This window comes from Mytilus trossulus, chromosome 14, assembly GCF_036588685.1.
Source record: "Mytilus trossulus isolate FHL-02 chromosome 14, PNRI_Mtr1.1.1.hap1, whole genome shotgun sequence".
NCBI lineage: Eukaryota > Metazoa > Mollusca > Bivalvia > Mytilida > Mytilidae > Mytilus > Mytilus trossulus.
Genome location: NC_086386.1, coordinates 80,061,435 through 80,133,523, shown reverse-complemented (window position 1 = coordinate 80,133,523; position 72,089 = coordinate 80,061,435). Strand labels below are relative to the sequence as shown.

The 72,089-nt window shown below is 31.1% G+C and overlaps 1 protein-coding gene across 1 annotated transcript; it reads left to right on the top strand.

Annotated features, from left to right (window-relative positions):
- Window positions 1-32,136: 32,136 nt before the first annotated feature.
- LOC134696772 (delta-like protein B) lies at window positions 32,137-43,970 on the top strand. Its single transcript, XM_063558720.1, has 5 exons — window positions 32,137-32,319; window positions 35,786-35,884; window positions 39,665-39,734; window positions 40,715-40,807; window positions 43,738-43,970. Exons 1-4 carry the CDS (start codon window positions 32,238-32,240, stop codon window positions 40,767-40,769), a joined length of 306 nt encoding a protein of 101 aa, XP_063414790.1. The 5' UTR covers window positions 32,137-32,237; the 3' UTR covers window positions 40,770-40,807; window positions 43,738-43,970.
- The last annotated feature ends 28,119 nt before the right edge of the window (window positions 43,971-72,089 follow it).

Genomic DNA, 72,089 nt, shown 5'->3' with positions numbered 1-72,089 from the left:
CCTCTGCTGGTGGCCTATCAGTCCACGAGGGTATCATCAGCTCAGTTGTCAGTATTTCGGTACTGACATGATTTAACGAGCTACAAAAATTGTCCATTGATAAATTTATAAATTTTTAAGAAACTAAGGTTTCAACTCCCTCAGACAAAGTTGGCTTTAGATGTTTTTTAGGTATTTTTGACACATAGCTCTTCAACGGTTTCGGTACTTATACATCTTCAGATTTCAAATGTTTGGCTTTGAGCGTTCCTGATGAAGGTAAATCCAGAAAAGCGCTTCGGACGCAAGACATTATTAAATGTGTTGTTTTCAACTTTTAAGAAAGTTTAGCGATCTCATCAGATATTTGACTAACTCTCAGTCTCCGCCTTTTTACGAACACAAAATTTAAGGATCATATATTTTTCTTTAACTATATACCAGTATACAAAAGTTGCTGCCCTCATGAATATTAACACCGGCTATTATCGACGGCTAACTTAAATGTAGTTTGTTTGATAGGTAATTGTGGTTTTCACTGTTGTTTCGCTGCTGTCTGGTGGACGAATACCTGATATCTCCGTGTCGTCATCAAACATATTAATGGCTGTATATCGGGTAATTCAAACACTTATCTTTTCGCATAGAAACAACACTTCCTTAATCTGAGCATGGAACGAATACTTTGTATCACGAACTATAAAATTAATGTGGATACAAAAAATGAAAAACTAAGCGAAATTGTTAATCCCGCATTGCACGAAAAAATGTGTTGTACTTCAGTAAATAACACGCGTGTTTGGTTGATAGTAAACACGTAGTAGTCCATCATGCATTGTTACTCATTTAGTGGATTGGTCAAAAACCCAGGTAAAAATGAATTGCGTCACACGTAAATAAACAATTACATGTGCGAGGACATAAGTATGATTATTCATGTATTTCCATATAAGGTAGTGATCCCGACCTGTGTAAGAGTAGATAATTCGATTTCAAATACTTTGAACGCTTGTGATTATCAATGTATGCAAAATAAAGTATTTTAAATTCTAACAAAAACGTATAACTTCTCCATTACTTATATACTTTCTATTAAAGAATTTAACCAAGATAAAGTGGTTAACTTCCCCGCAAATACTTCTTTACGACGGTTAAAGACCAAAAGAAATTGTCGAAACTATATGAAAACAAACCTTAATTTGCAAGTATTTGATTACTTATGAAGTAAATTATATTTTAGATCTAACATATACTTTTGCTGTATAAGGGGTACAGCAGTCAACATTTTGTTATAATCTTAATCATTTTAAAAACTAACATGTATTTAACAAAAAAGAACAAACATCCATATAAACAAAGCACATTAGCAAAAATGAAAGACAAGAATACAAAACTCTAAAATAGCATTATAGCACAATACCAGGATGCATACGTACAGAGCCACGTCATATGTATCAAAGAAACACAAAATAGCTTATAAACATAGCACATTAGCAAAAAAAAACCAACAGGAATACAAAAGTTTACAATAGCACACTAACACAATGTCGGGATGCATTAGTACAGAGAACTCATATTCATTAAATAAATACAAAAAGGCTTATAAAAACGAGCACATTACCAAAAATGAAAGACAAGAATACAAAAATTATCAAAGAACAATAACACAATAAAGAAATAAATAAGTGAAGGGACAAGTCAAATGGATATCACCAAAACAGACTCAAAGGAAAAGTTATATTCGTAAAGACAAATAAAAGAATACTATAACACCTTATTTAGATGACAAACAACGTTCGTACCCTGAACCTAAACTTCAAGACCATCGTGTATTATTTGTGAAGTTGATACAGTATTTCTCAACAAAATCTTAAACCCTTCCAATGATTTATTTAGAAAAGGAAACAGACGTTCTTTGACATACCCACGGTTTATCAACTTTATGCTCAGACACTGGTGACGTTTTATAAAGTTTGAGTAGGAGCTACAATCTCTTAAATACCGAATAAGTTGGAAATGTATATCCACTTTGCAGATGAAGTTGGTAAACTGCTACTAAGGGGAGGAGGAGATAGATAATTTCAATAACTGTATTGTCTTATTAAGTGCATACGTAGAAAGTAAAATAAAAAAACGGTCTCCAAGGAAAAATTCAAAACCAGAAGTCCCTTCTCAAATGGCAAATTCAAAAGTTCAAACACACCATACGAATGTAAACATCTGTCATATTTATGGCTTGGTAAGGCATTCCCTTATCTAAAAAATGGTTGATTAAACCTGGTTTAATGTTTTATTCTCTAAATAAGAGTTATACCTCGATTGTTTCCACCTTATTGATCTGTAATATTTATTATTAATTAACTACACTGTTATTAATATGATCAAAACTGTCTATGCAATATAAGGTGTCAACTCGGCCAATACAGATTTCTGATCCGGCCAATACAGAATTTCGGAACGTCTCTATGTTTTAGATTGAATGTCATGATAAACACAAACTGAAAGTAAACAGTTGTTTGAAAGACGCGCTTTTCATTTTCTCACCATTAACATGCTGAAACTTCCAGGTTGGCATATATTTCAGGCTGAAGACGGTCACATTCATTTAAATAACATTTTGAAAGCAGACAATGGAATTATTTTATGTTTTTGGAACGAGTAGATTATCATAAAATTCATTTCTTGACGACCTCATAATTTCACGATGGTACATAATTTTACTTTTTACTTTCGCTTCTCATGTTTTGTTAACTGTCATTTAATTTTAATCCCGAACCAGGCATATGCATTCTGTGATTGTGAAAATCTGCCATCTTTGGTAATTTACCTTATGAATAGTTGTATCATTTTCAACTCCTCCTTTTTTTTTTTTAAATATTTCAATTTGTTTTTTCATATCATATGCAATGGCAGTATAATTTAAATTACTATGTATGTGTTGCGTCTAAATTTAAGTTGTTACACTTTATAGTGCCTGAAAAGGGTAGAAACATTCATCAGATGAGAAAATGCTGAAGACACATGGAAACGGCACCAGATCATTGTATATTGCATCTTGTAAAAAGAAATTGAGATTTCGATACATCTAGTTCCACTTCAAGGTAAAAATGTTTATCTCTTATGAAATGAAATTATAAACAAAAATTGCACACTGTAGTTAATTAATAAAGATACTATTACGTTTATTTCTGTATTTGGCCTTGTTATTGATCCTCGGCCAGCAAAACAGCAAGCCTCGGACCAATAACAAGGCCAATACAGAAATACTTACGTGTTAATATCATACTAAAATTGTGCAGCATTAATTTTTGTTTTCATAAAGAATTAGTTGACCTGATGACATGAAAAATATTTCATCCTGTCCAGTTCGACAGTGCAACTTCCTTATAATTATATCATGTCATTGCATATACAAAAATAAACACTCAAGATTCAAAATAATTCTATAGAAACACAATAAAAAAAAGAAAGAAAGGTGCATTCAAACACCATAGACATATATGTGAATAACTGAGAAAAAATGTTCTGCAATAAATTACCTTTGGTTATGGTTAATTTCCTACAACTATCTCTTTCAAGGGATGTATTTCGTCCATGTTAGCATAATACATGATGGGATATACTGCATTTGGTTAGTTTTAGGTCTGTCCGATTAGAAGTTCTTAAACAAGCTGTTTAAAAAGCTAATTGTTGGAAGAGTTTACTGACTGTTTTCTAAGGTCTGATCTTAACGAATCTATTTCATGATTACCAACAGATCAAAAACATCAAGTATATATAGCATGAAATTGTTTGGCATAATATTCATTGGTCAGTTAAGATGAGGTCTGTATGGGGTTTTGATTGCCTGATTTATTAAATAAGAAATCGTTATTTTGAAAAGTTGGCTAAAAAAATATAAATTTACCCCTTAATTTTGTAAAACTATCATTTGGTGTTATTAAGATGTTATTTTTTTTTATCATAAATAAATATTTATATGATTTAATGTCATAAAATCGGTCCGTTTTCATTTCTATTTGGTAACTGTTAATTGTATATATATTAGTGTGAGTGGTGTATGTTTACAGAAATGTGAGTGATGGATCCCAATTATTGTGCATGTGTATGTTATAATTGGGATCCATCACCCACATTTCTGTAAACATACACCACTTACATACCACACTTTTGACCTAAAAATTCAAGAAAAACAAAATCAAGACAATATAACTTAGATGCCAACAAAGGTGTAGACAATAGTTGATTATAAATTTGACAATGACGTCAAGAAATTTGTTTTTGTCGTTGATAGTTCATACCGAAAAAAGAAAATACACTTTCTCGATAATTTAAAAATAAAAAGATAGAATACAAGGGTCTACATCAAGACATTCCCTGTGTGCATCATATATGCACCTGATTAGAACTCACCTTCATCAAAAATCAGTCGTACATTCCCGATGGGAATGTATGAAGCTGTTGTAAAGTGTTGTCAGTGTCGACAACCAGAGCTGATGTAAATGTACGACGTGTAACCTAGTATGATTAAGGTTGCATAAAGACTGGATTGCTTTTCAGTTTAATTACTCAAATACTACTTAAATTTAAGGTTCAAAACTAAAGAAAAATAGATATATTTAAATTTGTTTATCGATCAGTTTATTGTGTTCCTTTCCAGCATTCTCCATTAATCCATGCATTACTAACGGAACTTGCAGTGTCATGAAAACTGCGGATGGTATTGGGTACATATGTGATTGTCCTACAGGTTTTACAGGAACACACTGTGGAAAGTTATTTTGCTTTTGTCATGCTAGTAATGTTCAACCTATAACTGGCTCTCATTTTGAAGTCTTAAAAGACAGCAACTCCAATCAAACAACAAAAAAGAACATCAAAGCTTCAGCATACGATTTGATGAGATATACATAAGACAAATCACTTATATAAGAAGTTAGATTTCTAATAACATACAGTTTGAATTAACATTCAGTTTTGTAATTGCTAATTGCATACTTTTTTTAAATGAAGAGCTTTGAATTTAAGTTGTTTATGTTCTATACATGTATATAATATAAAATTCTACATGATAACGGAATAATATCAGTTTATTTACAATGTATTTTCACCATAGATATATAATCTATTCAAATAGAGGTACTCACATGCCCTTCATTCTCAGTTTTTGATGGGTTTCGTGAGGCTAAGTCTTTATTTTTCTATGTTTTGTCTTCTATAATATTATTTGTCCGTTTGTCTTTTAATTTTTAGCCATGGCATTGTCAGTTTATTTTCAATCTATGAGTTTCACTATCCCTCTTGTATCTTTCGTTTCTCTTCAATATCAGGCAGACTAAAATCAAATGAAAATTTCCGTTTACGCTAGGTTATTGTTATAACGTACAATGAATAATTCATCTTTTATTTAAACGCAATTTTCAATGTCTTGTGTTTCATTTTATTGTACAAAATTAAGTTATTTTAATTGTTATCAACTATATGTCTTTTAGAAATAGCTATTCCAGAAGATACCGGAAACAATACACTATCAGATGGGTAAAAATCATATTTATATATGCGAGCATTCTAAAATGTTAAGATACATGGAGATGAAAAACAGGGTCGTTTTAACACATGTAAAAATGAAATCACAAAAATACCGAACTCTTAGGAAAATTAAAAAAGGGAAGTCCCTAATAAAATGGCAAAATCAAAAGCTCAACTCACATCAAACGAAATGATAACTAATGTCATATTCCTGAATTGGTACAGCCATTTATGCAGAAAATGGTGGACCAAACGTGTTTTTAAACCTTGCTATACCTCTGACTTGTATGACAGTCGCATGAAATAACATTATATTGACAATAATGTGTGAACAAAACATGTAGAGATAGTAGGTTAATATGTCAAAAATAGGGGTACAGCAGTCAAATTTGTGTTATAATCTTTATCACCACAAAAACAAACAAATATGTAACAAAGAAGCACAAACTGGCACACGGAACAAGATGAATATGTGAGTTTATCTCATGTGTTTATCTTTTATCAATGTATTTGCACACAACAGCAGCCTATTATCTGTTTGTGAAAAATAAGTAATGTCCAGGTAGTCCTTTAGCAATTAAGTGAGATAGTATTTTGTTATATTTTAATGTTCCCAAATATATGTTTTTCTTGCCATCAACCCTTATGGGATGGCAGTTAAGGTCATTTCCTGCATACTAACTGTTTTAAAACTTGTCTGATTGTTTCCCTTTTACATCTTATATTATTTATGAGGAAGACCTATCCAATACAGTATAGGTTTTACTCTTTCCCCCTTATAGTAAATGGAAAAAAAAATCAATCGCACCATTGGTTTTGTCCAACCCGACATACAATAATAATTAAATATTAAACGTTTTTCAACTTGATTAAAATATTTAGAATAGTAATATTTTACTCAATTTGAACACACTAACTTTTTTATGAACTTATGTATTTCTTTTGGACAAATCTCACAAATAGACGCTTTACTTGAAACATTTCAAGCATTTTAATTGCGAATTAATCTAACTAAATGCGATTTAAGGGAATATTTTATACAACAAATAACACTAGAATTGAAATGATAGACGTTTTAAAAGAATATGAATTTTTCATTAATTTCGGCACACAAAAATAATAAAACGTGGTGATAGAAAACAAATAATTATAGTTTTAAGACGAAAAATGTTGTAAGTTGCAAGTCCATTAATTCTTATCAAACATTTTATTTTAGGGAGATTGCTGGTATAGCGATTGGTTGTATACTTTTTGTGATTATTATCCTTGTAATCATCATCTGCTGCTGTAAAAAATGTTATTACAAAAAGGTATGTACTTTAATTTATTCGAACAGACTAGAAAATTGCAAATAAAGTTGTATACCGCTGTTCAAAAGTCAAAAATCAATGAAAAGAAAATAATTTCGGGAAACAAAATAAAACTTAGGGAACACATCAGCTATAAGAGGAAACAACAGTACACTGAAGTGCTACAAAAAAAATAGTGTTTGTCTTCCAATATATATCATATTTGAGAGACAATTGGTTTATTTCGAAATATTTATGGCATAAAGTAAGTCCACAAATAACATCGCTGCATTATATTATGCCATCCTTTTATCAATCAATGCAGGACAATACATAATTTTGATTGGATTGAAGATTTTTTCTACTTTTACAATTTAAACATGTTAAAGTACAATACAAAATCCTGGAACTAGGTCATTGCAGAGGAAATCAGTAATGTAAGTTTGATTTATGGTATATAATACATGTTTTTTGTCAGTACTAAACACCGGCTTCTGAGCTGAATATAGCCTCATTGGTGACTAATTTACCAGCAGTAGTTTAGAGTCAATGCTAGAAAAATAGATAGATCCATTATAAATGTCATTTGTCCGAAGTTCTTTTCAGGATAAAGATATTGGAAGATGTAGTATGAGTGCCTATGAGACAACTTTCCATCCAAGTAACAATTTATAAAAGTAAACCATTATAGGTCAAGGTACGGCCTTCAACAGGGAACCTTGGTTCACACCGAACAGCAAGCTATAAAGGACCCCAAAAATTACTAATGTCAAACGGGAAAACTAACGGTTTAATCTATATAAAAACGGGAAACGAGAAACAAGTGTGAACTACATAAACAGACGACTGTTCATCAGATTCCTGACTTAGGACAGATGCAAACATTTGCAGTTGAATTAAACGTTTTAATGGTACCAAACCTTCGCCCTTTTCTGAAACAATTGTATAACATCACAACATACCTTGATCTGAACTGCTCCAATCGGCAATCATCGGGTGAATCCGCAACTGTCCTAAATGATGGCAATGAATCGGCCGAGTTGAGACAATTGGAAGTGTTCATTACCAAAACAATAAAATGTAAAGTCACATATGATCAAAGGAGGACTCAATAACAACTAAGGTCAACATTCCCGGATAGAGATACATGTTCGACTAAGTACCTGAAAAATCTAATCAAATTGTGTTAGGAGTGTTAGGATTCCGCTAACATGTTTAACCCCTGCCCATTTGTATGTATGTGCTGTTCCAAGTCAAGAGTCTGTGATTCAGTGGTTGTTGTTTGTTAATGTGTTACATAATTGTTTTTCGTTATTTCTGTTGTACCTAAATCAGACCGTTAGTTTTTTCGTTTTAATTGTTTTTCATTGTCATTGCGGGGCCTTTTGTAGCTTACTATGCGGTATAAGCTTCGCAGTGACCTACAGTTGTTAATTGGTGTGTCATTTGGTCTCTTGTGGGGAGTAGTCTCATTGGCAATCATACAACATCTTTTTTTTATATTTATCATACGTATTGCACCATAGTGATATTCTAACGGTTTCTTGCTGTATTATTTGCAGCATTTGTAGAAACAAAGGTACTTGTGTTCCGATGTAAGAAATAAAAACGTATGTAACCTATTGCAGAAATATGTAAATAAATATTTACTTAAATGAGGAGGTATAATCAGGTAACAGGTTTTGTCCTCTTGAACAAGTTGAATTCGAAATTAGTTTAGCTTTGAAACATCATTTTAATGAAATTATAGAAGGTAGAAGAGATGATTCGGGCACATAGACTGTGCCTTTGAAAAAAACACTTCATCAGTATTAACAAAGTCGATTGTAATATATTAAGGCTGAATTGTTAATATAATAGATAAATTGAAATCCATGATTATATATATACTGATATATATATATCAATGAAATAGAACAAATGAACATTTAAGCTCATTAGTCGAAATTAAACTGACAACGTCATGGCTCAAGAAGAAAAATTTAAACAAACAAATAGACAGCAGTACACAACACACATCATAGAAAACTTAAACCCGAGAAAGACGAACACCACCAATAAGTAAGGATGATCTGAGTTGCTCCAGAAAAGGGAAAGCAGGTCGTGCTTCACATGTGTGCACCTGTAGCATGTAAATAGTAATAAAGTCAAGTAAACACTTTCTGAAGAAGACACTATCTGCTTATCTTGAATTATGCTTACACTATGGAATATCTGTTTAGTCATAAGTATGAAAAGTGAAGTAATGTGATATTAGTATTAATGAGAAAACTAACCACTATCATTTCAAATAGGGGAGAATATAACCAATTTTATTTCACCTTATGGCCTTTAACAACGGGAAAAATCCATAATGTGACGTCAGGTATAAAAGGCATCACAAGAAAAAAGAAAAGGGATTGAAGTTACGACGTAAGGAACATATCCGATATCATTTGGGAAAGAATTGACCATAAGATAAGTTTAAACTGCCCGAACAGCTGGATGCATCTGTTTTCCCGTATTTGTTTTAACTTTATTTTACAGGAGCATGTGAACGTTGTTGAAAACTAAAAGAAATTCAATACAAGCTTGAGTTTTGTAATCTAATCATTAAATTCATTCTAAAAACAAAACAGTATATATTATGCATAAAAAACAACTCATAATGGATTTTTTCACCATTTTGATACATGTATTTTGAATGGAAATTTTAAAATTACTAAAAGCACTCGGACAATGTTTGATTAAAGAAGGATAGTCAATTCCTTCGATATTGATCAATAAAAGTGATAAGAGTTACTTCAATTCAGTACCGTGTATGCACACCTCTCGCTTCTAAGTCTGCTGCGTTTAATTGCTCGCCATTCCTGTTTTTAGGGTCTATATATGCTATAGATTTTGACGGCCAAGGTAGCATATTGATGTTATTCTGATCAAGGTAGTCTATTTATAATCTTACTGTGTGACGTTTACATTATCTTGCTTGAATAACTACGTCTGTCGGTCAAAACATGCATAATATAATGTTGGAGAATTTTGTCTCTTTTCGTACTTTTAAGCTGTTAAATTAGCCGGAACATGTTCCCATTCAATTTTACGGTCATTACAGATAGCCGCTCACATTATGATTCTTCCTCCACCGAAGCTGTCCACTTTATGGACACACGAGGAAGCAATATGTGCATTTATGCGCAAGTAGACGCGAGTTCTCCCATCACATTGATGAAGCATAAAACGGGACTTTTAAAGAGTCACATGTCGCAGAGAGGTAATTCAAAAGGGCGAGCATTTAATGTTTAAACCCTGTAAAAAAGTTGACCGGTTTTTTTACCTTGTGACATATTTATTATGCATTTTGAAAGATGCATCCGAGCTATGCGTATTTTTATACAGTAGAATAATTTATCTTCGTAATTTCGAGTGTGATGCTCACAATCACAATAAATAATTCCGTTTTGCAATCATATTTATTTATTACTATACAATCTGCTGTTGTCAAGCTCTTTCCTAATTGTCAACAGGAACTAGCAACCATTTTCGGATTCAATTTTTGACAGTGTTTATTCAGTGTAGGCTATGGGATTTGAATGGCGTCAGAAATTAAACAGTTAAATCTTATAATCTGAATAATAATTTCAAACTTTCTAAAACAAAAAGCTTAACATAACAACGAGAAAAATTCAAACCATGGGGTAATCCCAGGTGCTCCGGAAGGGTATGCAAATCCTGCTCCACATGTGGCACCTGTCATGTTTCTCGTGTTATTACAAAGCCGGTAAATAATCTAATTCGGTTGATCACATTCGTGAAAAGAGAACGGGATTGTAGTGACAACATATTGAAGAACATATCCGATACCATCTGTGAAACGGATATTCCATAACGGTCAACCAACTTGTGATGGCGTCCATACAATTTATGAGGCGATGATTTCAACTTCACCATTTGGAACTCTTGGTTGAAAAATGTAGACTTAAACTTAACAAAATTATGACATGTAAACAAAATATTTCTACGATATCCTACCTTTCAATCTTTTCAGCACACGTGTGGCATGCGTGTCTATCGCATCCATTTGAAAATAAAAAAACGCTTACGTAACCACTGTCAGTTCACTGTCACCCTAAGCCGGAAAAGTGATGAATGAAAACTATTAATTTAACATTGTTTAAAGATTGCCTGAACTAATTTTAAAGCAGCATACATGTAGTAGAAACACTTTTATCAAAAGTCATTCACCATATTGTCTTGTCTGATACTAGTTATTATATATAATTTCTATTTATCTCTAACTGGATTTTTGTTTTTCCTCAAATATGAATGACCAGAAGGTTGCTTTGTAGCCCGCCGCTTTGTTAGTTAAATTTTATTTTTCCATAAATCTTTCCCATCATAAAATTTTGTCCGAATCAATTTGAAGTGCTATCAAGTCATCGTTTTATTACACATATTGAATCGTAAAACAATTTCAGAATAGTACCTTAGGCTGACTCTTATAACAAAATTATCCACCAAATATTTGCATTTTATTTTGTCAATATATATAGTGTCATAATTCAGCTAATATATCTCTTGTTAGGATTGTATAATAAAGATGAAAGCAATATTGGAAGACAATGACCACAAACTTTTGTCTGCATCAATTTAGATTGCCAGCATGTCCTCTTTTTTTCCTTCAAAATATTGAATCATAAAAAACAATTAGTAGTTTTGATACCTCAGGCTCAACAATTTATTTCACTTCATCAACCAAAAACTGACCACATTTTCCCTTTATGATGTAAATCTATATAGCCGTATAGTAAATCAGTTATATTTCTATGTCAGGATGGATTGTATAATCCCTAATGACAGCAATAATGGAACACACATTTTTTCCGCATCGTTTAAAAGTAACAGCATGTTCTCTTTTGATTCAATATATTGACTCGTAAACATATTTCAGTACTTTAGTTAAGACTGACTTGCACAAAACGTTCATTTGACTGCATCAACCAACACTGACCACATTCTGAATTATTGTGTGAATCTATATAGCTGCTTAGTAAAGTAGTTTTATTTTTAAATCAGGGTGGATTGTATAATACAAATGACAGCAGTATTCGAAGCCGATGACTTTAAATTGTTATAAAGTTCAGTTAAGAGTGCCAGCATGTCCTCTTTTTATTTAAAATATTGAATCATAAACAAATTTCAGTAGTTTTGATACCTCAGTCTGACTCGTATAACAAAATTGTATAATCGCATCAACCAAAACTGACCATTTATATTTGCACTTTATTTTGTAAATATATGTAGCCGCATAGTAAATCATAAATTTTTCTATATCAGGATGGATTGCATTATAAACATGATAAACATGACAGCAACATTGGAACACAATGACTTCAAAAATTTCGTCGGCATTAATTTAGAGTACCAGCATGTCCTCTCTGTATTCATAATAATAAGCCGTCACGAAAGTCAGTAGTTCAGGATTGTTGTATTTAAAACAAAACTAATTAACTGCATCATCCACCACTGACATGGCTTTATTTTGTGGTCTTAAACTATAGTTTAAAGGGACACTAATTTTATAAATAACATGTCTCTATTTGATATTCCTTATAAAAATATTTTAAGTGCATGTACATGTAAGGAAAACATAACTTATTATTATATTTAATACACAGATGTGATAATGTGTAGATGATGTAGAAGGAAGTACTCATTGTAAGTTTTTTGTTGCAAAGTGCATGCATTTGAATAGTATCATTCGTTGATAAATATTTTGTTTGGGGAATAACATTTATCAAAGTACAACTTGATGCATAGTGTATGCTTGTAAGTTTCTCAACGACTACACATAAAACAGTAACAGACATGGAATTAAGTTGTATTACGATGTTTTAATCATCTGAATTAAAAAAAAAAGAAACCACATGATCGATCCTTCTAACCTAATAACTAGAATGATTGTTATTTAAGCATGCTTAGCGATTTATGCTTTTATCTGTTGAAAGCAACCCTTATAGAACCAGGTGTACAAATGACTTTGCCACTTATACATGTTTACGATTCAAAAATAAGAAAATGTTGCATTGAATCGCATTACTCTTTATTATGTTTATCTAGCAATAGTCTAAAATGCCTTATGTACATATTTCTGTCTGACAAACAAATTTTTTTCACTGCACCTTATTCTGTATTTGCCTGTCCAGAGCCCATATATCGAAATTCAGTGATTGGAAGACGGTCAACCAACTCGTAATGGGGTCCGTAAGATAAACGAAGGCATGATTTCAATTCACAATTTAGCACTCTTGGTTTGATAGGTTTATTTTGAGCAGCATCCCTCTATCAAAGAAATCATGATAGGAAATACAAGCCCGGGAATATCGTGTCAACAGGTAGATATATACTTAAATTGCACGTTATTTGCTCTGTTCCATAAATTTTAGTAAAAAGACCCCCTCCCAAAAAAACACCTATTATCAAATTAATCTTATCTGATTATTTAGCAAGGTTACGATTGGTTAAGACGTTAAAAATCATCCAGTGTATGTACATGATGTACAAAAATATCTTTAACATGACATTAACTCCTTTTATTAAGAAGAACGAGATTTTTTAATAATATCCTGTTTATATGACATGTTTACTATATTATGCTATTTCAATATACTAGGAATTTCCATAGTATTTTGAAATAGCATACATTAATTGAATATAGGACGCTTCTTGTCAAAACGGACATAGGAAATAATAACTTTTGCCCTTTCGTCGTAACTACAATCCCCTTACCTTTCATGAATGTGACCTGCCAACTTAGACTATTTACCGGATTGGTTATCTCATAAACAACACGACGGGTGCCACATGTGGAGCAGGATCTGCTTACCCTTCCGGAGCACCTGAGATCACCCCTAGTTTTTGGTGGGGTTCGTGTTATTTATTCTTTTGTACTATTGTTTGTCTGTTTGTCCTGTATATTTTTAGCTATGCCGTTGTCAGTTTATTTTCGATTTATGAGTTTGACTGTCCCTCTGGTATCTTTCGTCCCTCTTTTGTCTATACGAAGTTGAGATAGGAGATAACCAATTCTTATAAACAGTTTGAATTTAAAATAGAAATTTGTAAAACAAGCTCTATTATGCTGTTTACGTTTCTTCATTTTCTCATAAACTATTGAGAAAAACCTTTAGTGTTTTAAATATTGTTAAAATCAGTTTTAAATGAATAATCATGAAAATGTTTTCGTAAAAAATAATCTTGGAAACCTGATCAGAAACAGTTTCAATCTATAATATGCATAAGGACATTTAATTTTGTTAAAAGTCTTGATGCAAGTGAACAGACCTGTGTACGTGCGTGAACACAGTGTGGTTTTTAATCGGAAGACTTTGTGAAAATAAGATTATCAGTAACAATTTGTACAAAAATTTCTTGCGAAAAGATTATTTTTGTTTTGAACAAATTTTACATTTTATATGAAATCGATGTTGTACAGTGTTGATTTTGTTTAATCGTTACACGGTATTCCTTTCAAGTCATTTATTAAGTCCAACAATTGGATTTTGTATAATGATCACTTTCTTAACGATAACAATATTAAGTTATTCCCCTTCAAATTAACATCATAGGCATAGTTAGACATCTATTTGTAATAATTCAAACAACTGTAATGTTAAAACTGTAGTTTGGTCGAGTAAAAATATCACTTTGCATATACAAAATTAATAACAAAATATAATTTTATCTGTTAAATTCATTTGTTAATTGTCATTACTTTATTGGGAAATATTACACCATTAACGTAAAATGCATTTATTACTTTTTTTATTTTTGTATTGTTTCCAAATGACAATAGATTTAATTTATAGATTTTTAAAGATAAGCTTAAAAGGTAAAGGCGACCAATTATATTTATTTTTGCAAACATAAAATCATAGATTCTTACATTATTGATCAGGATGGTATGATTTTTGATTTACCACTTGAACTTTGACAATTTTTTAATTTATCAACTGCTGAAGGTAATTTGTCTTTTTTTCCTAGAAATATATTCTGGTTCCTAAATTGATGTAAAATATTCTATTTAAGCAGAGGAAAACATATTCTGAATGTTGATTTTCCCCATGCCTTATGTTAAATTTTGAAAAAAATTTGAATTTAATAATTTGATTGATAGCGTTGAGTTAAAATAATACTGTTCAGACGAAAAAAAAACAACACCACATAACACCCTTGAAGTAAAATGTTTGCTCCCTCAGTACGGCCTTCAACATGAAGCTTTGGCTCACACCAAACTGCAAGCTATAAAGGGCCAAAAAAATACTAGCACAAAACAATCAAACAGAAAACCGAACGAGAAACCTCGTGAGCCACACACACAATCGACCACTACTTAAGAACAGGTTCCTGATATGATAGGTGAATCAAAATATAGCGGTTACGCATAGTTTTTTTCAAAGGTGTTTGTATTAGCACAAATTTCACTTTCAAATTTCTTTATTGTTACAACGAAAATCAGCATGATGTTATGAACAACCGTCCTTTACTTTGATAAGAAATATTTGTGTATGCTCAAAACAGTTTCACAGGTCGCGATGTGATGTCGACTAAAACACTATAGTTTTGTAATGTTTACAAAAAAAACCCAGCGTGGTTAATAGTCACAATTACTTTTCTAGATGCTGGAGGCGGGACTATTTAAATATCTTTTTTCTATTCAGAAAGAATATATGCCGGCGGGTCCGTCGAACAAACTGAAGAGATAGGTGAAAGTATATATGACAAAATAGGCGAACCAGTATACACAATCAACTTTCGAGACACAATTACACAACTCTTACTTAGAAGTTTCAAATACACATTAATGTTAATAAAAATAACCGATCCACGACACGGTTTACTACTCATTTCCCACCGGCATCGACAATCAAGTAAACAACGTCATCTATACAGTCTTAATGGAAACACATAAAATAGGTTATATGTGAAACCTGCAGCAGAGCATTATTATTCGGATGGCAATCTAAGGCCAGAGAATATTGCGCAGCATTATTTATTTAACACAATGAATGTAAATCAAGTGTTAACAAAAACGAATAAAGTGGTTAAAAAAGAAAATTACAAACATGTTTACGTTGAACCTGCTTATGATGGAATTGTCAGATCGGTAACACATGACAGACTTAAGTTTTCTAAGGATGTACGGAAACTTACAAACAGGATTATGTTCGTATAAAATACGAGTTACCCTGCCAAAGTAAGCTAAAAACTCTTCAAGTAGAATAACTATTTAATTGAGTAACATTGATAACTCAAATTCGTTCATGAAAGGCTGAATTTTATTGCATTTATCATTCTGTTTTAACACAACCTTCCAAAATGTCTACTTAAAGGTCATTGGTATTGGCATACCATGGAATCAACATTAAACTTTCTAAAATCGGACAAAATCTGTCAAGATAATAACATTAACGGGACCAATTTTCCTGGGTTGTAGATCTATTTGGGATCAAAGTACTCATCCTTTTGAGCAGCATTAGATTCTATAAGAATAATTATAAGCTGTCTTGATACAAGTCTTATTGATGCGTCTTTGCAGATAAAATGCGCATCTGACGTACTAAATAATACTCTGAGTTTTTGCATAGTCCTAACTAAAACTGTTTTAGTCAGTTACTTCTTAGCACTGACAGTTTAAAGGCGAGTTCGTGAAATGTTTTGACCTTTGGTTGATAGTTGTCTTCCTTAGCATTTATGAGGGTTTGGATGGGGTTAAATTATTAAAGAATTATGCCCTTAAAAATGAAGATTAGAGAATAACGGGCAAATAAAATGAAGATTAGAGAATAACGGGCAAAAAAAAATGAAGATTAGAGAAAAAAGGGATTAATTTTTTGAGAAAATTAAATGTTTACATAATAACAGACCCCCCCCCCCCCCCCTCATCCAGACCCTCATTTATACAAGATTTTTATATAGTATTACCACACAAATCGGTTATCTAACATACAGGAGTACAAGTGTCGTGTCTGAACACAATTTTGGTTTTTATCCAGTGTAAAGTTGTTATTTTAGGTTCTTTGTAATATAACAGAACTATAGTCTTCCATTACTAGATGTATGACAAATCTCTTATTCACAACTTATCATAGTATAGTGCTTTCATTATTGTAAATATTACTGCTTTCAGTGGAATATTTTTGATGATGCAATCAAAAACTGTTATTATTAATTGAAATACTCATAAAAGAATGCAATAAGATTATACTGAACGGATAACAAAGAGATGAAGAACAACGATCAATAGTTGTTGTATTTTCTGTACTATGTTGAAATCCTTCCTTTAATCACAAAGTTATTAAAATTGTTATTAAGTTGTCTTTCTTTGTGTGTTGTTTATTATAATTCATAAATACAACGATTAAAATACAACAGACTTTTTGTATATTATACTCATTTGTGTAAAAGTTCCATCCTCTGTTTTTCATTTAAAACCGTTACCACTTATATATACCGATTACCTTTACACAATGGCTATCAGCTGACTTATGTTGAAAAAACTGAACCATCTCCTATTATGTATTATTAAAGAAAACCTGATTTACAGTTTGTGATAAATGAGATCCATCTGTTCTGTACATATACACTTTAATGTTCTCATGTAAAATAGCTTTTCCCGCATTTCTTATTACAAACTTTTTTACCACTGAATTCACTCTTTTGCTCTTCTGTTCGATTTTTAGACCTGCATTTAAGGGTGCAAAATGTCAGTATCTGCGTTGTAGCATTTGTGACGTAGGATAGAACATTTTACATTATCAATTAAACACTTGCCTTTCAATTTTATTTCTATCAAATCTTTAGCTCCACAAGGAATACTAATAAAATAAGAAGAAGTTAAATATTTTCTTATTGCCTCAAGTTGGGAGTCCAAATCTTTAAACTGTAAACCAGCTTGCACAATCCAGTATGCTTAAACTCCATCAGACTCCAGTCCAAGGTTGGTCCTCCCATATCTGTTCCGCGTTACGACCAACTTATTTATATTTTCGACATCAAAACCTCCATCTTAAGTAGGCCAATATATGAATAAAATATAGTCATCTCTATTCTACAGCAAAATGAACAAATTACTCCATTTCAATCTGTTTTTCAAGGTTAAATTTCTTAAAACGAAAATGACGCGAAATGCTGTTATTGTCTTGGCATGACAAATATAAAAAGGTGACGTCACAAGTATGTCTCCGTTAAGTAAAAAGTAAATGTAAATAGCGGGCGTATTTAAGCTTCTTGTACGCATCGGAACGAAAAATATTGCAATGGAAGAAAACATATAAGTGAAAAATGCGATTATAAAAAAAAATCATTGAATCATATACAATTACTCATTTAAAAATTGGGTAAAACGGAACAGCCAAAACAGTATCGTATCTATAGGACTTTCACGGTTAAAGAAATACCAAATTTGTCTTAAATTACCGACTTTGAGACCCCTGTCTAGCCAGTTCAGTGGCTCCCCCAATTCTAAAACTATGTCACCTAAAATTACTTTTACTGATATGAAGAAAATGTAAAGCCTTTTATAGTATACTGCTGAATTAGTATCTAGTTAAAGACATACCCTTATAATGTATAAACAAATTTTTATTGGTAGGTAGTTCCATTTAGTATTCGTTAATGAGTCGTATTCGGCATCAGTTTTTGTTTCTGATCCCAGGTTGTAAAAAAGTAACGGACTTTCCCTTTAGGTCATTTCTTTTACCACATTTCGTTTAGATCCAGGACTTCTTAACTAAAATATCAGCAAATGTTAATTTGAAGTCATTTATAACAGACTTGTAAAAAAGAAGATATGGTATGATTGCCAATGAGACAACTGTCCATATGAGAACAAAATGAACAGAAATTAAAAACTATAGGTCACCGTACGGCCTTCAACAATGAGAAAAGCCCATACCAGTCTTTCAAGAAGTGATTTCCCCTATCTTAGCAAACCAAAAAAAAAACATTGTTTAACTTATGAGTCTACGGCAGAAAGTGCGGCCTGTAGTAAGCAAAATTACGGAACCCAAGAAGAGTTTGCATGTCTTTAAGAGGTATGTTTTCGATCTGTCAAAGTTGTTTTGAGAGTTTCACATGTTTTTCAATTTGAAGCCGCATGAATAAATTCTGCGTTTCAAATTCTTTACCAAAATAACGCAGTAGACAGAGAAGTCTTGTCTCTAGCAAGAGGAATATATATTTTATTGCATATCTCTTGTAATATCCTCAAAGTATTGCCAATTGTTTATGTTTGCCTCGAATCGACAATAAAAAAGAAAATCAAAAAAATTATAGAGGATATTATTATTATCGCTTTTAAACTGTATTATCCAATGCAAAGCTTTGGCAAATTTCTCACAAAGGGAAAACTTTTTGAGGCCACCATTGGCAGTATTTTATAAAGATAAGATTTGCTATGCAATGTTATCACCAACATATCAATATCATGAATGTCATGCGGCGCAATTGGCAATAAGCGAAAAGCCGCCATTACATCACACTCACTTAAATGGGGAAATGTTTTGTGTCTATTACTCAAAAAGGTTGCTTCCTCCACTGAACTGTACTGCACTTGATCAATAAAATCATTTATTGAATGATTCTCATGATAGGCTCACTGTTGAATAAGTCTAAAATACCAATCCGTTTTTGCAATAGCCCAATTGGTGATACCTACGGAAAGGAGGGGTCTCTTAAGGACTAGTAATGCACCGAGTTTGACTTCCTTTATCAATTAATGTTAAGTAGCTGTATTGCACTTTTTTTACATAAGAACTCTCCCTTATTATATATAAAACCATCTTTGAAACCAGATATAGATATGTGCTACATTGTTATGTTTGTAAAATTCTAGATAAGTTTCCAAACAGATACTGTAACAGGAGTATGTCCAAATGTCCTTACTTCTACTAAGTTCCGGTTATTACATTGGGCATTTCTGTGATTACTGATGCATATTTCACATACATGTTTAAACCTACAACGAGGGAAGTAGGGAAGTTATTACTACTTTTTTTGTAATAACTTGACGTATTTGTACAATCACTTATTACCTTTGAATGTTGATGTGTTCTCGTGTAGGTGTTTGAAAGTGTAGCTGCATTTGAGTTTAATGGCCACGATTTTGTGTATTTCTTGTTTAACCTTGTACATGTAATAGCATTGACATATTATTTTGTACTGTGGGAGATGTGATTTGTAATAGCCAATATTCAACGTAAATTTGGATTTTTTTCTTTTTTAGTCTAAATTATTCGTCATAGGTCCCAACAGGCCCAGTTTTATGACCTCGTTACCGCTCATTTTATATAGCGCATATTTGAATGTAATTCATTGATGGACAATGCAAATGAACACCTGACGATTTTTATTCATTGCAATTTTCACCATTTTTAATTTCAAATCGCCCTCGTAAACCTCTTGAATTTCTTTTTGCGTTCTCAAAAGATAATGTAGCTCAATAAACTCTCCCTTTCAAATCTTTTCCTTAAATTTTAAAGGCACGTGGTCTCCCATTGGGTCATTAAGTTAGCTTCTTGTGTCGGGATAACATCAATTGAACTATTTGCCATTTCAAAACTTTTGTGTGGCAGGTCGTGTCTTAAGCGGAAAATGCCCGTGCTTCCTCCTCCGACTCATTACCTGATAATTTTCAGCATTTTTTGGTTATCTCCTTGTGTTCCACCTCCTGTCTTTTCCTGACCATTCATTTGCGTCCAACTACATCCTTCTTTTGAGTGATGTCTGCGTCCCGAACGTGGTCTTCCTCTACTTTCCAATGGCCATAGATGGCGATCTCCTGGCATTTCTGTTGTTAGGCATCTTTGAGTTTTTAAATAATTAAACTACTGTCTGCAGCACCAGCTTCGTTGTTGACAGCAAATTAACAAATGCCCAATACGGTAATTCAAAAAATCAAATTACACGTGAGAGCGCCATCTATGTCCATGCCATATAATGTTATGAGCTACAGGCTCCAATGCACACATACCCACACAAACATTTAATTCAATATTAAACTAGATTATTGAAAATACAAAATTTCGATAATCTCTATTGTTAATGATTACTTTTGAATAACGCTCTGTTTATACTATTTACTTTTATTTACTTGTATTATTGGGGCAATCATTATTTTTTGCTATTTGCGTTTATGTTTAATTTTGACTGAAATGAAATTGACAGCTTTTTGACTCCGGATTATATAATTATCCGACTGGTTACCTTTCCTGTGGTTGGATATCTAGGAACCAAGTCAGGCAAAAGCAATCAATAGAAGAAAAACCAAGTTTTTAACCGGTACAATTTCAAGGAACAATTGACTGCTTAATATTTATTGTTATCGACACAATCATCGGAAAACAGTAAACTTGCCCCTCAAATAGCACCGATGATATGTTTGATTTTACTTAATTGAATCGCTCTTACTTTACCAAGTGGCAGGATGTACAACCACAGAAAAGGTGCCCTGTTGAAAATTATATAATCCGGAGTCAAAAGTCCGTAATATGAATAGTCTGTTGGCGCGATAGCAAATTGATGTGCCGTCCATTACAATATCCGTTTTATTTGGGAACAATATCATATGCCTAGTCAATTATAAATCGAATCTTATGTTGAAGAAAGTTCATACACTTTATTGGATTTTAAAGAGTATTAACGCAGGTCTGGATAGGGTGTCAAGAATATAAAATCACAAGTCGAATGTTCATATCAAAGAAAGGATAGATAAAAATTAGTAGAATGTTCATAACTAATATAAAGGAGTGATAATCATGAGTAGAATGTTCATAAGAAATAAAGAAAAGGTCAAATTAATCAAATATCGAGCCAAGGAGTGAAATATTCATAACAAATAAAGGATAAAGAATAGTTAGTAAACTGTTCATACCAAATTAAAATGATAGATAATAATGAGTAGAATGATCATAACAAATCTATAATAGAGACTAATCATTAGATGTTCATAATAAAGAAAAGATAGACGATAATGGGGAAAATGTTGATGTATAAAATAGAAGATAGATAATAATGAGTGGAAATCATAACAAATAACAAGAGATAGATAAAAATGAGTAGAAGGTTCATAACAAATAAATAAAAAAAAGTGGACTAATTATAATGTTCATAACAAATAAATAAAAAAGTATACTAATTATAATGTTCATAACAAATAAATAAAAAAAGTATACTAATTATAATGTTCATAACAAATAAATAAAAAAGTATACTAATTATAATGTTCATAACAAATAAATAAAAAAAGTATACTAATTATAATGTTCATAACAAATAAATAAAAAAGTATACTAATTATAATGTTCATAACAAATAAATAAAAAAAGTATACTAATTATAATGTTCATAACAAAGAAAGGATAGATACTACTGAATGGAATATTGATAACAAATATAGGACAGAGGACAAAAAGTGAAATGTTCATAAAAAGGAAAGAGAATAATGAGTAGAAAATATAAAATATAAATGAAAGATAGCATGATAATGCATCGAATGTTCTTAAAAAAGAAAAAAAGAATAATAAGTAGAAATCCCAACAAAAAATAAATAAACTATAGATACTAATGCTTCTAACACTTGTATAACAAATAAAGAAACGATCATAAAACGAGTAGAATTAGTTTAAACATATTTATTTATAGTGGATTGGGAAACAAGTTTTGCAACTTATATTAATCCCTTTCCACTTTGCGGTAGAATTCATTAACAAAAATAAAGGAGAGACAATAATGAATATAATATTCATAGCAAACAAATCATTCAGAATTATAACAAGAATGTTCTTAATGAAAAATAAAGGATAGAGAATAATAAGTAGAATGTTCAAAACATAAAAAAAAAGATCGATACTAATTAGTTTTAATCTTAATGTAAAATGATTTAAATTACTTGTTAAAAGGCTGTGAAAAAATTAAAAAAGTTTAATGTTTATAATAGTATACTTAACTTAAATTATATTTAACATTGATATATTCTAAATTCAAGCAAGCATTCTTTAAAATGGCTTTCTTGGGTACAAATGAACCACGAAATTGAATGTTGAACGAATAACAAATTTTCTATTGGCTTATATGCAGACTTCGAAAAAAAAGGAAATTAAATATACACGAATATGCAACTATTTCTTAATCCACGAAAATTGGTACCCACGAAAATAAATGAATCCACAGTATAATCTACACGCACGTTTCGCCTGCAAACCCCCCACCCCCCTAATTAGTTGATTTACTTTCAATAGTCAATTAAAAATTGAGGGAATTAATGATGTTACTGAATGGACACAAAAAGATGAAATGAGCAAATTAAACTTGTTAAAAGTTCCTTAAATAAAAGAATAAAAAATAGGCAATTTTTTATTAGTTTATCTTTGTTTGGTAAGTTGATTTTCTGTAAGGCCATTGTTTAGTTTTTTTCTTTGTCAGTGTCAATGTCAAACGTTCATTTATTATCTTCCTAATGCTAATCATTATCTATTATCTTTCTCAAGACTAAACGTTTAGTTATTACCTTTTATTGATGCCAGCTCTCAGTTAGTATCTTACTTAAATTCAAACTTCCAGATATAATTTTTCGTATTACTAAACGTTCATACTAAGTTAGATGTTAAACGTTCAGTCAAAATCGTTCCTAAATCCAAACGTTCAGGTGCTTTATTTTCTCAGGCTAAACTTTCAATTATTATATTAAGTTAATTAAAATGTTCATTTGTTTAGTTTTTGTTATAGAAAGGCTCAACATTTTAAAGGCCAAACGTTTTATTATCTATGTTATTATGCAAAATGTTTGTATATTTCAATTTGCAAGGCCAAACGTTCAGTTGTTGGTTTCGTAATGATTGTCAGATTTAAATTACAACCAAACGCATCAGTTATGTTGTATTACTTCGACTTTCAATATTATTGCAGGTCATTTATGGAATATGGGGTCGTTGATAGATTGTAAATAATCTCTCACGGATAGTGTTTATCGTTCACGATCGTAATTTATTTGACTGAATGTTAAGTTTGGGTGCTCCCTAATTGACATGTATATCCCGACCTTTTCCTTTGATGAATGTCGATTATGATGTAAATAATAAACCTAAATCGTTTAGATTATACTGTACCTTAGTTTTATTTCCTTTTAAAAGTTTGGTGCCTTATATTGCCATTCAGGTATTAAAAAACTGAGATGTGCTTAATTTTGTTTATGAATATTGGTAATGTATATTTAAAACAAAAAAAAACTATTAACTAATGCCTCACGTCAGACTTTAAAGAATTTTCTTTTCATTCAAACATACATATAACCTTTTACTTTGAAAAAATCCCAATCACATTTCATGTACGTACAAAAGTTTTGGTTTCTGAGTAGTATGTAATAAAGTTTAACTATAAAGAAATACGGTTATCTTTAATATACATAATTTGCTGATAAAATGCTTTTTATAATTGATATTTCAATTTTGCAATTAAAATTTCGTTTTTGAAGTAAAACGTTACTTTTAGAAATGTAAAATGTATTCTAAAATGCCACATAAAAGTTATACAAAAAAAGGAAAATCACAAAAGTACTGAACTCCGAGGAAAATTCATAATCAAAAGACAAAAGCAAAAGCGCAAACACATCAATCGAATAGCTTACAACAAAAGACATACCATGTGCATGAACCCTATAACTGTTTTATTTTTTTTTCAGAATGCACAGTGAGTTGAAAAGTTTTCTATAATTTTTACATAGAATACAACAGAATGATGTGTGTTTTGCTTGATTGAATTTTTCGTTGCTTTCATTTATTGCATGTTCACTTGGAGACTAGGTAAAAAAAAAAAATAACCGATAATGTCTAATGCTAGCACATCTTAGACTTCTTTATCCAACAAAAAAAGTTTTTATTCAATGTAAAAATTTGTGAACACTGATGTATATGAACTTTGTTTCGTGAAAATACTCTGTCTGTTTTAATTTTATGTAGGATGAATCCTACCAGTATGTCGGAACTGCTTCATTTGTTCAGACTTGTGTCAATATTGTCGTTCAAGATAAATCTTGTGTGTTTGGTAAGTAGTAATATCTTGATTTGTTTTGCCTGAATATATTCTTGAATCAAAATGCTACATTTTGATAACAAGTGCTGTAACAGAATGTTGTTGATAGGTTTTAATCATAAACGGTACAATTAAAGAAGCAACAGTAGCCTACTAAGGTTCAAATCTCATAAATTGAGTAAGAGGAGACAATCTAAACTAACAAACAAACAAGTGAGTTGTTAGAAATTCATCTATTTTAAGATACTAATTTGACAGGAAGAAGTGGTGATCATTTCTTATAGCCTATGTTCTATGTAATGCATTTAGATTTTTCAAACGAACAATTTACAATTGTATTTGATTTCTTTATGGTATCAGGACAATATTGAAATATTACTGAAACTTAGGCTGTTATATCTATATGATTGTATATTTTTTTGTCATTTTTGGCACAATTTTCTTAATTTGCAGTATTTAAAGCTTTACAATGTTGTATTTGGTTTACTCAAATCATCTCTGTTGTTGATTTACGAACTACTTATAAATTTTAGTTTTTCAAAGTGATTTAGATGTAAGTGTCCTACATATAACAACAACAAACGACATTAAGTAATTACTATACATATTTATTTATAGAAGATTAGGAAATAAGTTGTTGAAACTTATATTTATCCCTCTCCTCTTTGCGGGTGCCTTGTAGCGGCATTAGCCTGCTTTATGTTTGTCATGGGTCAGTCATTAATCGGAATTATCCTCACAAGTAACAGTATTGATGGGCACTATCCAATACACTCATTTGTAATTCTCATCTTTTCAAATCAAAAGTTATATAATGCTGTAACTTTTTCAAAGGCTTTAAGGTAAAAAGAGCTCACTAATACAGAAAATGTGTGTTTTATTATGTAAAAAAAACTTAGTAGGAGTGAACACGCCAATCTGTACTCCAATCTTATATGACTAGGATTGTCATTTTTTCTACTGAAGGGGTTGTTTCTCTCTTCTGGCACTCAGGCCTCCTCCACCAATAAAAAAAACCACCACGAAATAGCCAAAAAGTACTGAAATTGTCGCTAACCCTTACGCAATCGATGAGACATACATTTGCACCTTTGACATTCACACTCAAGTCCAAGAATATTTTAACCCAAAGCATGCACAGTAAACTGACATGGATGAAGGATTTTTGTTTTGTTGAAATACTTTCTGACTGAAATTTTTCATTAATTTTAAAACTCATTAAGCATCGTCTATATTTTGTTTTTTGTTGTTTGCGTTACATGCCTACACATAAAACAAATTATATAAGACTTCAATAGTTTATTGAAGTCTTATATAAAAGAAAGGAACAATGGGTGTTCTTGAGCAAAAATATTTCACCCTGTATCCTATGAAAACACCAAGGAGATTTTTGATCGACGTTAAAGAATTCACTTTAATATGTAAATGTTGACATGTTGATAACAAGATGCAGTTAGTAGCACCACAAATGTCTTCACCGCATCCGTTTTATAAATTATTATTTTGAGAGGATTACATAATTTAACTACTTTAAAATTTAAAGTACATTACAAATATGATACTAAAATACGTTATCACGATAGAAATCAGTAAGATGATAAATCATACCGGATACTTGTATTTAACACAAAATGGTATATTATTGAAGGTAATATACCAAAGTTAAAGCAGAATCTAAATTTCTTTCTTTTCGATTTTAGACCCAAATAACACCAATACAAATAGCCCGATTGGACCTTTAAGTCGCAATTTCCAACAAACAATCTCTCGACAAGAAGCTCTTTATCAACCTATAAATATTGTTAGCATATTTTATTTCATCAATTGATGCTATTCTGACTCCTTCGGTTTTGGTTTGTTACCCACACTTATTTTTATATTCGATTTATGACTTTTTAACATCGATGTGCTACTGAAGATTTTATTTATTTCCATGAGGGATCGATGTTTACGTTTGATGACTATCCCTGTATCGTTAGTATCCCCTTCGCACATGTTTATTGCAATCACCGATTTTATACGTGAAATGTGAAGTTGAGGTTTCTGCATACGGAAAGGATGTCGAAAAATCATTGTTTTGGAAGCCAACAATTACACAAAGGGATTTCTTCTTATGGATCAATTAAAATATTTTCTTAAGAACAAAATATACATGTTCATCAGTTTATAACAAAAAACGGTCTCACTAATTTCAACGACACTGAAAAAAATATATAAACACTGATCACTTGTTCCTCTGTGTAGTATGTTTTACCATTTTTTTCCTTATTAAAAAATATGCCTTATGATATCCCAAAGTAATACATTTATAGCGTATTCTACCATTTTTATGATTAAAAGCATTGTGGATTATTTTTTTAGACGGTTTACAATTTCACATGGGGAATGGTTGTATGCAAGGTTGAAAAATCAAAGGTTTTGATAGAACTAAGTTCCGAAAAAGACCGAGATTTTAAATTATACAGAAGTTCTTTAGAGTTTTTTAGAATCTACATATGGTTTATACTACTACTAATCGAGTAAACAGTTTCACAGTTTATCTGAAGACCCCCTTTCATTGCGGACAGAATTTTAGTCAATCTAATGGACAATTCTTTAGTAGAACATGCAGATGAGCCGGCAATGTACTGTTGTTTGTACGGAATTTTGTGAAGTTTAGGTATCATACACAAACAAGTTAGGTCTTCCGATTTGTTGTTCAATGCAATGTTCATATAAGCCATGAAGGACTTATGATTCGTCAAATGTTGTTATCAAAATCCAAATAGGAAGACACCCTATCTATTTTAATGATGAAAGGAAAGTTATGAACATCTCAATTATTATTCATGTCATTACAGCGGTGCTGACTACTGAACTGATGATACCCTGGATTAATAAAACTCATTAGCAGTGGCATGGAACTAGTTGTTGTAAATAAACTCATCATAGATACCAGAATTATTTGCAACTTGCTTTATAATGATAAGTGACATTATTAATTCTTTGTCATGTAAATACTTTTGTTAAAAAATCAACATGTTTTTCATTGATTATCTGTAATAATCAAACTTCATCATTAAGGTAGATAGGGGGTCTTGGATTTTGATAACAACATGAACAATAGGATGTATATGTAATGAAATGTGCAAAATTTCGAGAGTTGTATGTAAAACCTGTGTAAGACGTTTCATTTTGATGTGGAAAAATATGTGTTTTATTATATTTACGGCTGTTTTTTTTTGTTGTTTTTTTTTATAAAATCAGATTATTTAAAAAAAAAGGCATATGAGGGTAGCTATGTCAGATACAAGGGAAGATAACTCGATAAAGTACTTTTTTGTAATAGAATTTGTTGTGAATTTAACTATTTTATTATGTAGCAACAAAACGAGTCCCGTTAACCTTTTATTTCTTTTTCTTATCTGAAAGCTTATACTCATATTTTTTTATTTTATCTTAGAATTCTATGGTGTAGTTTTTCAACATATATCAATTTTATTCTAAAAAGCGAATATTGAAAATACTAAACTTAGTATTGATTTTAATATTGAAAAATGAAAAATGCTCTATCGTGGAGCATTTTTCCAACATGAAATTTAAAATTTAAAATAAAAAATGCTCCAACATGGAGTGTTTTTTATTTTGATAAAATAGATAAAAAAAATAAAAAAAATTTTATTTCGCAATATCAAGTTAAGAAGAATTATTCAAATTGCATCATTCTTGGTATTCTGAATATAATGAACTTTGTTTCAATTTAAGTGTCTTAAATTTTCAAATTGTCGTCACTGTTTCGTTTTGTATCTTATCTAAAGCATGCTGTTTAAAAAAAAAAAATTATGTATACGTGTGCACTGTATGTGGTATCAACTAATTCCGAACATGGGTAATATATACTGTAGAAACGATATTGGCCAAAAAAGTTTGAATTTGTATTTAATAATTTACCCACAAAGCACTAGACTGTATACCTACATGTGTGAGGAACATGTCAAGTCCCGTATATATCCGCAAATATACAGATCTAACATTATTGGGCTGTTATTTCAGCCTTGTATCACCATCACTGGTGATCTGATGGATAGAGTAGAGTTGTCCCTGGTTCAGACGTATATATTATATGATAGCATAGAGAATAGAAAAGGCAAATGGGTAAAAGAAGCCCACCTCCGGTTATTGGTGGCCTTGTGCTATTTTCTGCTCTTTTGATCGGGTTGCTGTATTCTGTATATTTATTGGGATATTTGGCATGTTCCACACTCATGTAGGTAAACAGTCGTGTGTTCAGCGGGTTAACTACTTAATACAAATTCATATCTTTTTTGGTCATCATCGTACTTTTCAGTATACTGCTCAGGTTCGGAATTAGTTGATACTTCACGCAGTGCACACATATGAATCATTAACAAGGTCTTCGAGATATTTTTGTTTTAACAAGACAAAAAAAAAAGAGTAAAATGAACATTTTTAAAATAGTGTCAATAATTCGAAAATTTAAAAAAACTTATATTCAAACAATCTTAAAATTTAAAATAGCTGAGAAAAATGAAAAATGGTCAACATTTTTTTTTCGAATTTTGTAAATCAAAATGAAAAACGCTCCGTTTTATTAAAAGTCAAATTAAAAAATGCATTTTTCAACATTTAAAACCAAATTGAAAAATGCTTCAAGTCAAAAAATTTAACATCTGCTTTTAAAAAGTGTAAAAATATTTAAAACATCTCCTGCTGAGTTAAAAGTTATCTTAATCATTGAAGTGTGAATGATGTACATTTATAGACCGTGTATATTTACGCCAGACATTTGTCAATTAAAACTGACAAAAATAGATTTTGCATAGTGCCCCACATATTTCAAAGTTAACTGTTTTGAAACATGTAATAAATTTCTCTTGAAGTCAATTTTTAAAATTTATTTTCTTTATGAGATTTGCATTTATTATTATATTAATGTGATTACAGTGTTTGATTTCACATGGATATTAAGATAATAAGTTTGTGTTAAAAATGATTTACTTTATCAATCAAAGGACTATCAGTCTCCGGGATTATCTTCATCTCAGTAGTCAGTGCTTTGGTACTGACACGATTTGATAAACTTTGCTAAAATTGTCATTTAATAGATTTTGAAATTAATGTGAAACTAAGGTGTCAACTCCCTCAGGCAACTAAGCCATAGCTTCAACGATTTCCGGTACTTACTTAACTTTGAATTTCAAATATTTGGCTTTGAATGTTCCCGATAAGGGTAAATCCAGAAACGCGCTTCGAACGCAAGCAATTATTAAACGTGTTTTTTTCATTTTTTCAGCACTGTGTCGATACCTCTGCTGGTGGACTATCAGTCCCCGAGGTTATTATCAGCTGAGTAATCAGTGCTTCGGTACTAACATGATACAATAAACATTGATAAAGTTGTTTGTTAATAAATTTTGATATTAATGTTAAACTAAGGTTTCACAACTCGGACTTCCCTTAAACTGAATTTTAATGTGCGTATTTTTATGCGTTTAATTGTCTACATTAAATTGGCTAGAGGTATAGGGGGAGGGTTGAGATCTCATAAACATGTTTAACCCCGCCGCAATTTTGCGCCTGTCCCAAGTTAGGAGTATCTGGCCTTTGTTAGTCTTGTAAACTATTTAATTTTAGTTTAAGTGTATAACTCGGAGTGTAGTATGACGTCCATTTTCACTGTACTATTAAACATATTTTTAGGGGCCATCTGAAGAACAGCTACGGGGGCGGGAATTCTTGCTACAGTGAAGACCCATTGTTGACCTTCGGATGTTGTCTGCTCTATAGTCGGGTAATTAATTACTTGCGGTCGAAGTGCTTTTTCTGAATTTACCTTCATCAGGAACGCTCAAAGCTAAACATTTGAAATCCAAAGCTAGATAAGTACCGAAATTAAAAAAAAAATTAAAAAATTACTAAAACAAATAGCCAAATTCATCTAAAGCCACCTTTGCTTTTGGACGTTGAATAAAATTGAGAAAGGAAATGGGGAATGTGTCAAAGTGACAACTAGCCGATTATAGAACAGAAAACAGCAGAAGGTCACCAACAGGTCTTAAATGCAGCGAGAAATTCCCGGACCCGGAGGCGTCCTTCAGCTGGCCCCTAAGCTAATATATATACTAGTTCAGTGATAATGAACGCCATACTAAATTCCAAATTGTACACAAGAAAATAAAATTAAAAATAATACAAGACTAACAAATGCTAGAGGATCCTGACTTGGGCCGGATGCATAAATACGGCGGGGTTAAACATGTTTTTGAGATCTATCCCCCTTTACCTCTAACAAATAAAGAAAAGTAAACGCTTAACAATACGCACATTAAAATTCAGTTCAAAAGAAGTCCGAGTCTGGTGTCAGAAGATGTAAAGAGAGAAAATAAACAAAATGACAATAATACATAAATAACAACAGACTACTAGACGTTAACTGACAAGGCAGCTCTAGGCTTCATTTAAACTGATTGTCTTCATCATATGAATATCAGGCACAATCCTTTCCGTTAGGGGTTTAGTATCATACCATCATATTATATATGAGAAGTACATTGTACATAACCCGTATCATGCCAACAACTAGTTTTTAAATACATGTGTTTAATTCCGATGCAAAGACATTATGAATGATTCAATATTAACGCCAAAATATGCAATCTTTGATTGAACTGACAACAGTATCGTAACTATATTCCTTCTAAATAAGTCTATTCAACGGTTTTGTTAGTTTCTGAGGTGAATACTGACATTTTTGTGCTTTATAAAGAATGTTTCCATATAGAATTGGATGTGAAATACCTGAACGTATAGGAAGGTTTAGATGTGAATGATCACAAAATATTTTGATGGGGTTCCTGTTTCTCCTTTTTCATATATTATTGGTTAATGTTGTTATCAGTTTTTCCTGACATACTATTAAATAGTATAAGTAACTGTGAAATTCATTTCAAGACAGAAAATAATTATATAATTAAAGATACAAAAATTTATAGCATTAAAATCTAACTAAAAGGTGTAGGCAAAACGGGGAAGTCAATAAAACATAAGGGATCAAACATCATCAACCGACGGAACGGTGAAATTCAACTTTAATTTTTTAATTAAGATTTCCGAAGGAAATAGAGAGTTATACCTGGTTAAATAGCTAGCTAGATATACCCATTACCTGACATGTGTTAACAGTTCCGTTTTGGTGCATTATATCACTGTTAACCAATCAATACCTTTTAAACGATATTTGTTCAGTCGGTTAAAGAATATTTAAACGAATCGTTTTCTCAGTTCAACCTCATACACTGATCTAGGCTGACAAACAGGAGGAGATTAAATACAAATTTAAAACTCCAACTAACATCATTTTGAGTTCAAAACTGAATCATGGAAAGCTTAAATATGATTCTATGTTTTACTATCTGCCTCATTAGCTTTGCACAAATTATTCATGGCGAAGGAGGGGATCGTAAGTATATGTTTATTATTTGAATTAGTTTAAAGTGAAAACATTGGAAATATATGGCATGTTGATGTCCTCTAAGTATCAATCGTATTTTTTGTTTATTTATTAAAATAAAAATTAGTTGTCAGGCTTATACAATCCCTGTACATCATCACCTGACTATGATGTTTGAAAAATAGCCTACACTTTTTTTTCTTCTGTGAATATATATTATATGAATATCAACATTATAATAAAAAGGAGAAAAGAAAAAATCACACACACATAAATACACTCTCGCACTTGTATTAAAATAACATATTTCAACTTTTGTATTGCAAAGAAAAATGTTATCTAAGTAAAAGTATGCCTTATATAAACTGTAAGTGTCATTTCCTTATTTTATATGTTTTGAAACAAAAGTAATTGTTACTAACCAGTTAAAATGTTATCTACTGGGGCCCAGAATTTAAAAAAAAAAGATGTGGTATCATTTTTCCTTTCTATATAATGTTCATTTTCCTTATATTACTATTTGTGCAAATAGCCCTATAATTAAGAAATAATTCATGACAGCGGTACATTTGTTTTTATTTAACCATGGTTACATCTACGGCTGCCATGAATTCTTTCGATTTTTATAGGACAAATTCGGTAAATCTGTTTACTGTGAACGCCCTATACATACGATACTGTTTTGGCTGTTCCGTTTTACCCAATTTTGATAATATTAGTAATATTATATTATTCAATGATTATATTTTTGATCGTATTTTCACTTATATATTTTTCTTCCAATGTAATTCTATTCGTTCTGAGGCGTATACGAAGCTTTAAAACGCCCGGTATTTACATTTGATTTTTTGTTTACGGAAACATACTTGTGACGTCACCTTGTTTCGTTGTCATGTCAAGACAATAACATCATTTCAAGGAATTTTCGTTTTATGAAAGGAGTAAAGGCCGGTTTTGGCATCAAATTTCAATTTCATCTGACGAAAGGTTTTGGACACTTTTTAAACACTTAAATGTCTATTTCAATTGATTCAATTATTTTTGGAGAAATATTTCAACTGATTCACTCACTAAAAACGCTCTGATTCTAGTTTAAATATGAAAAATCTATTAAATATGCAAAAAAATGTCACTTTCATACGTTTGTTCTCAAAAATGAAAGTGGCCGCATTCGTGTTTATCCTCGACCTTTATATATGTTATGTATTATCATTAAACACAACTTACATTTCAATATCAAGATTGAACACGAATGCGGCCACTTTCATTTAAGACAGAAAGCGTCTAAAATTTAACTAAAATGCTGAAATTGTGAAGATTTCAGTAATTTAGCATGACTTAATGATGCGAGTTCCCGATATATGCGCATTGTAATGCCAAAAACAGTCAATATTTATGTAGCAGAAAAATTATACCTTCCAAAAATTAACGAAAAGTTCACATTTAAACAATTTTTTTTAAACTGCTATATTTTGGGACCAAAAAGGGATCTTACTGAACCTACTCCTTTAACCATGAACAATTGAAATGGACGTTTTTGTTTATTTTGCTGTAGAAGAGATATTAATATATTTTGTATCTGAATCTTGGCCTATGTAAAGTGGGGGTTTTAATGTCGAAAATTGAGAATATCCGGTACTATAAATAAGTTGGTCGTAACGCGGAACAGCCTTTTTCTGTGTATTACTGCGTTTGCGCTAAAGATAGATATATTGCGATTTTACTGGATGACGATAATAGGTCTTCATATAAGAATACTTTTCATACAATTTACATTTTTGTTCATGTTGTTTATTAATTTAGAGATAACACAAAACACACAAAATAACAACAACGAAAATCGTGACCATCCAATTTCTAATTTGCAATTAAGTTACTGCATACGCGTTAAACGTAGTAACTTCAAGACATTAGGTTATACTTCATTTAGTCCAATCATAAAACTCTCAATATTTTATTGTAGCTAAATATTAATATTAATTGGGTGATAAATGTTTACTTTCATTATATTATGTATATTGTTGAATTATTTTTCTTTATCGTCCATATCAAAATATATCATACTGCTGTTTTTCTTCTTTGTTGAGGCATATGCTATTATTTCTGATCGAATTTTCTGCATTTAGGGTCCAATGTTCGTGAACTTTTCATTCTGTGGACTTCTATTTCTATAATCTTTTATTTAACTCCATTGTTGAAGCATATGATAAAAAGATCATAACATGTCAGTTTTCATATCGCATGTTTTATCAGCCCTCTGTCAATATCAGCCCTCGAGCCATGCTATGTTAAACTAAATAACATATGATTTGTCCTGTATGATAATAGCATTAAATTAACGTAAATTACATATTTTTCGAATTGGTGCTTAGCGGGCTGATATGAAAAGTTTATCACATGCCTTTCCGTAACGTTATCGAATAGCATTCCGGTGATATTCGACAAATTCCGGTAAATACACCTCAATGCTACGCTTTCAGTGAAAAGCATGACAAAGGAGTGTAAAAAAACAATTATTTGGATACTAAAAATTATACTGTGTAAAAAAATAATAAAAAAAATTTATTGAATAAATGATTTTTTTACTGTATAAAAAGTTTCAAAAATAACTGAGAAAGTTTCTTTAACAAAAATGACTTTTTCCTTACAGTGTTCATTAGGTTTATTGTTGAATTATTTTTTTTGTCGATTCGTCCATAAATTCTTCTTCTCTGTTGAGGCATATGATGAGAAAGATTTCATATCAAATGTATTAAATTTGGGGTCGGACGTCCGTGAATTTTTCAATCTTTCAACTTCTATTTGGGAACCACGTAAAAGGATCAATATTATATATGAATCTGTGATTTTTCCTCATTGTTGAAGCACACGATAAAAAGATCATAACATGTCATTTTTCATATCTCATGTATTATCAGCCCTCGGTCAAAATAATCCCCCGAGCCTTGCGGCTCTTGGGCTGATATTGAACCTAGGGCTGATAATGCATGCGATATGAAAAATTCCATGTAATAATCTGATAGTATCAAGTGGGAGATATATACTCGTATCAATTGGGAACCTGAAAAGAAAACAAAATTGAGCAAATTAACTCTACATGTACCTGAGAGTTCTTTGAAATACTTCATAACGATCTTTCATCATTTAATACTCCTGGTATTTTTTGTTATTGTTAAAAGGTTTTTTTTCACTCCTTTACAAGGTTTAATAAATTACCTAAATCAAGCTCATTACTCAGTTTTTGCAATTTGTGACATTTGTTTCCAAACGACTATCTTTTTTAATTTCCTTACCAAGAGACCAGTGTTAAGGTTTAAACATGTTTTATTGTTCAAATGACGATTGATATGATCAGACACAAGTTTTACAACTTTCGCACATGGTTACTAATATGAGTGGATGTATGCAGCAACTTAGAAACTTCTAAACTAGTTAATATATTGATAAAAAATTTATTTTTCTATCTTATTTTCAGCATGCCTCGCGAATCCATGCATGAATGGTGCAACATGCACTTCTAATGGTCCACAATACACATGTGGCTGTGATACAGGTTACAAAGGAACACACTGTGGTCAGTAACTTCATTTTAGTTGATCTTTTTGGTATACTATCACTTGTACGTTTATTTACATGTTTAGATACTTTCTGGTAGTAATAAACAGTACAAAAAGGAAAAACTGACACTCATTTCTTTGCTACAGTTTTTTCCATAATTTCCAACCAAAAAGGCTTAATGTTCATGTCTATTAAAATTTATAAAAAACAGCATCGTCCATAATAACATTAACGGTACCAATTTTCCTGCACCATAAATTTGATTATCACTAGTTAACATGATGTTTATAACAAGACATTTAGACGCAGTATAAATGCCAAAAATAGACAACTCTCCATCCAATCTGTAGTGAGTAAAAAGTACCAAAAGATACAATCTGAAATTAATTGTTAATATATACAATATGCATGGAATTGATTCAAAATATATACAATATGCATTTAATTGATACAAAATGTTACTAAAAAAGGGTTGACAAATGTGAAAAAACTCCACAAAACTTAATCCAAAGTAGAAATATAATCCATTGGAATTATACCCTATCTGATAGTATTGATACTAAATATTGAGTTGTAAAAAATAAATCAAATATTTCACATCATATTTTCAGAAAACTGAATTGAAAAGTGCAGGTAGTAAAATTGTGTGCACATTCAGGAATTAATTTTGTGTACCCTGCTTACGTCATTGTATTTGAACACTGTGATTGAACAAACAGCACATTATCTACTTAACATCTTTTTCATAACTAAGGGATGAATCATGTGCAATCTTAAAAGATTTGTATGAAAAGACTGCAATAATTTCTGAACTTAAGCACGGTCTGTGTTTACACGTAAACTCACTGTGAAGGCTATATTATGCTTTAACTAACTAAAAATCTGTTGTATTGCACGATAAATTTCATATTTAAAAATCAACCTGGGCCACAATGCGAAAACAACCTGTGTACTGCTACCGAAATAAGATTTTTTTTTAGGTTCCACTATTTATGATATTCTGTGTTCATTAGCGAAAATGGAATAAATTGGCCTCTTAGTTTTGAAATTTGGTTAAGTAATACATTTGTTGAAGGTAATCCCTCATCATTGAAATGCAACCAAAACGTGCTTTGAAGAAACGTGCCATGTCAAAGCGTGTTGCGAATCTAATGCAACTATAAGAACAATTGATCTTTATTTAACAATGTGTATGAAATTTTCATTGATAATCGTTTTACGGGAGTTCGCTTCTCAGTTTCAATAATTAACTTTTGATAAAACTAGTATATAGTAAACTATGATAGGGAATAAATAAAGGAATAAAAAAGCAAAGAAAATATAAAGGTCAATGTGCTTGTTTTCGCTATATTAGCATTTGACATTTTTGCCGGAAAATGTTCTGTCTTGACTTTTCATAGCTTTATCATTGACATCTAAAGTTTCAAAAACTATTAAAAAATGATTAAAATTGTATAAGACTTTTTCATATGGCTTAGCATTATACACGTATATGATTTATCAAAAGAAAAATGGGGGTCAAAGGGCAATTTTTTAAGGCGTTTAAACGAATAATACCAGAGAATTTCGAAAAACTGACAAAATTCCAAAACATGACAAGCCAACATCCTTAAAAACAAAAAAACAATGTGTATCAAAAATACCGAACTAAAATAAGTCAAATTAGGAAGGGGAAGTCCAAAAATTTGGCAAAGCCACTCATTATCAGGAAACCGACTGTAAGTAGAAGCCTCGTCAAAATTTGCAGTTTCGTAGGATGGCTTTATGAAATGTGTTTCATAGCTTGGATGTGTAGTGAAAAAAAAATATCCTGTCAGGTCAAATTTAATAAAGATGAATTTTTAAACATTTGTAAAAAAAAGTGACTGTAAATCAATAAAGTATGGATAAAACCAGAGGATTCCAAAAACCTGACAAAAAATCCAAAACATGACAAGCGAACATCCTTAAAGAAACTTTCAATAATATTCTCTATCGATTTGTATCAAAGACTTGTTTCAGAAAGTGTTGTCATATTCCAGAATTTACATTGTTTATCTTACTTTATATATTTTGGTAAACATGGTATATAAGCTTAGTGTGTGTGTGAATAAATATCATTTTGTGGAAATAGTAGCGTCAGTAGTATATAAGTATCATCAGTTGTATAATACAGAATAATGAGGATCAATAGATTAAATTAAAAGACTAAAAGAAGTAATCCACAATGCTTTTCACATAAAATTGGTAGCATACGCTACAAATTTTTTACTTGGGGATACCATACGGCATATGTTGCTAAAAGTGAACAGAAGGGCAAATAAATTCTTCATAGATAGCACGATTAAATTTTGCATTTACGCCAGATGCGCGTTGAACCATGCTACGCAGAGGAACAAGTTATCACTATGCCGGAGTTTCTGATTGAGAACCTCTTTGTTGAATTTGGAGATATTTACAACAAGTATTCGGCATTCATATGGGAACGAAATGGGAACACCTCGTCTCGTCGACTTCTTCTTATTTTCAAATTAGTCTGAGACATCTTGTATAAACAAGACGATCAAAGAAGTCAGATCATTTATATTCCCATTCAGATATATTGATGATGTTCTTTCCATTAGCAATCCAAACTTTCTTATTAAGTTCTATTTATATTCCACAGAACTAGAAATTTATAGAAACAACAGACACGGCCTTCCTTTAACTTATTTTTAACTTATACCTCGAACTTGACATAAACGGTCATCTCAGTACCAGAATCTATGACAAACAAATTTCCCAACTCATTCGTTATTCAAGACCTTGCAGCTGCTATTCAGACTTTGAAAACCGTCACCAGTGTCTGTGCAGAAAGTTGATGCACCAATGTTATGTCAATAACTCTCCTTCTTTTTCACAAAAGGTCATTGGAAGATACCAAGACCTTATTGATAGAATATCTGTATCAATACACGATGGCCTTTTTGTATTAATTCTAGGTACTTACGTTATTTAAAATTATAGTGTTCTTTAATTTGTCTTTGTAAATGAAAACTTTGACCGTTTAGTCTAATTTTGGTAATATCCGTTTGACGTGGCTCGGTACTTTAACATCCTGTCATTTTGTTATTGTGCTATTATAGTAAAATTTTGTATTTATATCTTTCTTAATTAAATGTTCTTTGTCTATATGCTTTTTTTCTTTTTTTTATTGTTGACTTATTTGTTTTTCAATAGAGAATAAGATTATTACATTTTGTTGACTGTTGTACCCTTATTTTTGACATTATTAATTTTATGACTTTTTTTGTTTTATTCGCACATAACTGTCAATATAATAGAAGTTATCATTGAGTGCCGATATATCAATCAAATATCTAAAAGTGTTATGGAATTTAAGTATCAGATGTTGTTTTGATGTGTCTTTGTTGATTTTGGTCATAAAATGTATATCATAGTTAAATACAGAAACACGTCCGCAATAAGTGGTGCATAGTTAGTTTCCATTTGAATTCCGATAACCAGACGATATATAGAGTTTAAATATAAATATCAGATCTCAGATATTCCCTAATAAATCATCTCATTCAATCTATAAAAAGGCTTGGAGCGATTGAGATAAACTTCACGTACTATATTAAAGGGTCCTATCTTCGTACAACACAATTTGTGGACCTCAAGATCTCGTTTGGTATTTTGTAACGTTTGGGTATTGTTTAATATCATATACTGTATTAATACTTTATTATTTTTTAAATCTATTTGTAAGATATTGTGGTTCGTTGTTTAATATGAATTAAGATATATTAAATGTTATAAACTATATTTCTTTCAGAATCAGATACCTCAGTTACCACAACCGTCAAATCAACTCCTAGATCTGGAACAAATTCACTTTCAGATGGGTAAATAGTATTAGTATAAACAAACATACTTAAAGTAAGATTAATATGAATAGCTGTGACAAAAGAAGGGTAGCTTTAACACGAGTGAGGTCATCTTATTTATTCATATTTTCATTACTGCCGTTAAGCAAAGTTTGATTTTATCTTCTTTTTCTGATTAGGTTTCTTTTAAATCAAAAAAACATTCCGTTGCGAAATTATCTTTTGAATGATCATATCATATTTTTTCAAATATCACGTAAACTGTTTAACATTTCTACACATAACCAGATATTGTTTTTTTCATAGCATGATTTTTATCATACGACGATTACGGTACACATCATGTGTTGACACAATTTTTTAACTTCCGTTGCTTTTATTGGTTGAGTGGTGACTCAGGTTTTGTCAACTAAACTATGTGTTGCTGTATGCATCATACCTTTTTATCGTTAAATGACTAGTTAATGTGGTAGTCTCATGTACCAAAACTTGTCTTCACTCATCACAACTTTTATGCACCAGTAACTTAAAGTAATAGTTGAAAGGAGGATGGCATTTGGTTTTAACACCTATCCATCATTTTGTCTGTCTGTCCGTCCTTTCGGCTGTCCGTCCTTCCGGCCATCTGTCCATCTATCCCATTATCATTATAGAAATAAAGTTATTCGAGAAAAATCCTTCAACAGTTTGAATGATAGGATGTTTTCACTTTGCTGGCTGTTTATACATATATTGAAGGTGTGCATTTTGTCAAGGTTTTCATTTTTATACATATTTGCTCTTTTAGCAGATTTTTAACTGATTTTCGTTAATGTATACTTGCATAAGAGATCATCACTAAGGAAACAGTCATACATAAAATGCAACTAGAATTGAAAGGATATTTGTTGTTAAAAAATATGAACTTTGTTTACTACCACTTCCCGTAAACATAAATAAAAAAACATGTTAATCAGACGTCAAATGTTGTATGCCGCAAATCCAATTGTTCTTTTCAGGAAGTTTACTGTTATAGCTGTTGGTTGTATAATTTCTGTGATTATTTTCTTGTGATCATTCCTTGCTGTTGTATAAAAGTTGTCTATATAAAGGTAAGAAATGTGTTTTAAAATATAATAAAACAATACAGGAAATCTAAAAAATGTTTGTCTCCAAATCGGAATCAAGTCATCTCGTAATTTGTGCATTTCGTACCTCTGCCATTCTGTACTCAACGTTTACCAGTTCGTTCCCACGATAATGTCAATTCCGTTCCCCATAGACAAAACGCATCTACCATTTTGTACTTCATTGACTTAATTCGTGTTAACTATTTCCTATCATTATTAAGTTAAGTTTTTTATGATTTTAATTGTGCTTTTTCGTGATGTTCAGTTTTGATTGGTCGAGAAAGCCGGAGTGCCAGGGGAGAACCACCGACCTTCGGTAGGAAAAATGAAAATCCTATTCAACTGAGATTAGAGACGAGTCTACCTGCTACGTAAATTTATTGAACTCACAAAATTGGAATTGACGAACTAGTCTTATCTTGTTTTATCGGGCCCTTTATAAAGCTGACTATGCGGTTTGAGCGTTGCCCATTGTTTAAGGCCGTACGGTGAAGAGTTGTTAATGTCTTAGTCATTTTGGTCTCGTGTGGACAGTTGTGTCATTGGCAATCATACTACATCTTCTTTTTTATATATTGTGATACAGTAGTTTGACTATTTAAACATCTTGCCCACCGACTGCGAGTTCCCCGTCTATCTAGAGTATGGGGGTGTAAAGATCATGTACGGATACAACCCTACAGAGTGTTTTTTTTATTAGAGCGCATATTACCTAAAATTATGAGCTCTTTTTATGTTCAAGTCTTTTGACATAGTATGCAGCATCACATAACTAGTCATTGACAAGGAAAAAACGTTTGTAAATGTGTGGTTTGCTAGAATATTTATCAATCCTGATACTTGGCAGGATCGTTGCGTCATTTAGGCAAGTTTATATATATCTCACTCTTTTTTCATATCATTTTTTATGAATGTAAAATTTTGTAGTGATCCTTACTGGTCTTAATGTTAAGCTTGTTTTGATTATTAGCCTTAACCCTGAATTGTGTCGAACATTGTTTACATGTTAAGCATATGATGTTCCATGTATCTTGCAATATGTTCGTTAAAATGGAAGTTACAATTTATGTTATCAGTTCCGAATGTCGTTCTGGATTTCATTTCATTCGGGACACTCATAAACATTGAAAGCCGAAAATTTATCAGTTCTTCGTAAAACAGAACTTTATAAAACAGAGATGATTTCTGTTTCCCAATTTTGAATTTTCCATTTCTATGTGGAACAATTCCAGGATCGTCTGTCTATGAAGTTTAAATATCACAGCTGAACAGATATTGACTGTTGACGATTTCCTTGATAGAGGGTTGTTGCTCAGATGGAAGCTATTAAATTAAGACTTCCTATTGGTGAAATTGGAATCAGCCTTTCGTTAAATTAACGGACGGCATCACCTGATTGTTGATTGTTATGGAATATCTGTTTCAAAGATAACGATGTTTTCCCCCCCAATAAGACCTACCGATATTATCTTATCTCAGGGCATTACTAACACGAGTAACAAGAGTGGTGCCACATATAGAGCAGTATCTTCTAACCTTTCCGTACACTAGAAATAACGGCCTTTTCAGTTGTATGCGTGTCAATTATTTGAGCATTGCATTGACAGTTTGAAGGTAAATTTGGTAATTTTCGCGTCTCCTTTTCAAATCAAATGTAATTCATTGTACAAGTTGTACAAATACCATGATTTGTTAAAGAATGTTATTCATTGTACAAGTTGTACAAATACCATGATTTGTTAAAGAATGTTATTCATTGTACAAGTTGTACAAATACCATGATTTGTTAAAGAATGTTATTCATTGTACAAGTTGTACAAATACCATGATTTGTTAAAGAATGTAATTCATTGGACAAGTTGTACAAATACCATGATTTGTTAAAGAATGTTATTCATTGTACAAGTTGTACAAATACTATGATTTGTTAAAGAATGTAATTCATTGTACAAGTTGTACAAATACTATGATTTGTTAAAGAATGTTATTCATTGTACAAGTTGTACAAATACCATGATTTGTTAAAGAATGTTATTCATTGTACAAGTTGTACAAATACCATGATTTGTTAAAGAATGTTATTCATTGTACAAGTTGTACAAATACCATGATTTGTTAAAGAATGTTATTCATTGTACAAGTTGTACAAATACCATGATTTGTTAAAGAATGTAATTCATTGGACAAGTTGTACAAATACCATGATTTGTTAAAGAATGTTATTCATTGTACAAGTTGTACAAATACTATGATTTGTTAAAGAATGTAATTCATTGTACAAGTTGTACAAATACTATGATTTGTTAAAGAATGTTATTCATTGTACAAGTTGTACAAATACCATGATTTGTTAAAGAATGTTATTCATTGTACAAGTTGTACAAATACCATGATTTGTTAAAGAATGTTATTCATTGTACAAGTTGTACAAATACCATGATTTGTTAAAGAATGTTATTCATTGTACAAGTTGTACAAATACCATGATTTGTTAAAGAATGTAATTCATTGGACAAGTTGTACAAATACCATGATTTGTTAAAGAATGTTATTCATTGTACAAGTTGTACAAATACTATGATTTGTTAAAGAATGTAATTCATTGTACAAGTTGTACAAATACTATGATTTGTTAAAGAATGTTATTCATTGTACAAGTTGTACAAATACCATGATTTGTTAAAGAATGTTATTCATTGTACAAGTTGTACAAATACTATGATTTGTTAAAGAATGTTATTCATTGTACAAGTTGTACAAAAACTATGATTTGTTAAAGAATGTAATTCATTGTACAAGTTGTACAAATACCATGATTTGTTAAAGAATGTTATTCATTATAAAATAGTCTTAAACTTTATTAACATCGGTGTGTATTTGTTTTTATGTAATCGTTCTAATTTCTTTTACAGGGACCTCTGGCCATGCAAAAAGAAAACTTAAAAAAAATAGATATTGCAAGCACTTCTGTTGTTACAGTATGTGCGAAACGATACAATTTCAAAGGTTTTAACATTTTTAATTTGTTTCTACTGAAGTGATTATAAATGTATGTTCTCTCATCTCATCTAAAGAAAATTGTATTTTTTCTCTTACAATTTTTTTTCTTTCATTTGTTTCTATTTATAGTCAAATATGCAGTAAATAAAAAGCAACTAAAGATACCAATTGCAAAATGTTTTATTTAGATGTCTAAATGCATTAAAAAAAAAGATTGGCTGAAAGAAAGGATCAGCATTACCTTCTGACAATTCAGAGTAATTTTAATAAGTATCTTGAAAAATTGAACAATTTGGCTGTTTTTGTTTTTACTTGAGTGGTCTCTTCTCTTAGTCGATTTATGAGATTTGAACTAAATCTCTACTTTAATTGAACCGTTTATGATAAAACTTCTACACAACATTTTAACAGTGGTCTCTTCTTAGTCGATTTATGAGATTTGAACTACAGTCTCTATTTCAATTGAACCGTTTATGATAAAACTTCTACACAACATTATATTACATTGTACAATCAGTATCGGTACTACATTTTTTAGTTCAAATATTTTGATTTCAACATGATATCCCAGAACTCCCCAAAAAAGTCACTTCCGATGAATATAAAATATCGAACTCTGTAAAATTTAATAAACCCGAATTTATGGAACGTTCGATTTACATTATTCGGATATTCGAGTTTGTCAAATTTTACCGAGTTTTTTCATTTTATACTTTTTGGAATTGACGTATTTTGGTAATTCTGGGATATCATGTTGAAAGAAAAATTAAATATTTGTTCACATCAAATGGCACCGTATCCTAATTTATCATTTCTTCTGGATATATCTGGAAATAGTTTTTATCAATAAGCACAAAAAAGTCGGACTTTGTAACTACGTAAAAATTTCTAGCCGTCAATAAAATTTCCATGTAAATATTAGGTTGCAAACTTCCGAGCAAAATTTGCTTTAAGGTTTAGACGTAAAAATGGCTTCAGCGTTATGACGTTGTAGGAAGGCGTCCCATATTTTTTTTAAAATCTAAATAGTCTTGCTCTACATTCCTTTTATTTGGACTATATGGGTACTTGTTATAAAAAATACCATTTTGATTCCAGAATATATGTTCAAACATTTGTCCGGCGCAAATACAAAATTTCAATCCGGGTATATATGATTAGTTTATTTACAACCACTGGGTCGATGCCACTGCTGGTGAATGTGTTTCCCCCGACGTTATAACCAGCCCAGTAGTCTGCACTTATGTGTCGAAATGAGATATCATTGATATGGTCATAACTATAAATTAACTGTTTCAAAACTTTGAATGTTTAACAAACTAAGGCTTTTCTACCCCAGGAATAGATTACCTTAGCTGTATTAGGCAAAACTTTTAGGAATGTTTGTCATCAATGCTCTTCAACGTTATTGTTGAAGAAAGAAGTCTACATGTAGTCAGCATAAGACATGATTGATTGATAATTTTACATAGTCTTTAGAAAAAACATGTGATAAAAGAAAGCAATGATAAAAGTAATTGCGAATACTATACATCATTCTTTTGTCTTCTAGGTGGACATTATAGGCAACTTTTCAACTCACTTTGCATTGTAATAGAATTATATGAAACAGTTTGTTAGATTCATGTAAATGAAATGTCTTTTGTTGTTGTCCTATTGACTGATGTCTTTGAGCTTTGGTTATGTCATTTGATTAGGGACTTTCCATTTTGAATTTTCCTTGGAGCTCATTTTTTTTTTGGTGATTTTACTTTCTTGTATAATGTCAACATATAAGGGTATTTAAAAATTAATTTTACTTTTAAAAGTATCGTTTTACATCAAATAGGAAATCTAAGTTGCAAATTTAAATTATAAAAATGCATTTTACAAGCAAAACTTAAAATTCAAAAGAAAATCTCATTTCTTCATAATTGTCAGTATGACATACTACATGTACTGATTAGAAATAAAATGTGTTTACGTAAATAAGTTGCAGTATCTCAAATTATATCTTTTTGTCATGGTAGAAGGTTACATTTATGTTTAAATAAAAAGAAAATTCGTCTTCGTCTTAAACAAAGACGTGTTAACGAGACATACGTTAATACTTTTTCATGACTTACAAAAGTACATTAATAATATCTATCAACAAAATAAAGTGCATTTCATTTTTTTAATATCTGAATAGCAATCTTAGTCACCAAAACCATCAAAATGATATAAAACTAAGGTACAGTAGAACTACAAACGATTGAAGTTTATAAAGAACATATAAATTTATTTTTACCAAAATGAAAATGTTAGAGATTTAAATATAAATTGAAGAGCATCAACACGTGACAATCATTGAATGAAAATACGACCATGAACAAAAAAGTATATGTGTGATCGACTTTAAATAATCAACGACCCCATATTCCATAAATGATCTTCACATGATACAATAATCTTCAATCTAACTTATCAGGAGCGAACTGTAAATATTAATGTTATGATATTACAGTCAAATAGAATACAAATTTGTTTGTATACAAAACATTGTCAGTGATGTCATTACCGATTCAATATGTTCTAATTGAATTCATAATTACCAAAATGTTTAATTAAGCATTCAGAAGAAGTCGAATATTCATTTCTCGTGTTTATGTGAAATGAAAACTGTGTCAACGTGTTTGACAATTTCATATTATGTTGGTGTTGAAACAATGGTATGGATTATTTTTTATCTTCAAACTTGTTGCCACGTTTACCGTTTTTAGTACCAAATACTACCAAATTATATTTTAAGTGATGATAATCATAATGTTCAGGCGAAGCTATTACAAACTTGGGATCCCATATATTGACATTATATTCATTAAAAGTAGAAGTAATATAACGTTACTATTACGATATATTAACATTTCAATTTGACCATCATTATGAAAGACAGTATGATTTTTAATTTTAGTTTCTTTTATACATTTTGGAGTTGAGTATGACTTTCATTATCATTGAACGATGTACATTTTTTGTTTAGGGGCCAGATGAAGCACGCATCCGGTTGTGGATTTTTCTCGCTGCATTGAAAAAGTATTGGTGGCATTCGATTATTATTTGTTCTTTTGTTGGGTTGTTGTCTCTTTGACACATTCTCCATTCTCATTCCCAATATTTATAATTGTTGGCCTTTTAAAATAAAATATACAAACGTTTAGCTTTAAGGAAGATAGTTACAAAACGTTAAGTCTTAATATGATCACAACTGTATGTTTGTCCTAAAGAATGATAATAATAGATTTAACAAATAAGAAACTGAATGTTTAGCCTGAAAAATAAGTTTATAAGTAAACATTTTGATTTAACAAATATGAAACTGAATGTTTAGCCTGAAAAATTAAATAATAGTAAAACGTTTGGATTTAAGAAAGATTATGGCCAAACGTTTCAATAAAAGAAAAAAGAAAAACTAAACGTTTGAAAATAACTAATGTTTGGCCGTACAAAAAATAATATTTGTTACGAAAAAAAAATATCTGGAAGGTTGGTTTTAAGAAGGGTAATGGCTGAAGGTTTGGCATTAATATATATGTAACACTCAGAAACGTGTCCTTCCCCCCAAACGTGTCCGAGTCCCCCAAACGTGTCCATGTTGACGTCACTGATCTGCAAAAGATGTCTAGATCAAAACATCGCCAAAGCGTGTGATTTGTATAAACGCCCAAACGTGTCCATTTCTCAACTTACCCCAAACGTGTCCAATGCCAAAAACGTGTCAATATCAAGCGTTATTTGGTTAGTGCTATTCCATTAATACTAATTTATACTAATTTTACCATTTCATTAAAAATATAGATAAGGTACTTTTTCAAACCGTCCGAAAAACTGGGTAAAAGCGGGGGCGTCATTTCGGCTATGTCGTATGTAAATAGGAAGCAAACATATTTAGTCAAACTGTACAGTTAACGGATGAAAGTGTCCCTTTCTTTGCACATTTAAATTTGTTCTCTTTAAAAATTGGGAAACACCGGCTACTGGACGATCAACAGTCTAAAGTAAATTTATACAGTACAAATGTAAAAATAAAAACTTCTAACCTATGTTTTCTCTAAATATGCATGAAATACTTGCAACTGGACAATACGCAATCATCAATTTAAAGATAACTTAAACAGTATAGAACAGTAAAATCATTAAAACATGTATGTTCTCTAAATATGCATGAAATACTTGCAACTGGAAATACAGTCTAAAGTTGTTTTATACAGTACAAATTAAATTTGCAATTTCGGTAACCACTAATAACCGGCGTTGATCACATACTATTTATATTAATAAAAAGAATCTATAAAACCAATGCATGAAATATTTGGCACTGGACGTTATGTCTCTTGATCGTGTGTCTTTAGTGATGCTGGAAACCTAAAATTTATTAAAAAAAAACGGACAACCAATTGATGATTTGTTGAGGTTTTGAAACACACACAAATTCAGGTGGTGAACTATTAACAAAAAAATATTCAAAAAAATGCTTCTTAACGCCCGCCATGCAATATTCGGATAAATATAAAAAGGATCAAAGGAGTTTATAAGTACAAAATAATTCACAAAGTTACCGATTAATTCAACTCTATAATTATTCAGTGTAGGTTTGCTCTAAACGAGTATGAAATACTTGCGACTGAACAATAAGTAATTTCAGTCAAAAGATAATTAACAATTACAGATTAAATTTGGAATTATGATATTCATTTAAAACCTACATTTAATTAGCTAAAGCTAATAAATAAAAAGTTTGTCACCTGTGTCACCAACATAGAATTGCCGTATAGTTAACGTTATCAGCGATTTTATTTAGGAGTTACATGTAGTAACGCTAAAAGACGTGAGACGTTCTGGCGTTAAATATTGGACACGTTTTGGCGAATAACATTTATCGGACACGTTTGGGTGTTATGAAATCGGACACGTTTGGGGAATATTGTACATTTCGGACACGTTTAGGGAGAAAAGACACGTTTGGGGGAATCGGACACGTTTGGGGGGAAGGACACGTTTGGGAGTGTTACATATATAATAACTAAACGTTCGGTCTCAAGAAAGATAATGGATTAACATTTAGCATTACAAAGATAAGAAGTGAACGTTTGACATTGACAAGGATACAAACAAAATGATGACCTTACGAAAAATCAACTTTTAATATCTACTCAGACAAAGATGAACTTTTTAAAATTTAAAATAAAATTGTGAATGGAAATGGGGAATGTGTCAAAGAGACAACAACCCGACCAAATAAAAAACAACAGCAGAAGGTCACCAAAAGGTCTTCAATGTAGCGAGAAATTCCCGCACCCGGAGGCGTCCTTCAACTGGCCCCTAAACAAATATATACTAGTTCAGTGATAATGAACGCCATACTAATTTCCAAATTGTACACAAGAAACTAATATAAAAAATAGTACAAGACTAACAAAGGCCAGAGGCTCCTGACTTGGGACAGGCGCAAAAATGCGGCGGGGTTAAACATGTTCCCCTATACCTCTAACCAATGTAGAAAAATAAACGCATAACATTACGCACATTAAAATTCAGTTCAAGAGAAGTCCGAGTCTGATGTCAGAAGATGTAACCAAAGAAAATAAACAAAATGACAATAATACATAAATAACAACAGACTACTAGCAGTTAACTGACATGCCAGCTCCAGACTTCAATTAAACTGACTGAAAGATTATGATTTCATCATATGAACATCAGGCACAATCCTTCCCGTTAGGGGTTTAGTATCATACCATCATAACATATATGAGAAGAACATAACCCGTGTCATGCCAACAACTGTTTTTAGAATAAATGTCTTTAGTTCCGACGCAAAGACCTTATCAGTGACTCAATATTAACGCCAAAATATGCAATCTTTAATGACTTGACAACAGTATCGTAATTATATCCCTTCTTAATCAGAGGTGAATACTGACACCTTTGTGCTTTATAAAGAATATTTCCATAAAAAAATGGATGTGAAATACCTGAAAATTAATGAATATCATGAGAAATACGTAATAAAAAGTTGAGAAAATGAATGAATATCATGAGAAAAGAATGAATATCATGAGAAAAGAATGAATATCATGAGAAAAACGTAATGAAAAGTTGGATCTAAATAAATATAACGTCGGGTATATTCCAGTGGTATAAAGGAGTTATTCTTTCAAAAATTGGGTAAAATTCTGCAAAAAACTATGTAAAGCAATGTTGGGATTACCAACATTGCAAATTTTATGGTTCTAAGTAAATCAGCTTATAAATAAGGTAATGAATGATGTTACAAAAAAGATACAAAAGGACAAAATGTGCAGATTTAACGTGTTAGCAGTTAATTACATACAAGAATAAAAGAAGACCGATAAGAAAGAATACAGAACGGGATTTCGAAGGAGAGAGCATAGAAAATAGAGTGGAAATAAGAAAATAAAAACAGGTTTAACATTTCATAAATTAAAAAGCCAATTTAGGTCATAAGATACAAGTAGACTATAATTGAAGATATAATGAACGAGAACAAAATGTGCCTATATAAAAACTCTTAATGCGTTTTACAATGTATTAATATATTTGATAAGCACATATTGATATCGTTGTAAAGTCATTCATCCTAAATCTGCTTAACAAATTTAAGTTCCGAATAAGTTATCACACAAATAAAAATAGTACTTTTCCTTTTCCATTAGGGTGTATTACTGGCTATTGTATCAAATATCATTTTTTTCTTGCCAAAAATTGTTTACCGACTCATGTTGATTGATTACTACAAATCATAGAGACTTGCAACATCTAATTAATTATCTAAAAACATCTTTAGAAAAATGTATTTGTGAATCGCAAGGAAATCCACATTTTAATGATAAAAAAATAAGATTAAAAAGATTAGAAATAATGTGTGCTATTATTAGTGCAACGAATATGATCTTATCTAGAAATATAATCTTTCTACATTTTTTATTAGGAGTCGACTTTTCTTTAATAACAGATATAGGGAGATGTGCTAAGATTGCAAATGAGACAATTCTCCATCCAAATAACAATTTATAAACGTAAACCATTAAAGGTCAATATACGGCCTTCAACACGGAGACTTAGATCACAACGAACAAAAAGCTATAAAGGGCCCCAAAATTACAAGTGGAAAACCATTCAAACGGGAAAACCAACTGTTTAATTTATATTAAAAAAATGAGAAACGAGAAACACGTCAATATTACAAAAAAACGACCACTACTGTACATCAGATTCCTGACTAACAGTCCATCATATGTTAAGCTTTGCTCTTATGGTACAGAGGTTGTTGAATGACTTAAATGAAGGCAACAGCAGTAAACCGGTGTACAAAAGTTATCAATCTATTTGGGGAAAACAAATCCGGGTGTTATACTGAAACCAAGAGAAACTATAAAGAAAAACAAAGGAACAACATGAACACTAAATTTCAAAAACAAAAAACGCCAACAAAACCAACTATTTGATAAAAAGTAAATTCCATATTTCTGACTTGGTCCAGGGCATATTAAGAACAAATGATGGGTTTCACCTGGTTTATGAGCTAGCCAAACCTCCCCCTTTGTGAATCAAATAGTCGGTATCGCGGAAAGGAAAGCACAGCATTACAGAAATACGGCAGAAACACACGCAACATAATATGCATCATAGAGAAACGCAAAAGTAATGGTTCATGACATAACATCCAAACAGCCGAACAACAACGAACATATAACATCAACGAAAAGCACCTGCGTTAGGAGCACACTCCTGGTAATTAAGTCTGTATATTGTGATCATGCACGTGCATAACTTATCAATTGATATATGTAAACAACTTACGACAGAGCAAAAGATATGTTACTGCTGAGAAATGGGAATTTGATAATTGGGGATTAGAAATCATCCCGTTTGTCATATATTTTAGTGTGTAGTCGACTAGCTGTGTCAATCATTAGGAAAATGTCAAGGTAGTGCTTCTGGTATCAGCAGTTTATCGGTAATTCGTATATTTCCCTTTGATCTTACTGCCTAATATTTTCGAGTATCAACGTACTAGCTCTATCACTGAAAACATTAGGCAATACGTTGTGTGACGTCATAATTACCGATAAACAGAATTATAGGAAATTTCATTTTTGATACTGACTATATCATATGGAATATCTAAACTCGCCCTAACGGGCTCGGCTAGATATTCCACATGATATAGTCAGTACTGTAAATTCAGAAATAATTCCGAGGTTTTTATTATTGCGAATAATGCGACTTAGTTGTAAACGCAATAATTAAAACTCACATTTTGTAATATTTTAACTGAATTAAGCATGACTTTTCTCAAAATCGTAAAAATTAAAACCGCATTCAAGTGTAAAATGACAAAATCGCAATAATAAATGCACGCAATAATTTTTGAATTTACAGAATAAAAAACGAAACTACCTATTATTCTATATATCCTTATCTTCAGGTTGACTGTGATATCTAAGATGCAACTACTGAGTTGAATATTGGTTATTAAAGAAATAATTTATGGGGGGCTTGACTATATCGTGATTTTACCACGGAACCAATTGTTTTGGATCGAAGCGCTCTAGGTGAAAAAATTATTTGCTGTTCCCACAAATAAAAGCATTATTAAATTGACGAAAAAGAACGGAGAAAATTGAATGAGTGACATACTTAAACTATTAACAATAAAATATGTAGATAGGTTTGGATAAATCTAAATGACAATTGTTCTGGTATATCTTATAAGTATACAAAAACAGCGTATATAACACATTTTAGCATCGTTTGTTTACGTTTCCTACTTTGTGATGATTTTCGATTTCACAAGCGTGTATTTTCCCATAAAATGCCTATATTCTGTCGTCATAGTTCAATGACATTAGGACGATCATTTATAAAAAAGCATATGACGAAGAGTACGATCGGAACAGCCCAAACAATATATTAATATTTTACCACGGGTGTGTACTCAAAACGTTTGAAGGACGTCATGTCAGAATAAGTGATAGAACATCATTAATCTATCTTACCTCCTACATGTACACATGTATATGAATATGATTGGTTAAACGAGTCCTCGTGAAGACCGTGTATATTCACATTTAGGTCAGTAGGGAGGCGGGGCTTACGAATTTGGCCACTATTTGATTATTTTTAAAATGAATGGAAAGTTCTGTTTAATTTTGTTATACCAAGGTCTTATAATTAAATCGTTATTGCTGACATTAGCTTTTTGTGCAGACCAATACATGCAATAGAAGTAGGTTCTTAAAATTGAACACTTGAACACTTTTCTATAGGAATAAGAAGATTTGGTATGCTTGCAAATGAGACAACTCTAGTCTTAGTTAAAAAAAAATAACGATAGTCGGTAAGACAAATTCGTTACATAGTGTGATACTGACCTAATACGATACATTTATATACGGGGTCAGTAAATTCCATATGGGGTTCGAATTCGAGCTTGGCTCTCTCTAACACACTACGTAACTTATAATATCTGAAAGTAAAAGTAAAGAATTTTAAATAGATGCTTTTTCTTTTTGTCTTTTAAAATGTTCTGAATGAATTCTGCTTCATACAAGTACAAAGGCAAGTTGACCAGAAGGGATACACAGTTAGTTCCAATTGGAATAACTATTTCAGAGATTGTGATTGAGGTTTTAAACATTATAAGTTGAATTGTAAGCCTAGGAGTGAAAAAAATGTTTTTTTTTGTATTCATAGCCTTCATCGTTTCCAGGTCATTTTGAATGACAATTAAACGCTAACATTCAAAGCACATTTTAGTTTTGATTTCTTTTGAATAAACAAGCACAAATAAATTCAAATACGATTTGAGCAATATCAGGCATTCATACATATCTAAATTACCAAAAAAACAGTATAGACGAGTAAGACTATACAAATGTTTGTCTGCTAATTTTGACAAAATAAAGCAAAAGATCGTATATACAAGTTTTAAAATTGCTCATATGAAAACTAGAGCAGCTATATAGGGAAAACGGTACTATTTATTCTGCCATAGGCAATAATATTAACATTTTTTAATTTGCCACTTCTTACGATTAGAGCCTGGATAAAACAAAACAGTTAAATGTTGTGTTACTACTTTATTATTCTGTTTTCAAACGTAAAGCAAAATAGTATCATGAACAACTTCCAACGGAGCTGGTTTATGTTATCCATGCCCACCGTCATTTTGCACCAAATTTATTAAATTTAAAGTCTTTTCGAATAATGCTTTAAAAATATTTCAATAGGTTTTAAAATTTATATTGTAAATATACACACTGCAGTTATTCATAGATAGATAAAAAAAATATATATATATATATTGTACCCTTACATCCAATCACAGCGCTCCTAATTTGACTTCCTTCACCTGCCTTGGGTACACAAAAAAGGCCAACCTAATGCTGGGAAATTTAATACTACCGTGTTTCCTATATATATTAACACAAAGTTCGTAAACAAAATACAATTGAATTTAAAAAGGTCGCTGGTATTTACACGTTCCTGTTAACAAAATAGATCGTTTATGCGTAACTGTTTTCAACGGAGTGAATTTTTTTCTTGTACACGTGCAAACTAGCTATCCCCTGGCTCTGTTGTTCAATAAATCACTTCAATTATGCACTTATCCGTATAAATGGAAAAAAGCAAATGTGATACTAGTTTTTAAAAGTGGTTTTTAAGAAATTATATCAAACTATAGAACAATCTCTCTATTATCTATTATTGGTAAAACGATGGAAAAATGTGTTTTTAAATATTTATTTAATTTCCTTTCTTGTTACAAAATTATTACAAACTTGCAATCAGGTTTTATGCCTGGAGATAGTACTGTTAATCAAATTATTTATATTACAAACGATATCGCTAAAGCCCTTGCTTTTGGAAAGGAAATAAGAGTTGTGTTTTGTGATATCAGTAAAGCGTTTGACCGGGTCTGGCATGAAGGCCTCCTTCATAAACTAGAAACATATGGAATAAGAGGGGACTTACTAAAATGGTTTAAAAGTTATTTACCTGAAAGAAGACAAAGGGTTGTCGAAGAGGACAGACCTCTGATGTGTACAGCATTAAAGCAGGTGTCCCCCAGGGCTCAATTTTAGGCCCTGTATCATTTTTATTAGTCATAAACGATATTGTATATGACATATCATGCAACATCAGACTTTTTGCTGACGATACGTCATTATATATAGTTGTTGAGGACGAGTATGCTACATCTGAACTAATGAATTCTGATATAGAAAAATCCACCAATGGTCACAACAATGGCTTGTTAATTTTAATGCAAGAAAAACTGAAACCATGACCATATCTAGAAAAAGAGCAAAACCCCATAATCCACCAATATATATGAATGATGCATTGATACAAGAGGTTGAAGAACATAAACAATTAGGGTTAATTTTTCAAGAAAACGGTCGTTGGGAAAGTCATGTAAACTATATTATTGATAAAGCTACGCCTCACTTAAATCTTATGAGGAGTTTAAAGTTTAAGCTATCGCGTAATAATCTACAAGTTATATATATATATATATATATCAGTTTTATCAGGCCTATTCTTGAGTATGCGGATACTGTGTGGGATAATATACGAATTTATTTAAAGGAAAAACTAGAGAGCATTCAAATAGAAGCGGCTCGTATAGTCAAAGGTGCCACTAAGCTTTGCTCTAAATCTAATCTTTATAATGATACTGGTTGGGTATCTCTGAGTGAAAGAAGATCCAGACATAAAATTATTAAATTTCACGGAATGTTTCATGATCAAGCTCCTAATTGTCTTTGTAGTCTCGTACCTCAACAACTATATCAAGTATATAACTATAATACTAGAAGTGCATCTAATGTCCAAAATATGAACTGTAGAACTACCTTATATCAAAATTCGTTCCTACCATCTGCTTTTCGTGAATGGAACAGGCTTCCACTAGATGTTAGATGTAATCCATCAAAATTTACACTTAAAAATTACATAAATCGAGATTCTAAGAAAGTCCCTACATATTATAATACTGGTTGTAGAAAAGGCCAAATACTTCACGCCAGACTCCGGTTGAATTTCATTGGCTTAAATGAACACCTTTTCCAGAAAAATATTGTTCTTTCCAGCCTCTGTATTTGTGGCCAAATTGAAAGCAGCAAATACTATTTGTTAGAATGTCAAAATTAAAGACTCATCAGGTCACAAACCATTTCTACACTACCAATATATAATGTACAAACATTAGTATCAGGTAGTGAACTCATCAGTGATGAGGAAAACGAAAATATTTTTAAAGTTGTACAAAGATTTATTTTAGAAACAGGGAGATTTGGTCCATAACAATTATCTTTATATCGATGTCGATTTAGATGTTGAAACTTTGATATAATGGTACCTTTTTTTTCGGAACATTTACATATTTCTCAGATACATGAGCCATAACTATGATAAAAAGAGTTGATCACATTTTTCGATCAAACTGACTTCTGAGTAATGGGCAAACCACAGAATAAACATGTTAAATGTAAATTGAAAATTAGATTATATGAGTTTCGTATATACTATGTTCCTAATTTTGTCATTTTTTAAAGAGAGACGGATTTATATAAGTGTTTCTTGTTTCCCAATCCCAGTATTTATATTGCATAATTATATTTCATGCACTTTTTTAATAAATAGTGTTTAAACTAAACGGGTGCTGGTTTTTTGTGTTAATTGTTGCAGTATATAATGAGGTTTAAGAACGACAACTATCCAAACATATTAAATTCGGAGTCAAAAGTCGGTTATCTGAATATTCACCATATATAACATGTATAATGTGGTTAAAGAAAGACAACTGTTGTAGATACAGTAAAAAATATTTCTGAAAATTGTTTTATGTAAAAATTAAGATACAGTAAATATGATTTATACCTTAGAAAATGTTGCCATTTATAAAAAAGTGTTTATATCAATATATTGCAATCAAAACCTACAAGGAATCATGATGACAAAACATTATACCGTTGATTTAGTATAAACGAATTAAGTACAGTTGCATTGTATAATGTTGAAAGTGACAGGGAAACAATCTAATAAATGCAAACTTTTTACCATAGTTTTCATTGAGTTCAGCCTGTATTTGGTTGGTATTTTCCAATGGAATTTTTATTCAATGTATGCGAGTTCAGTTGAAGCCCGCCTCTGAGTGTTGGTTGTTTACGTGGTGTTGTTGTCTTGGTCCGTTTTTTTCTGCTCCGTGTTGCTGTCTCTTTGTGTTGTTTCACATTTTCATTCTCAATTGTATCTTATATTTATATTTCAATTAGGATGCATATTATCTTATGCGACAATACCACTTTGCAATCGCTTAAGATGTAAAACGGAAATCGGGTGCCGTATTACAGATAGTAGTGACACATTTTGGGACAAATTGATTCGTATTAAATGTTATGTTAATTTCAAAGTAACAGTAAAATATCTAAAACTAGTTGTTGGCATGATACGGGTTATGTTCTTCTTTCTTTGAAGAAACAATATAAACAACTCTTGAATACATATTTAAACAAAAGCAATAACACAAATAAATGAGGAACGGTATAGAATGATGAATGAGACAACAATCCAACAACAGCAGACAAATAAAAATAGGTGCATAGCATTTTACATTAGTTTGAGTTCTGAAATATTAGTCTATAAAACTTGTGAAAGATGCGACATGTCAGATCTACAATTAGCACAAACACAGTATTTCAATGACAACAAACATCAGGATACGTTGTATTGGTCATCATCTATTATGTTTCTTACATCAAAAGTTTTGACTTTAATATTTTAATATTTTATTATTAATTTTGTAATAAATATGACAACATTTAATATCCTAGTAAAAATATCAACAGTTGTATTTCCCTTATAAATGATTTAAAATTTAGAAATAATTTCGGTAACTATGCTAAATATGCTTCTCAGAATGCTCAAACTTATAATATGTATGTAATGTGTATGAAATGTGTAAGTAATGTGTATTTAATTTGTATGTAACGTGTATGTTATGTATATGTAATGTGTATGTAATGTGTAGTCTCCTAATCAGATGTTTACCAGAATCAGAGAAAATTACCACTTATATAATCTGTGAGCTACAGTTAAAGACATTTCTAAAATTTTTCGTCAATTTATCCCTATCTGCACCCGTTGTATGAACAAAAATAATCAACGTGTGGTTCTTTAGATCTTAGTTCTTCATTGGTTAAAATCTGATTATAACGTCGATTTTTTTTGCTTTCCTCTGAATTTTCCATTATGACGGCCTGAAAACGGCGACCATGCCTGATTACGTCACACAGAAAAAACACATCTTTTTGAAGATCACTCGAAAAGTAGGAAACTGCTTGTTATTTGAAAATCATTAGAGAAACAGTTTGCACAACCACAATCTTTATCAACTCTTGAAAGTTAAATCTTATGAAATTTGAAAATTTAACTGTCTCGAGAGGATAAATATCGTATCCCACTCGATGCAGCGGTAGAAGCTATGTATCACGTGAAGTAGAGTTTTATAATCAACGCTACGGATGACGTGTGTGGATAAAGTTGACGTTGTTCGTGTTTTTCAGTTCTTGAATTGTTTTGTCTTTTGTAATTTTTCTGGATTTATTTTCGTGGCGTTCTTAGTTCGTTTTAATTGGACGGATAATTGTGAATATTCATATAACGTCGTCCGATTCTTATTATATATATATATAGTATTTCAATCATTAACAGTAGAAGTGACGTCGTGAACCCCCTATGAAATTTACTAACCCCTACGGATCCATAGGGGGTCACCACGTGACGGCGCTAAACTAATAGCAATGTGATATTGTATCAGCGTTGCGATAATATGGATACTTAGAAATTGTTGTAAGAGAGGGACGAAAGATACCAAAGGGACAGTCGATCTCATAAATCTAAAACAAACTGACAACGCCATGGCTAAAAATGAAAAAGACAAACAGACAAACAATAGTACGATACTAAACCCCTTACGGGAAGGATTGTGCCTGATGTTCATATGATGAAATCATAATCAACAGCATGGAAATAAACTAAGAACTTACAGATTATTTAAAGAAAATATTTATATGGAAAAATACTTGTTAATTTTAAATGAGGATGAAAGGCGACTGCTCACTAAGTTTAGAGTCAGTGCACATAAATTAGAAATTGAAAGAGGCAGATATGTGGGGCTTCGAGTGGAGGATATAATATGTAAATTATGTAACACTGAAGTTGAAGATGAAATTTATTTTCTTCTTCAGTGTCCTGTTTTAGAAAATAAAAGATCTGAATATATAGATTACTTAAATAAGGTTAACAAAAACTTTAAAAGCCTCCCAAATAAATCAAAATTAATATGGTTAATGTCATCTGAGGATAATGTTATAATTAAAAAAGTAAGTTTATTATTGTGTACTTTATTCAAAGAGAGAAAATCAATTCTAGATACAGTTTAGTCACCAGTAGTTTGTCCATCTATATTATATTGTAAAACTATATATATATATATATATTTATTCATCTATTTTGCAGATATTATTTGGGTGAAAAAAACTTGACTTTGTTTAATTGTTAAATAATCAATGTAATCAATATGTAATCACTTGTATGGAATTTAACTTAATTGTACTGCTCAAATTATTGGGCGTCATAATTGACAATAAAAAACTTTGTATTGTATTGTATTGTATAATCTTTCAGTCAGTTTAATTGAAGTCTGGAGCTGGCATGTCACTTAACTGCTAGTAGTCTGTTGTTATTTATGTATTATTGTCATTTTGTTTATTTTCTTTGGTTACATCTTCTGACATCAGACTCGGACTTCTCTTGAACTGAATTTTAATGTGCGTTTTGTTATGCTTTTACTTTTCTACACTGGTTAGAGGTATAGGGGGAGGGTTGAGATCTCACAAACATGTTTAACCCCGCCGCATTTTTGCGCCTGTCCCAAGTCAGGAGCCTCTGGCCTTTGTTAGTCTTGTATTTTTAAATTTTAGTTTCTTGTGTACAATTTGGAAATTAGTATGGCGTTCATTATCACTGAACTAGTATATATTTGTTTAGGGGCCAGCTGAAGGACGCCTCCGGGTGCAGGAATTTCTCGCTACATTGAAGACCTGTTGGTGACCTTCTGCTGTTGTGTTTTTTTATTTTGGTCGGGTTGTTGTCTCTTTGACACATTCCCCATTTCCATTCTCAATTTTACATATGACACAATTTAGAAAACTAAAGAATAAACAACACGAACCCCACCAAAAACTAGGGATGATCTCTGGTGCTCCGGAATGGTAAGTGGACCCTGCTCCACATGTGGAACCCGTCGTGTTGCTTATTTGATAACAAATCCTGTAATCGTGTAAAGACGACCAAGTTTTTCATATATACATACATTTGTTCAAGAATTGGATTAACATCATTTTGCACCAGTCCCTAGTTTCATGTGACTTTCAAGACTAAAAGAATAAATATATATATATGTTTGAAAGTGAAAAAGAAAAATAATGTTTCAAATGATATACCATAAGAACAAAGATGACGGAATACTCAGATATACTGATAGATTATGGTTGAACATCTCAACGTGATTAATTTTTCGCTTGAGCTTTACGGCGAAAGTGAGAAAAGCAATCGAATTAAGATTACCAATGATGATCTATTTATCGATATTTACATCTGACGACGTTGTTAGTTTGTGTACATTTTTTGTCTGTTGGTCGTTTTCTTTATTAGCATGGGGTTTATTTTTGACATACAAGTTTAAACGGCAATCAAGTATCTCTCGCCTCTCTTTCGTATCAAAGTAGAAGAATTGAATGAAAGTCTGTAACATGACATTGTACAAGTATTGCATTCGAATATTTAACTAAATAAAACATGTAAAACGGATGCATGCATATTTAAGTGCCGTTCAATATATAATTTTCACGTGTGATAATATATCAAATATTAGTTCATCACACCTATTTTATAACATTTTTATCCAATCTACCTTTTAACGATAGTTTATTGCCGTTTAAAAATTATTAAATGTTACCGTTTCATACGTTCATTTTTCAAAACTGAATATATAGTACATCATGGAAACTTTAAAAATTATTATGAGTTTTACTGCCTTTTTCATTAGTTTTGCATACATTATTCATGGAGGAGAATTTAGGACTCGTAAGTATATGCATTTTATTTCAATTAATTCCAAACCATTGTATACTTGGATTCGAATGTTAGATGACCCGTTGGTATCTTTCACCGGTTTTGTTGTTAAGAGATAAAATTACAACAATGAAAATCGTGACCAACCAATTTCAAATTTCTGATTTACTGCATCCGGTTAAAACATAGGAATTATAAGAGATTGATTAAGGGCTATAAATGAGTTGCAGCGAATATATTTGCATTCAGCTTTACCAAACGACCATTTAATTAAATATGAAAACTTTTGTTAAATAAGATAGTGTGGAAGTGTAGTGTAAAGAATAGAAAAATCAAAACTGTTAACAGAATCAAAAGGACCATCAAAAGCACGTAATTTATCTAAAACATCAAAAGAATTGTTTACACTCCAAAAATGGTTTATTCTACTATGTTAATATATTTTATTACAATAGTTTATGATAAGCTCTTTAATAGTAGTTAATGAACTTGTTGAAATCACTAAAAGATTAGTTGTAGAACACTTACTAGAGTCCGAGATGAAACGATATTTAAACGGTTTTCTTGTGTAGTTTAGGTAGCCAATACATAGTAGGAACCTCCAAATGTGAAGAAGAAGCCTTAAACTTTCATGTTGTTGTGACATGTTTGTTTCCTATATGACTATCTGTGGAGCGGGTGGACTTGAATGCAGATGAATTTAAAATTTCATTTTTAAAAACATCCGTGTAGTATTCACGGCATACCACCACCACATTGTTGGCTGCTTTGTCGGCCGGTACAAACTCAAACCGCTTTGAAAGTTCTTGAAGTTTATTTCTTATTCTGGAAATCGGTGTATTATGTACTCTATTATTATTAACTTCTAAATTATTTTCAAAACGTGATATTCTCTTCTCTACCAAATTCTAACATTTATTGAAATTAGAATCGAGATATATTTTATCAGATTTTTCCCGTTTACACCACTTTTTACCAGACGAGGACAAAGCATCTTTGGTGACTTGACGGCACTATTTCCAATCTATTTTAGATGAAGGATGATGTTTTGGTCCTTTTTTCAAAAAAAATTAACCTATCTGTCCTGCACGATATTGAGGTCCCCTGTAATAACATGGCCATAGAGAACATTTCTACACTTCGACGATTCACAGTATCAAGTATCTGCTGTAACCGACGTATATAATTAAAAATTAAACTTCTGATGGGTTTCTTGTATGTTTTTGAAATTATAGGTGGTTCTATGTTTTCAAATTAGGAAGGTATAACGTTTTAAACGGTAGAGTCATTAAATGTACTAGATAAGTTAATAAAATCATTACCTCTGCTAATATTTTTAATATTCAGAAAATGAAATTTATGATCATCAGGTTTGTCGATACGCGGAAACAGCCTATGGTGGCAAAAAGCTGTTATTTTACGAGAATATTCATACAATGGGTTGACGAAAAAGATGGTGTCACACTTCATTTCCAACGTCTTATCAGCACTAGTGAGGTCATTAAGATAAGGCTTTAATTCGTCAAAACGAGTCCCCTCTTCTCCTGATCGCCCGACAGCTGAATTTTTTGATTATTTATGATAAGTTGATTCTCCATTGAGTACAACCCGTCCGAAACTTCTGACATAACCTAAATAAATACACCCTTAATTAAATGTCCGTCACTAATGAGTTCCGCTTTCATTATGGATTTTTTTTAATCCTTTCTGTTATACCTTCGCCTCCTGCCAGTGTTCCAAATTAAAAAAGAAAGAAATAGTATTAAGTCTATCATTTTTATTGTTCACAGAATAATCATTATTGAATATTTATTCCGTAAGGAATATTTACGGAATATTTATGATAACATTATAAGAAATTAACAATTAGTTAATATATGATCTATTTAACCTTTTGTCATATTTTCAGCATGCACCGGGATGCCATGCCAGAACGGTGCAACTTGCATTTTTCATGTTTTTAAGATTGAATTTGAATATTACAAATGTGCCTGCTCTTCAGGTTTTACAGGAACAAATTGTGGTAAGTAACAATGTTTATTAGATATATTTTGGTTGTCATCACTGGTCAATTCTACCTTAAAAACATATTGTGTATATATTTTCTGATAGCAATACACAGTTAGAACAAAAGTCGAAACTGACAATTGTAAACTTTATAACACCTTCTTTATAAAAAAGAAGATGTGGTATGATTGCCAATGAGACAACTATCCACAAAAGACGAAAATGACACAAACATTAACAACTATAGGTCACCGTACGGCCTTCAACAATGAGCAAAGCCCATACCACATAGTCAGCTATAACTATACCTTGTTCTAAAAACTATGGCTTACTGTGTTTCATGTATGAAGATTTGTATGGATACATAATTTTAAGTAGTTGCTTTTTGGTGTACCAATGGAAACAATCTACATGTAATTGATACAAAATATTGAATAAAGGTTTACTACATACATGACATAAGAAAATGCCTGTACCAAGTCAGGAATATGACAATTGTCATCCATTCTTTTGATGTGTTAAATCTTGTGTGTTTGACATTTGATAAAATACTTTCCGTTTTGAATTTACTCCGAGTTCGGTATTTTTTTCTATTTTATTTTATTTTGAAAAGATATGAATAGCATGCCAAAGTCTTGATTCAAAACAGCATACACATTTTTATTGTGGTTATTTTTATAAATTTCCTCTTTACAAAACTTTGAATTTTCGAAAAAAAATAAGGATTTTCTTATCCATGCATAGATTACCTTAGTCGTATTTGGCACACCTTTTTGGGGAATTTTGGATCCTCAATGCTCTTCAACATTGTACTTGTTTGGTTTTATAAATATTTTGATATGAGTGTCACTGAGGAGTCTTATGTAGACGAAATAGTCGACCGAGCAAGGGCTGTATAGCCAATCAAGATCGTGAAAAACTTCCATTTGGTGTTGTAGACGACACGCGCGTCTGGCGTACTAAATTATAATCCATGTGCCTCTGAAACTATTTAAACCACTGGGTCGATGAAACTGCTGGTGGACGTTTCGTGCCTGATGGTATCACTAGCCCAGTAGTCAACACTTCTGTGTTGACATGAATATCAATAATGTGGGAACAGCGGTATACTACTATTGCCTTTATTTATAAATTTCCAGTTTACAAAACTTTGAATTTTTCGAAAAACTAATTTTCTTATCCCAGGCATAGATTACATTAGCCGTATTTGGCAAAACTTTTTTTTTTACATTTTAGATCCTCAATGCTCTTCAACTTTGTACTTGTTTGGCTTTATGAATATTTTCATATGAACGTCACTGATATGTCTTATGTAGACGAAACGCTCGTCTGGCGTACTAAATTATAATCCTGATACCTTTGATAACTATTTAGACTTGTGTAAAATGTAACATTATGCCTACATTGTAGTCTAGAATATTAATTTGATTTATTTGCGTCAATCAATAGCACGTGTTTCTTATTTATATAAAAATGAAGAGATGTAGTTTCATTGCCAATGAGAAATACATTCACTCATGTTCAAACGAAGTGGAATGTAAAAAATAACAAGTAATCGAAAAGCATTCACCAATTCAAGTTAGAAAAAATGGTTTATTTTATAAGAAAACTACCAATAAAAACAATATTCAAAGGTTTAAAATACAGTGTTGATTTGATAAATTTTAAGAATAAGCTTATTCAAAGGATTAATAAGTTTACCTGGAATTTTTTTTCCTCTTCGAGCTCGGTTTTTAACATCACCTCAAAATTTAGGATGTGCTTTTCAGTTTGAAATAAGTTTTGTAAAGGTACAGCCAAATTCAAGACCCAATCTTTGTATCTTTGAAAGAATTTAATAAACGTTTAAAACAATCTGTGGTAATTCCCTTACTGAATAATTTACTGGTTATAAATAGATCACGCTCATTACATCCACAGACATGAGTATAAATAGATTGGGAGCGGTTGAAAGGAACTTGACGTATCATAAATTATCATGTCTTTCGTAGGAGACCATTTGGTTACCTCGAGATCTCGCGTGGTGTTTTGTTACCTCTAGATCTCGCGTGGTTTCCTCTAGATCTCGCATGCATATGGTTAACTCGAGATCTCGCGTGGTGTTTTGTTACATTCAGATATTGTCTAATATTAATCCATTCATTTCTGAATAAAATGTATGTTTTAAATTCCTGTGTTTCGTTGTTTAACATGAAATTAAGTTATATTAAATGTTATGAACTATGATTTTTTCAGAAACAGCTATTCCAGAAGATACCACATTTTCAGAAGCCACACTATCAGATGGGTAAAAAGTATTTTTTATAAGCTAGCACACTGTAATGTTATAACGCATGTATATTGTAAAAGCAGGGTCGCTTTAACACATATTAGGTCATCTTATTTGTTTATATTTTTATCAGTGTCGTTGAACAAATCATAACACTTTTTTTGCCTATGTGATATTGTTTATTTTGTATGCGATCCTTACCAATTACGTTGGACAGTAAATTGTTTTCATAAGACCCTTATAAATCTATGAAGACACAAAGTGATTAAAGTATAAATTGGAAGTTAGGCATAAGATATAATTTTCGAATGATAATATCATAAACTGTCTAGCAATCCCATACATAACCTGGTTGTTTTTTATCATAACATTAATTTTTATTATACGACATTTACTTGATGAAGATGGGACCTCAGGTTTTGTCCATTTAAACAGTTTTTCTTGGCTACATTTAGTTATATAGGGTGCTGTGATAGTCTGTTACATTTATGTACAACTATTATTCACTTATTTGTTCAGTGCGCATGCAACATAAAAATAACACGCAGGATCTCCTTTGATACATACATAAAATGGGTTTTTTTTAACGAATTTCAACTTGACTAACTATTTAAGAAAAGTAGTTTTCCTTATCAAATTGAGCACCACGAATTATCTGAGAACTAATATATATTTTTAAAAATTGCATCCAAAATTGATGGTTCGAAAAATGCAGACTAAAATGACAAACAGAAAACAATATAACAGAATAAAACACAGGATATTATCCCAAAGAACGATGAATAGAATAGATTTTAGGGATACATCATACAAAACATGCAGCTCAACTGAAATGATATTTTTTGTTAAAATGGAGATTCTTTTATTAATCGCCGCATACAAAACACAGTACATTCATTGTTAAGACGTCAAGGGAATAAAAAAAAGTTTTTGTCTGTTATATGATTAATTCTTATAAACAAACAATAAAGGAAATGTGGTGATTTATAAAACTAATATAAAATTGTTAAGGATGTACTTATATAAAATTAAAGGAAAACAAATCTAGAATAAAAACTCCATACTATAAATCAGAAGATTATTAGTTGAGGGATCAAGTCAGCTTAAATATTGATAGGTTTATATGGAGCTCTTTGTCGAGATATTTGTTTGGTTTTTTTCTTTCGGCAAAAGGCCTAGAATGATTTGCGTTTTTACTTCATATTTGCATCGGTATTATTTGGGTCTCTAATCGAAAGAAAGAAATTTAGAAACTGCTTAGATTCTGGTAAAATACCTTTTATTAACTTTAAAGTCTTTTTTGAACGAAAAGAACGATGGGTGTTATGAGGCAAAATATTTTACCCTGTATCATAGGAAAACACCAAGACGTCTGGACCTCTGAATAAAATTCATAAACCTGACCGAAGTACATCCTTAAAAGGTCAAATATCGTACACATGTATGTTGCAAATCAATTAATTTTTTTTCAAATGTTTTAGGAAATTGCTGGTATAACTGTTGGTTGTATACTATTTGTGATTATTATCCTTGTGATAATTATTTGCTGTTGTAAAATATGTTGTTCAAAAAAAGGTAAGAAATGTTTTTAAAAATCTTATACATGTAGAATAAAACAGGAAAATTTAGATAGTGTGTGCGTATGTATTCAAATTTATATCATATTTGATCAAAGTTAAAGAATTCGCTTATGAATGTTCGCTACTCTGTTTAAAAATAACAAGCTTCTTAAAAGACTGTTATAAATTGAAAGTATATAAATAAAGATAATAAAAAACAGAAATTTGGGGTTAGTTGGCAATTTTGTTTAATGTTAATACATGGATGAAACCATGGTAATGCATTCGAGAATCAAAACGATTTTATTTAATACCCCCCAAAAGAAAAATAAAACAACCTATCAGACGGTTACTTTAGATTGGTTGCCGAAAATACATATTGCATGTGAATATTAATTATATTTTGAAAAAATCGGTGTTAAGTATAGAATACTACTACTGCATTGATGGTAATGCTAAATCAGAAAGTTTTTTAAAAACATGTAAAATCGCGACTCATTTTCAAAATAAGAAGCTTGTCATAACACTAGAATATATTGATATGGGATCATTAAAGGAACCAAAAAATATAGGTCAATGTGCTTGTATTCGAGATATTAGCCATTAGCAATTTTGGCGGGTAAATGTTCTCTCTTGATTTTAAATAGCTTTATCATGGACAAGTTGAAGGTCTCAAAAACTATTACAAGTTAATAGATAGAAAAAAATAACAAAGATTTTTACAGATGGCTTATAATAATATATGTAAAAGATTCATAAAAAGAAAAATAGGGGGCAATGGGCTAAAATGTCTGAGGCATTCAAATGGATAAAACTAGAGGATTCTGAAAATCTGACAAAAAATCCAAAACATGACAAGCAAACATCCATAATTAACGTCGGTGTACATCTGTTTATTTTTTCTTCTTTCTTTTACAGGGACCGCTTGCCAGGCACAGTGAAACACTAAAAGATAAATATTGCAACAAGTTGCTCGAAACGATCCAATACAAACATTTTTTTTCTACTGAACTATTATTATAATTGTATTTTCTTTAATTTCATCAAATGAACAGTATATAAATATTTCCTATTTCCTGTGACAATTTGTGTTTTCACTTGCTACTATTTACAGTGTAATATACAAGCAACAATAAAAACCGAGCCACCATGTTAACGTTCCGCCATTTTCAAGATATTTGGACATTTTCAAACGGCAGAAGGTTTTGGAATATCCATTTACACAAAATACACCAGGCTTCTTATGTTGTAAGTTTGACGCTTGTTTCGTCTACATTGGACTTGTAATCGAATGTTAGAAATTAGTATAAATTAAGGAATGTATCTCACTCATGCATAGCTCTGATTCTTTTCGCGGATTTGGCTATACTTTTTGGACCTTTTGGATTAAAGCTTTGGGTTTCAAATATTTTGGCCACGAGCATCACTGAAGAGACATGTATTGTCGAAATGCGCATCTGGTGCAGGAAAATTGGTACCGTTAATGTTATTAGCCTCACTCGCGTTCAAACAGATGGGACGCTAAATCAAATACGATATTGTGATACTTTAATAAAAATACCGAAATGTCCAATAAGTTCTGCCGAATACGAGAATCAATTAATTTATAATACCTTAAAAGATTTTTAGAAAATAAATAAACATTATTTACACTTTAAAAATTAACAAAAAATTAACATAACAATATCATTGTTTTGTTTGACAAGGCTGAAGTAAATGATCGTCACTTCTTCATGCCTATTTAAAGTAATTAAGTAATTTGAAAATAGCAGAACTTGCCAACAAATCACTTGTTTGTATGTGAACTTCTTTAACATTATCGCAAAGGATTTCAACGTATTTCTGCAAATTCGCGAATATAAACCTCAGAGCAATATTTTAGTGAAAAACATAACTCAGTAGAACAAATAAAAACAAAAATAAGAAAACAAGAAAATATATTATAAAAAAAATGCAAAACTAATAAGAACTGAATTCTATAAGGTTTTTAAAAGGTTTTTGTCTGTAAGTCTTTTGCTACGGTATATGATGAAAATAATGTGTCATTTTTCATGCCAGATCCCTTATCAGCCAATGTTCAAAATCATCCATCGAGACTGTCGGCTCTCGGGCTGATATCATGACCTAGGACTGAAAAAGGGTTTGATATGAGGAGTACCATGCTATAATCTATATATATAACATTTATTGATATTATTGAATCCTAAACAATTAAAGCGACGAAAGAAGATATCAAGTAAATACACAGCTTTCGTTTATTTTCTGGGTGAACATCATATGCAGCTTTAAAAAAAAGAATTCTTTAAAAATGTAAACACAGTAGTAGGATTCTTTCACATGACATATATTTTGTATTATGTAAAGATGGAGGGGTATTTAAAAATAATTTTACTTTTGTAAGTAACACTTTACATCAAATAGGAAAATTTAAATTACAAATGAAAATTATAATAAAGCATTTTATGAGCCAAATTATACTAGCAAACGAGAATCTTATTTCTTCATAATGTGTATTTCTGACATACTAATTTTGTACGTACATTAGTCTTTTTTATCTGAATAATTTTTCTCGTGAAAGAAAGTCATAACTATTTAATAAAAGAAAATTATTTAGCGTCTTAAACGCAGACGAGTGACCAAGGCATAAGCTTATACTTTTTATGACCTACAAAAGTTCATTAAACATTTTTTTTAAAGAAAATAAAGCACGTTTCAGATTTTCAATATCTATATAATAATCTTAATCATCAAAACCATCAAACGGATATAAAACTAAGGTGCAGTATAACTTAATCGATTTGGGTTTCTTATTTATATGTAAATCGATATTCTATAAAGGAAGAGGTTGAGCATACGTATGCCAATGGGAGAGCACCCTAACGTGACAATCATTTAATTACAAAAGTGTATATAGGTAAATATGTCACTTGGAGAGAAATGTAAAATATATTCAACAAAAGATCAGTGTGGAGTTTTATATGGCAATTTGAAAACACCCAAATGTAACAAGCATTCACATCAATAAATACTGTGAACCATTAAAAGGTTGTGTATGCAAACACATGTCAGTGTTGTCATTAGAGATTCAATATGTTGTAGTTGTGTTTTTCATTACTCACATGTTTTATTAAGCCTACTCAATTGTGTTATAAAATCTGTTTCAAAGTCTTTGAAAATTCTTATGTCATAATGAAACACTTGTATGGCTTATTTTCATTTTTCATGTGAATCCACGTGTTCTCTTTTTTCTATGAGAGAACATCACTTCTGCGCATCTCGGTCAGAAAAATTCATATCGTTTATGTAATCCCATAATTTTTTAGGCAAATATAAGATAAAGGAGTAGGTCAGGGAAGGGCCGACTTTGGCCTCAAATTTCAGGTTCAACTAACGAAGGACTTTGGAAACTTTTTAAACACTTTGGTGTCTATTTCAAGCGATTCAATTAGTGTATATGAAAGATTGTAACTGTTTCATTCATTAACAACGCTAAATCTATCACATATGCCACAGCACGCCAATTTTCAAATGGTTTTTTTTTTCAAAAATGATAAAGGACGCATTTATTCTCAACCTTTATATATGTTATGTATTATCATCAAATACAACTTACATGTCACTATTAGGAATGAACACGAATGCGACAACTTTCATTTAAGACGGAAACCGTCTAAAATTTATCTATAATGCTAAAATTGTGAAGAATTCAGTTATTTAGCATGACTTAAAGATGCTAGTGTACGATATATGTGCATTGGTTTGTAAAAAACAGCCCATTTTTATGTAGCAGAAGCATCCAACTATCTGATAATTAGCTAAAAGGTTACATTTTCATAATTTTTGTAAAACTGTCAATTTTTGTTCGAAAAGGGGGTCTAACCGAATCTACTCCTTTGTTAATCACAAATATTGTCTTTATATTATTTGAAAGTTGAGGTAATACAACATGGTTGTTGCGTTAGATTACCATTTCAATCTGACCATCATTGAGACAGACAATAACTAAACGTATGGCCTTAAGATTGTTCACAACACATTACATAAAAAGTAAACTATTTTGTTCTCTCATTGATAAACTAGTCCTAGCTAAACATCTTATAAATAAGTTATAAAAGATTTAGCAAGTCGAATAGGACATCTTTTATATGATAATACTGGCCAAAATTGGAAGTGTCAGTTATATGGATATAGGGTTGTAATTTTTTTCATAGCTAAAAAAAGGGGGGTTGGGTTCTGAAGCATACCCTAAAGTGATTATGTGGGTTGAGTTTTTGAAGAATTTGGTTTTTAAACAAACGTGTCGTTGTTTTTTTTTTAAACTAACTATTTGTAGGTATATCTCAGTTTGTTGGTCTATTAAAAAAAAATAACCATCAGATTGTTTTCAAATAAAGTTTGAAATCCCATCCTGACATTTTCTGAATTAATTAGAGCAAAATGCCCACTATATATTAATAATTGCCATCAATGTTTTGCTTTTTATGTAGGCTTTAGATAATTGGCATGGAAATGTATCATCATGAGGTCAAGTGTCATATATATCATAGTGACTGTCGTTTCAACTTGAAATGTGTGCACTGAATACAAATCTAATGTATTTGTTTGCAAGAAATACAACCAGGCTATCACTCAATCTACACGATTGTGGGGTTTATCAATTACATATAAATCCAAGGAATAGGTTAGGAATATATAAGTCAATTGGAGAGCATCAACATTCAAAAAACAAATAAGTTTATAGGTATATATATATCAATTAGAGGGCAAGCACCCTTGTTTAAAATATATTCATCAAAAAAAGAGGTTAGAGTTATATATGCCAATTAGAGAGCATCCTAACGTAACATTGATTAAACAAATGAAGAGGTTGGGGATATATATTCCAACTAGAGAGCATCCTAACGTAACATTGATTTTACAAATGAAGAGGTTGGGGATATATATTCCAACTAGAGAGCATCCTAACGTAACATTGATTTTACAAATGAAGAGGTTGGGGATATATATTCCAACTAGAGAGCATCCTAACGTAACATTGATTTTACAAATGAAGAGGTTGGGGATATATTCCAACTAGAGATCATCCTAACGTAACATTGATTTAACAAATGAAGAGGTTTGGGATATATATTCCAACTAGAAAGCATCATAACGTAACATTGATTTAACAAATGAAGAGGTTGGGGATATATATTCCAACTAGAGAGCATCCTAACGTAACACTGATTTAACAAATGAAGAG

Bases quoted from the DNA above. Each gene is read 5' to 3' on its own strand.
- LOC134696772 (XM_063558720.1), top strand. From the start codon at position 32,238: ATGGAAAGCTTAAATATGATTCTATGTTTTACTATCTGCCTCATTAGC. The intron at 32,320-35,785 runs GTAAGTATATGT...TCTTATTTTCAG, and splicing joins TCATGGCGAAGGAGGGGATC to CATGCCTCGCGAATCCATGC. The intron at 39,735-40,714 runs GTAAATAGTATT...TGTTCTTTTCAG, and splicing joins ACAAATTCACTTTCAGATGG to GAAGTTTACTGTTATAGCTG.